Raw genomic sequence first — 72089 nt, 5'->3', positions numbered from 1 at the left:
TTACTACATGTTTCTTGCTAAACCAAAAGAAGGAAGTCATTGCAAACTAGAATCTACATGGAGACCTTTCAAAAGGAATAATTTGTGATCCATTAACCAAGATTTCCTAAAATTTCATTTCCTTTGGAAATGTCTACTTTTTAAGAGTCACAAATTAAAGCCTAAACCTGAAATCTTTACCTGCTGTACATCTCCAATGTTAAAACATTCATGGTTTTCTTGGGTGTCTAAGCTATTTTCACAGCAAAGGACTGTAAGGAAATAAAAGGTTGTGACTTTGCTGAGGACCTTTAAATCTCATAGAAGAAATTCTTCTTCTCTGTCCATATTTGATACACTATGTGCTTCTTTTGAAGGTACTATTCTTGCTTATGCTCAGAGCAATATTTCTCCCAGAAAAAATTATTTTAGAAAAACAGCAAATCAGTTGAAGACATCTTCTTGACAGATGTTGGGGATTCTTTTATTCTTAAAATGAAATCACTCCATAAAAGAAATGAAAGTTAAAAAAAAAATCAAGGCAGGTTTGTTCACTTTAATCTCTAATGGCCATTTGGGGTTTTTCTTAATCTAATAACAGCATTCAAAACATATAACCTGACAAAAGAGATGGTGGCCCTCACAGCAGTGGGTGAATGGGAGGGGAAGAGAAAATAATTACAAATTACCACCTAAATAGCATAATAAAACAAATGTGGACTTGACTTTTTAGCTTATAAAAAAAATGTATTGCCCTTTGGGTTGAAAGAGTGACCTCATGAGGGTATATTTCCTTTGACACTCCTACTATGAATCTTGGCTACAGTTAGTACTGTATATATTATCTTTCTACTCACATTGAGAATGATTGGTTTCTCAGTCCAGTTAGAAATAAGACATGATTGCTACAACTATACAAACCTTCCCCTGATGAAGAAACTGAGAGATAGCTTAAGCCACACTATTGCTATGGAATAGAATATCAACTATGAAATACTGATATGGTCTGAAAGAACTCAGCAATATCCTAAGGAAAGGAATTTTACTTAAAAATATACTTTATTTTCAGATTTTATAGAGGAAGCAAAGTCTATGCTCAGTAAGAATATAGATAGTGCTTAATGTAAAACTGGGACGCATATAATCTTTATGGTTCTTCAATTCATTTTTGCCATTAATTTTCCATTGTAATACTAAACATACTTTTATTATAGGCAAAGAAAAATAATGTAGCCCTGTTATGGCTACTTAAAATACTACAGCTTTTTAAAATCTGCTATATTCTTAAGTGCCTGACTTATTCAACTGGAGCAGTCAATTCAAATCCTACTAAGCTCTATATAGGGACAAAATGAACAGATTAGAAATGATAAGGAGTTACATCAACTGGATTCTTCCACCTCAATTCAAAATCAAAATTAAATTAATTTCCTTGTTATCATAATATTGGAATTTCAGATAGGAAGAGCAGTATATGGTGAGAGAAGTGGCAGGAATAAGAAATTTACTGGTAAGGGGGCTGTATAAAGTTGAACTAGTAATGATTTTTATTAAAAGAGAGATCAGTGCTGGGATGTTATATGAGCAACATCTACCCCCCATGTAGGTTAGGCTACTCTCTCTTTACAAGCTATTGAAACTGAAAAATAAAATAAAAAAAAGATAGTGAAATTGTCCATAAGATTTAATTCATTCAGGTAATTAAGACTTGAACCACACTGTCTAACTTCCTTGTGATTTCACTACAAAAACCAGCATAGGAAAAGTTGGTGGTTCATCTCTCAAGTTTGTGAAGTCCTTCTGACTAGTGACACCAGGGTAAATTTGGAGGAAGGGAATCTGAACCTAATAGAGTCAGTGTTCTGTCCTTTCCATGTAATAGCTGAGTCAAGTTTCTTTTTGTTTATTATCAAATGACTTCTTAGTATTCATTTTCTCCTATTCAGAAGCCTAGACTACCAGACTATCTGGAGTGTGGTCTAGAACAAAGGGTAATAATAGTTTAGGAAAGCAGATAGAGACTTGAGAGGAAGATGAGGAAAGGAAATGGAAATTGGGTTTTCGTTACCAGTTATGGCAAACCATTGATGCTCTCATCACTTTTAAGTGTTGTATCAATTACTATGATTCAAATGGCAATTTCAAGTATTCTTCCTTAGTTTAAGAATATGGATTGTGCATAGTCTGATTTGGAAGAGACTTTTGAGTTTCGTTTAGACTAAATCCCTCATTTTACAGATGAGTGAACTGAGGCCCAATAGAGGATTATTTGGGGCTTCTAGGGATATGAATATGATAGTGTAACTAATCACTTTGTGTATTCTTTTAGCCAACCTCATTCATTTCTCTCACATTTTAATGGGCATTTTAAAAAGACAAAATGCAACAAGTGAACAAGATGTTTGGAATGTTGGAGTGCCTGAAAAAAAGATGATTAGAGGTACAAGAGACAAATTATCTATGGCACAAATTTGCCCATGACTAGTGCAATTTTTTGAGGGTAATTTAAAATATTGTCCTTCCAGGAACTAGGGAATGGACAAGTTAATTTTTCCATTTATGGCTTCCTGATATTTTACATCTTTCCTCTTTTAATATTCCAGGTCACTATGTATTCAATCACTAAAAAATGTGCCCCCCCCCATATCTTGTGGCCTCCCAATTAAGGCTATGACATCTTCCAATTGAGCTCTACTCTCTTGCGAGCTAGGGAGTTTGAATGTATGAAGTAAGCAGAATCAGGTACAAATTAAGGAAAGTAATCAGATGTTAACAGAACATTGCCAGTACTAGAGGCTGTCTAATCATACCTGGTTTACAGAAATTGTCTCCTCCTGTGTCATTATTCTTTGTCTTTGTTGTCTGATAATCAGCAGCAGTAATAGAACAACCCATACAAAGAGACTGTTACTCCATATTTCATTAGTCTTTCACCGCAAGCATAGACCCTAAATGGTAAGTTAATTATTTCTTTCCTGCTGTACTTCCCTAGGGTATATTATGTCATGGCTAACACTGATTCATTAAGATAGGCACATTATGGTTGTTGCCAACTACAGTGTCATTTAAAAAGAAAATTCTTTTTCCGTAAGCCAGATAAATAAGCTCTACTTTTCCCTCACCCTATGTGTTTTCTTCAGCATTCCCTGAAATAACCTTGCTTCTTAAAAGACAAATTTTCAAATATTGAAGCATATTCAAAAACTAAAGAGAAGAATAAAATGAATTTCTACCAAATGTAAGTTTGTATGGAGGTTTCTTGAGAAGCAGAATATGTGATGGAAAGTATCACCATCGGGGTGGCTAGGTGGTATAGTGGATAAAGCACCAGCCCTGGAGTCAGGAGTACCTGGGTTCAAATCCGACCTCAGACACTTAATAATTACCTAGTTGTGTGGCCTTGGGAAAGCCACTTAACCCCATTTGCCTTGCAAAAACCTAAAAAAACAAAGTACCACTATCATGGGTTGGAATCCTGGTTCAAATACTAAATGGATGTGTGACCATGGGCAAGTCACTCAGTTTCTGTTTCCTCGTCTTAAAAAATAGAGATGATAACATCTGTAGCATGGCAATGTACCATACATGTATTACATACTACAAACAAAATCCAGCAGAAGGAATAAAAGGAAATTCAATAAAAATTAAGCATAAAATGTGCAAAATACCTGGAACTAACTTGATTATGATCAAATATTTTATTATATAATCAAAAATGCAAGCATTCTTTATAGAATTAAAAAAAATACTTGAGATTTTCATCCCTCAATTTAGGGCTTTGTCAATATGATATAAATAATGAATGAATTTAAAGATTAAAGGTATATCAATCCAACTATGATAGATCAGTTATAAATACTGAAAAACAACAGTAAAAGTCATCTTTCCAAAAAGAAAAATCCAAGAATCTAAAAGAAAATGATGAAAGAATGGTAAGTGAATGGGAAGTTTGATCTGCCAAATTGCAAATTAAACTATAAAGCAGTAACCATCAACACTATATAAAAGTTGATCAATCAATTTATCAACATTTTTAGGTACCTAATATATGTTAGACAGAGTTTTGGGAATACAAGGACAAATGAATCATTTCCTAGATCAGGTAATACATTAGGTATTCAAAAAGCAATAAAACACAGGAGTCTAGAGTGTGATAAGCACAACTACACCAAGGACTGGAATAAGGCTTCTCAGGGCAATAAAATCATGTGGACACACTGGAAAGTAGTGTGGCAGAGATTAGGTTTAGAACAACTTCTTTCACCATATACAGCAATAACGTTTGTCCTTCAGTCTCGAAAAAGACCATAACATCAGGGAGGTAATGCCATGACAAGCATGTGAATTGAATTTGAGTGAGGGAAGCTGTGCTAGATCACCAGCCTCACTTTTTCCTCCAGAGCCATCTCCAGAGATATGAATCAGGACAACTGGAGATGGCTCTGGATTTGAGGCAATTACGGTTAAATGACTTGCCCAGGGTCACACAGCTAGTTAGTGTAAGTTGTCTGAGGCTAGCTTCGAACTCTGGTCCTGACTCCAAGACCAGTATTCTATAAGTTTCCCTTTAAGATGCGATGTTAAAGGGAGAAAAAATTACTTCATTAAAATATATTGAAGAATATTAGTATGGGATATTTTACAAAACTGTTCCTGAGTAAGAGTTATTAACTAAACAAAAGATAGAGGTTACCACATACAACTAATAAAATAGATCTGTTGATGTGGGAGTTTCCCCACAATATTTCAAATCATAATCCATCCCACGCCAACCTAACCTATTCATCATTTCCCTTAATTTTGACACAGACAATGTACTAGACCCTTCTTTACTTTCTTCTAATTCTGCAAGAGTACAAGTGATGTATTATTGCTGTCCACTTGTCTGCCATCTCTTTTCTCAGACACATAATCAGCCCATCTTCTCTGCCCATGATACAATTCCTTGATGAAGTCCTTTATGCTTTTCCATCTGCAAAGGTCCTCACTGATTATTTGCGACAGTCCATTGGCCTGAACCACATTTCTTCTCATTTTTTTTAGGTTGTTTTTTTTTTTGCAAGGTAATGGGGTTAAATGGCTTTCCCAAGGCCAGGCAGCTAAGTAATTATTAAGTGTCTGAGGCTGTATTTGAACTCAGCTATTCCTGACTCCAGGGCTGGTGCTCTATCCACTGTGCTACCTAGCCACCCTTCTCATTGTTTTAAATGTGATATGTTACCTTTAGCTCTTCATCATCACTCAACTTGCATTTAATAAGTTCCTAATGTGTATCAGACACTGTTCTAAACATTGGAAATAAAAAGAATGGGAAATAAACTATTCCTGCTTTCAAAGAACTCAATCCTAATAGTATGTTAAGATGGAAAAGGAGGGCCTTATTAACCAGTGAGCTTGAGGATCAATAAATGCCCTTTTCAATTTTTAAAAGCAAATCAGCCCAATACATTCAGCTCATTGTCCATGTATATTGTCTATTTCAGATAGACATAGTCTGAAATGTAAATTTGGCCAAACAAAATATGATGTCATTTGTGAACAGGACCTTGCCATCCAGGTATACTCTTTCCAATCTGGAGTTCAGTCTTCACCACAGTACTGAATATAAATCTTCGAGCTCTATACTTTGTCTGAAAAGTTCAGAATGGGGATACATATATAACATTTTGGTTTCTATCCATCCTCTAGCTATAAAAGAACTTCCTGGAAGATTTACAATCTCTCAAAGGAATTTGGTCTAACCATTCACATGGGACATAGAAACTGGATGAAGAATTTCTAATGACTAATTATGTATATGTATTTGAATGTCACACACAAACCACTAGAATTATAATCCCATGCAACATGAAAATACTATTAAAAAGTGAATTATGTCTCTCTCCTCTTAATTATTTGCAATACTATTCAACAAGTATTTCTATAAAACTCTTTATACTGTGATGGCTCATTTTACTAGTACATTGCAGAGGTCCTCCAAATATCACAAATATCCATGGCTCCATTTTTAGAAAGAATTTTCAATAACCATTTGATAGTTGATACCAGAAATTTAGAATAAATCAAATAGCCCACTATATCTAAACAATAAAATTCCAAGAAAAAACTGAAAATATTATGCCGTTTTTGCAACAACAATTCTCAAAGAATAAAACAGTTAATAAAAAATTTATTGTAAATTCTCTGTTTTGGCACAAAAAGGCTAATTATTCAAAAAAGACCCTGATAATGATATTACTTTTCATGAAACTTATCATTTTAAAGTTAATTTTTGTTGCATCTTATTTTAAAATTTAAATTGTTACTTTTAAAATTTTGTCTGTTTTATTGGCAGTATAAATTAACCAAGGCATAGAATTTTAAAACCATCTTCACATTTCATAATGCCTTTTTTGAACTTCAGATACAAGTATTTTCTTGAAATTAAAACAATCACTTTCTATTAAATATACAAAGGCATCAAATTATAATTTAAGAAAATAAAATCAAGAACTTTTGTTTCAATTATTGTTACAAGTTTGGTAACAATATTTTTATACTACCACATATTTTAAGCTAGTTTATATATCAGAAGACAAAGTCCTATGGAATAGAATTAGCTTGCAACTCATTTTGATAGTAACTGTTAATTTGCCCCTTATGTGGTATAATTTTAAAATTTAAGTTTAAAATAGTTATAATCATAACAAAATTATTATTTTATATATGAATACATGTTTATAAAACAAATTTGAAAAAATTATGGTTAATTTTTTCAATTATTATGAATTTAGGTAAAGGATCCAGAATTTTTCACTAGGCAAAGAAAGATTCTACAAGAAATTGTAAGACTCAAATACAGGACATCAAAAGCAAATAACTTATTAGAATCTAGAGATTTGTTACATATATCAATATTTGATTTTTTAAAGTGTTTTAGAGATAATAAAATCATTAATAAAATATATTGAAAGTATTTTGCCTTTATCTTTTCAATGTCCATATTTGCATATTTTCCAGAATATAACATATTGATAAACAGTGCATGCAGATGATTACAAATTTTTTAACTGATGGGAATACACTGTCAAATTGTTCAAAGTCCACTGGCCTAGACCTCTTGGCCTGTGTCCAGGGCCAGTCTGCTCTAAATCAAGATGCTAAAAACTTCAGATTATAACTACTGTTTCTAGCCCGTGCTCAAGCAACAGAGAGAAAAAGTATCTCTGTCACCACCATACTTATTCAGACTTTCAAAGATAATGAATTAGGTGTCTAGTTTAGGTAGAACATAAAAGAAAGATTAAATTACTTAACCATTCTTATCCTCAATTTAGTCACTGCTAAAACGTGGTTAATTTCAAATACCTCCCCAGGTATTTGCAAGAATTAAAAACAAATAATATGATGTTAACATATCACTAACCTTAAGATTAAAGCACTAACCAAATTCTAACGTTTGTTACTTTTTCCATTACTATGTTATTCCCATTATATACTGCATCCTATTCCAAAGAGACAAGTGAATAGGAACACAAGAAAGAAGAATGATATGGAAAATGACTGGCCAACGCTGCAGTTATCTGCTTCATCTTTCCATTGGTGAGATCTCAGATGCCTTTGGTTACATAGATTCTTCTTCTCCACAAAACGGAGGACTTTTAAAATCCCTTCATTTATATTGTCCTGAGAAAATAGGTGGCTCTCAAGCTTAAACAATGCCCAGTACAGAGATGTGGAATGAAAGGGTGGCAGGTGAGGCAGAGCTGAGCCTCACCCTGTGTGCAAACGTGTTGAGCATGTCCTCAGAGGTGAGCCTCAGCTTTGCCCAACCTGCCACCCCCTCACCCCAAGTCCCTGTAGAATTTACTAGACAGGCTGAAAATCACACAGAGGCAGTAGGTCCAAGATCCTGTCCCCAGATAATAGTCCTTTTCCCGTGTCCAGCCTAAGTCCTTTTCACCCCATTTTGAGGGTTTTGAGACAATGAAGTTATTTTCTTCCTCCTATCACCCATTCCTCCAGTTCGTGGTGAGAAGAGGGAAAGTTTGAAGGGGGTGGTCAGGGAGGGATGAATTAAATTCAGACAACCCTTGGCTGATTGAAAAGGGAATGAGGAGACCTCCCAACTACAAAGCTGAACAGTTACATGCACTGCTCAGCAATCAACACCCCCTAACATATAAATCAGAACAACTAGTTCACTTAATTTAGGCATATTCAAGCTTTCCTATATTCAGGCATATTCAGAGTACCTAAAATTTCATATTATATTTTCATAGTGTTTGCTTTGTTGTGCAGATCATTCATAATTACTTTGTTTTATTCTTCATATTTCACATTTTTCTTACTATTTCTGTGCCTATGAGTGAAATTCTCCAAATAGGTGGAGAGTGCTGAAATGTGAAAGTAAGACTGCAACCCTTTCCACCAAGACTAAGGGCAGTACTTGATCCCATTTTCATTGATAGGTGATGGTTCTGTCTCAGGTAGTTGGTGTAATCTGCTAAATGAATCCATGCATCTAATGAAACCAATTTCCCATTGACTTGATTTTAAAATGGGACAAATAGTTAGAAGTAGTAGAAGTTGTTTGCAATAATAAATTAAAATTGTGGTAAGAATTGGTTAAAATAATAAAATAGAGGAAAGCATTGCTTCCTATATGAATAAATTGTAATCTATAGAATTAAAGAACAAGAGAAATAAATGTATATATTATATAAAATACTTATGAGGTATTTTATGACACTTATTATTTAAAAAGTACCAAGGTGATTCTTTGTTTAAATAATAGTATGAGGCATAAATTGAATATATATATATATATATATATATATATATATTTACATATTGTGACTCATCTAATAATAGTATTTCAATTTTTCTTGATTTTTGCCCCTTTCCCATTACTGTAGGGAAACGTAATTTTTCAATAAAGGCAGACAAAACTATCAGCCAATCGTTTTCATGTCTTGATTCAACCTAGCTGATGTTACCAATATGCATATTTCTTGTGAAAGAAATGTGTTGATATTTTTGATTACTTTCCTTCTCAATTTATCCACAACTTAAAGTCCAGAAAGAACTTGAAAGGAAGAGGCTTGTTTGTTTGTTTTTAATAAAAATACTTTTGTTAAATCCCACTAAGTATGGTAAAATGAGAATGTGAAAGGAAAAAGCATGTGAAATATTAAGAGAAATAAAGACACAGGTACAATAGCAGACAGAGATTAAAGGAGATGTGTTTGATGGAGAGCTAGATTCTGCTTACATTGCTGAATCATGGTAGTATGTATTTTGATGGAACTGATCCCCAGTAAATGGGAGGGTGTGGGAAGATGAGCCAATAATAACATGATAGAACCTAATAATCTTTCAGAATTTCTCAGTGTCCTTTGATTTTTTTTCTGTCATTTATGACTATTCCTATGTTTTGAATTATTGGTTTTTAGACAGCAACCTACATAAATATGTTTAAACTGATATTATGTAGGTATGAGTTTATGTGATTAATAAATTTCTTCTCTTTTAAATTCAACATGTTCAAAAGACTTGTGCTGATATATTCATGTGACTTTTGTAACTCAAAAATCATTATGAACCAATTAAATATGTTTCACATCTCTGTATATTAAAAATTTGAATGACTAAAAGCTGCTCTGATATTGCCTTTTGGACCAAGTAAGAATTGCCCATGGGCTCCACAATTCTAGAAGTAATGGGCACAGAGATTGGTCCTACTTTGTGCCTTTCAATTGTCCAGTTGACATTCCTGGAAAAATGTCATTGAACTTTTTTGGTTCACTGATTTAAAATGCTTTACTATCATACCCTGCTTTTTACTGTAATATTTGACATTTTCATTGTAACATGGTGTTACCATCCCTTGAAGGAAGAAGATTCTAACAGTGTCAGTTGTGAGCTGAAATGCATTGATGAAAAAATATCTTGGGCCAGAACAAACCAACCAAAAAACAATTTGCAGCCTGCCTTGAGTTGAAAAGACCATCTTTTGGTTGCTACTTGTAATTTTTTAAATTGTCATTCTGGAAATAGAGTTTTGTTTATTTTTTTTACCACAAAATGTTATTCTCACATGTTTGTGTTTTCAACATTACAGGCATCTAAAAAATAACCTTTTATAAACAACCAAGGAAAAGGTCACAATAAGCATGATGTTCTCCTACAAGATAAATTATTTCTAAATATGTTTATTTAAACAATAAAAAGGAAGTAATCACAACAGAAACATATGGCACATTTTAGTTTACATGGGGTTTTTAGACACCAATCCCATGAAGCACAGTATAAATAGTATTACCTTGATTTTTCAGGAAATGAGAGACTGATAAAGAAAGACAGAGCCAAAGACACAGAGCCAGAGAAAGACAGAGACAGAGAAGAGGATCAATGGCATCACAATGTTGAGGTCAAGGTACAGTGCGTTCAACTATGGCTAATCAGTTCAAAATGAGCTTGAAATGCTCTACCACATTTTGGGCACAAATAGATAATTTGAATATTTGAGATGGAGGTGACTAGAATTGTGCTAGAATTATTTTTTGTGTGTGCTATTGCAACGTGCACAACACCTTCTTTGATGCAAGCACATCATACTTAGTGGTCCTGTGCTAGACCCTCCCATGTTTCACAATTGATTCTAAAGTTCTTCCAAGAGACCCTGAGAGAGAAAGACAGAGTGAGACAGAGACAGAGATAGAGACAAAAAAACATCAGAGGCAGAGGCAGAGACAGAAAGAAGGAATAATTTGCTGATATTCAAAAAGTCCCCAATAATTCTTTCTTCAAAAAAAATTATTTATTTTTCCTACTACAAGCAAAGATACAAAGTATTCTCCCCCGATAGACAGCAAAAAAACCATAGGTTATACATGTACAGCTATGTTAAACATATTTCCATATTTGCAGTAATTCTTGTAATCATGACTAGAAAACAAATCTACTTACAAGAACAATAAGCTTCCTAAAAAAATCAAGATGCATATTTTTAATGAAAACAATAATCTAGTGTGATGGACAAATGGGTAGGATCTTGATCGTTGGAACTATTCAAGGACAGATTTCAAAATGTAAGAATGTTATTGAGGGAGTTTAAGGCAAGTTATTAATTGGACTGTAACCACTAAGATCTTTTCCAGGAAAACAAAACGCCTTGATCATGAACAATTATATTTTTATATAACAAAAAAAATAGAAAAGAAAGCAGAGTCTGACACTCAGGTGGTGATATAGTCATAGATGACAAAGTTAAAGACTGGAAAGAGAAAGCCGCTGCATTTGAAAATATTTTTGTTTAGGACATGAAGTTTCAGTGACTAATGAACAGAATGACTGACTTTTCACCTATTCCTTTCCCTCTAATAACTGTTTTGTTGTCACTTAATCTCAGAGGCAAATTGTGTACAACAGGCTCTCATTGTAGGAGTTGATTGGTGCCAAAAGCAATTAGCAGTGCATTTGTCAAAAGCCTTGTCTCAATTCAGGTGCTAGACTCTGGGAGTGGCTCTGGCCTCCTCTCACTTTGTTAAAAAAAAAAAAAAAGACTGATAATGCTAGGTGATAAATTCATCACTTACAAATACTACTAATAAATTCTAAGATAAAAATAATTTTATGGTTTCTTAGTGGTAAATTAAGTAGTATTATCTCATGATTCTCATATTTTCTCTTCATTAAAATAACACAAATTTACATATTTGCATAGTGCTTCAGAGTTTGTGATGCATTTTCTTCACAACAACCCTAGATAATATCTATCTAATATTGCTCCAAGAGTCAGAAGGACCTGAGTTCAAATGTAGCCTCAGACACTTACTAGCTCTGTGACCCTAGGCAAGTCACTTAGACCTGTTTGCCTCAGTTTTTCATCTGTTAAATGAACTGGAGAAGGAAATGGGAAACTACTCCAAATGGGGTCAGAAAGAGTCAGGCAGAACTGAACAACAGAGATTGTTAATATTTATGTATGTGCATGTGTATCATGTACTCTTTTGGTGAATTGATAAAACTTAAAAACACCTCAGAAGATGAATAAAATAAATTGTATAGGGTTACAAGAGTTATTCAATTATATTGAAATAAGTTAGCAAAATATTAATAAAAATAAATTAATGAGCCTCAGGTTAAGTTAAAAATTCTAAATATGAAAGTGGGATTTGGCGTGGAGAGGAAGAAAATGAGTTACATGGGAGATTCTTTGAGTAAGGAGGAAAAAAGATCCTTAAGATTTCTTTCAGCTTTAAAAATTCAATAGTTTTAGTGGCAAGCTACCTAAAGAATTTCTAGACAAAATAATCCCTCCATCCCTTGAAGGTCATGGCTATTAAGAAGACATGAAGAGAATTGCTCGCAGAAAGAACACAGGCAAATTTTGCATATGCAGAAATAGATAAAGGGCTCCCCTGTGGATTTATACTGGTCTGGTTCTCCAAGAATATCTAATTAGAAATGCAAAAAATTTAAGCTGAGAAGAATCCCTCTTAACATTCTTTTTCAAACACATATATGTACAAGTTTTGAAGTAATTATGAAATGATTTGACTCCTAGAATGTGATAGTCATACTGGACCTTGGATATGTTATAATCCAGCCTTTTCATTTTACAGATAAGGAAATTGAGGCTTATAGAGGTTAAAATGTAAGTCTTACAATTTGTTTTGTATACCTGGTTTTGGTAAGATCCCTAACATTCCATTACTAATTCTTTTCTTTTTGCATCCTTAATACCCATAGATTTTTTTTAAGTCATGGATTAAAAAAATGTGCAGCACAAAAGTATCTGTTTGGAAATCTATCAAGCCTTCATATTCTGATAAAGGAGAATTACTGTTGCATATGATTAGGACCCCAAATTATACTGACACTTGTAAGTGAATTAAGGTGACCATTTCTACTAATCCATTTGACCTCCCTGAATGATACTATATTGTTAAATTGAAATCCCCAAATGGTAATAACATTAATCATGCAGACCATGTAGACCTCCAGAAGGTTCTAAAGAAATGATAAGAAAAGCATTTTGTACTTCTATTTCTGCTGACATAACCACTTTTTAAAATGTTTAATGACCAAACAAAGGCAAAAGTATGAAAGATTAGCAAATGTTGCTGATTACTTATCTTAACCAAATGCTGCTTCTAAGTTCTACCTTTCAGTGCCTCATGAAATGTGAATTTGAATTCCCAAATGCTTTGATAGTTAATAATAGATTCTAGAAGTCTCGATCATGTTGCAAATATTTCCAAGACATTCATAGAAACCATGTCATATGTTTTTAACTAAGAATTATGTTGGTTAATGACAAGCCTAATAGACTATAGAGAGGCTCATTGCCAACAAGTTGGTCACTCGACTATTTCAGACAAAGTGACTTGTTTATCCTAGATATTCTCTGATGGGTGTAGGTGAATTAGGGCTCAGAAAGATCTTGGTGTGATGGGTAAAGGGGTTTGTCTTTTGAGTTAGAGCTAAGTCTGAAAACTACCTCTATTACCTAATTGGACAAGCCAGTTGACCTGTTTGCACCTAAGGTAATGCTCTGAAACTTGAAATTTTAGACAAGTTTCTATGGAAATAATACTGGGTTCTGAGACAGAGGACATCTAGCTAGTACAAATGTCAGTTCAACTACTCACTATATGTGATTTGGGTAAAATCAGTAAATCCTTCAGGATCTCAGTTTTTTGACATCTGTAAAATGAGAGGATTGGTTAGCCTAAAGCTCTAGGATCACTTTCAAATCTAAATCTAAGTGTCTAGGGATTCATATCTAGGAAGAAAGTTTACACATAGGGAAGTCTCTATACTGATAAGGAAAAGAAGAAAGAAGTAGGAGAGAGAGAGAGAGAGAGAGAGAGAGAGAGAGAGAGAGAGAGAGAGAGAGAGAAGAAAGGAAGGAAAGAAGGAAGGAGGAAAGAAAGAAGAGGAATCAGGCCTATTTTAGTGATCTTGGGAAGTCTCATGTTCTTGTTAAGGAAACTGAGGCAGAGGGAAGTTAAATGACTTGCACAGTGAAGTAGCTAGATATGACAAAGCTTTCTACTATTCTAGAAACTAATTCTTAACTCTATCTCCCTGAAGTAAAGCAAAATGTAAAAAAGTTAAATCATTTCTTTGCAATAAAAGCTTCAATAAATAAAAATTGGATAATTTGCAGCAGTGAATTCTAGGCAGCTAACAGAGAATTTAAGCATCTTTCTCCTGATTCCAGTTCCCACATCCCACCTGTATCCTTATTGTAGGTACAAATGATGTTAATCTCATGGATAGAATTCAGCACATGAAAACGTGTCTTCTCAAGCAAGAACAATTTAACCATTGACCTTCAGCTCTGACTGTGATGCACAAGTTCCATTTTGTTAGGCAGAAAACTATGTGAGCTCAAAAGCTCCTTTGCTAATGACAAAGCTGCACCAAATTGCACAGGAGGAAAACCTGGGCATACACAGATGAAAATTTCACCTCTTCAAGAAACCATGTGAAGAATATGGTTCAGTTTAAGGAAGGGTTAGAGATATTTCGCAGGTCGGCTGTCAAAGGAACAACATACTTAGCTGCCTTTATCATTGCCATATTATTTGATTAATTTCAATTATTGACTTCATATTTGGAGGAAATGATCTGTCTCACTATTCTTATTCCTGAGATGAAGAAATGATTTGATGTGGTAATAAGCAAATTATTGAGAATACAATATTTAATTGTATACAAAGACAGTATTCAAAAAAGACATGAGATCATCTAGTCTAATCTATGTTACTTTTTGTTTTTATTGTTTTTCAGTCATTTCAATCATATCTAACTCTTTCTGACTTTTTTTTGGCAGATACTGGAGGTTTAACATTTCCTTCTCCAGTCCATGTTATAGATAAGGAAACAGAGGCAAAATAGGATAGTGAGTTGGACAGAGACACACAGCTAGGCAGTGTCTAAGGTCACATTTGAACTAAGGTCTTCCTATCTCTAGTCCTGGTACTCTGTCCACTGTACCTGTTTATGATTTGGTGAGAGACTGAAAACTCTGAACACATGTTGAATCATGTGTGTTCTACATAACCAGTAAGACAGAGATAGGAAATTTTGGTTTGTTATTGTTTGTTCTGTGTTATTTAAGAGGATCACTGATATCCTGATATTGGAAAGGTGATATCTTAACTTGCAAAGGGGCTGGATTTAAATGAGGCAGGGTGGTGCAATCAGCCTGCTCTCTTCTGCTGGGTCAGTTCAGACCAGTGAAAAGACATAGCTTAGGAAGACTGGAAGTGACCATAGATGCAGTGGGAAACCTTGGCCTTTTTAAAATAAGTCTTTCTAGGTTTCAGTTTGTCTAAGGCAGCACCCATTCAATGATTTAATGACAAGTAAAAAATGAGGCAAAAGATGACCTAGTTAGCTACTTAAGATAAAATAAAATAAAATAAATGTGGGAGGGGGAGATCCTCAGAGTTCTTTCCCTCCCCTTCATTAAAATACAGATGAATAGATAGATGGATAGATAGATAGATAGATAGATATTTTTTCCAAAGAGATACATTGCTATTTCCTGCATTTGTGATCACAGTCATGTCAATTCCTCTCCCCATCTGTAAAACAAGGGTGTTCTAAGTGTTCTGCAAGAAACTTTTATGCTGCTATTAATGGTAGCATCCCATGAAACTTCAGTTTAAGAATGTGCCCAACTTGGTGACCAAAATGGTCATTTGTCTATTCTGTGTCCTCTCCTGAAAGGTCATGAGCTGATCCTTTCTTATTTATTATTTGCCTCAATGCTCCATGCCTACTCTTGCAAAAATTGGGGTGAATCCAAGGATGGTCATTTGAGAGTAGCTGAGCATCTCCAAAAAGTAAGGCATGAGACACAGGTCAGAAGGCAGAAGGTTTTAGTCAGGGGGTTCAAGGGCCAGGCAAAAGGATACAAAGAGGGGAAAGAACACACACTCAAGAGAAAAACATCCTTGGTCTAGCTGTTTCATGGATGGAGATGGTATCTTTTCAATAAGATCCTTAGTTCTTGAATGACAGAAAATTTTCTTCTTCCATCCCACCCCAGATCAATATGAAGAATGGTGGTAGATCTGTGGGAAGTAATCAAAACACTGAATTATTACTAATTCAGAGTTTCACTATTAGAAAGCTATATCACAAATAATTTAGGGACAAGATTTTCATAATTGGTTAAACTTTATTAACTAAGTAGAGAGTAGATTTACAATGAAGCATTCCTTAACTGTGTAATCAATATGTGACCCTCAAGTTATCAAAGAAAACAGAATTTTTTTTTTACTGATTGGAAGCATATCCCTTCCCTTATCTTATTAGAACTCCCAACATAGGTAAGAAATTCTGCTAAAAGGGTACAAGGTGCTCCTTCCCCAAATAGAAGTCAATGCTTCCAATTCAGTTCCCTAGGCTAGGAGATACCAAAGCCTTTTGGCTTCCTACCAAAGAAAATAAGCTATGGATTCATCAGTATTGCACACTGCCTTATACCACAGACTTTACTAAAAACAGAGATGATACATAACTCCTATTCCCACCCCCAATTTCCGGAAAAAACCCTGGATAAGTGAAACCAATGAGCTAACCCTGGGGAAAAACTCAAAGGAGGATGCATATACCCCTGGAGATCCCATTTTCCTGCAATCTAGACTATGTTTCTGAAATGATACCATCATTCTGATAAGATTTCTTTTTAGAGATCGAGAAAACATTGCTAAGACAAGAATGATATCCAGATAAAGTCAGAGATGAGGTGACAAGGGTTTCCCTTTCTCATTTGATTCTTCCCTTAGGCAGAGACGAGAACCATTTAGGATCATCCTTGAGAACTCCTTCATATTTCCCTGGTCAACTCTGAAATCTACAGGAGAACCTGTAGGAAGTTTTGGTAGAAGGGGATTTGGTTTGATTTTCTCCCTTCCCCACTTCTCCCAGATAGTATTTAAATCAAAATATGTTGTAATTATTTTGTTTCCCTCTATCTGTAAAAGAGTAACATAATCCCTAGCTTAATTCTACTCATGGAGATGAAAAAGTTGACTTCATGAGCTTTCCAAGGATGTAGGAGGACCTAGGGAAAGAAGTGAGAAGGAAGCAAAGGAAGAAGAAATTTCAGAGGCTCAGAAAGGGCAATAAACAGGATTAGAACTAAAATTTAGCAGTCTCCTTCAGAGATCACTCCCCCCAACGATTAGAAGTCACAGGTGATGCCAGAAGGAGATTCCAGAGGTCCATAGCTTCAGAAATTTCCCCACTCTCCCCTGAGCCGCCCTCCAACAAAATACTAGGAACCTGAAAGGAGGAAGCACTCAGGAAGAAACCCAGAGGAGGATGCATTTGGCTCCTATTACTGGTCCTGAGGCAGCTAGGTGGTACAGCTTTGAAGTCCGAAAGACCTGAGTTCAAAACCAGTTTTAGAGTCACTTAGTAGCAGAAATTCAAAGAGGATCAGAAATCACCCAAAACCACCCTATAGTGAGGAGTCAGAGAGGACTGATGAGGGAAGTAAAACTCCCCAAGAGGAAAGTGAACAATGTCTTTTCCTGAATTTTCTAGCCAAGACATTTCTATAGCTACAGATGGTAGAAATCTTTCTTCAGTACAAACATTAGGGAGCTGAAGTGATATCTGACATGATTTTCATTGAGAGAGCAGGGTCCCCTTGCCAAGACAATGAAGGCACACAGCTATCAAACTGCTAGGGTGGGAGTAGAGCTAAAATAGTAGAGAATAGCCTGGAATTTCCTTAAGCTCTTCTGAATTTCCCTTAGAAACTTTGATCAATCATCTAAGAAGATTCTGGAGTAGCAGAACCCACAAAAGAACAGAGTGGAGCCTTTTCCAGCAAGTCTGTCTTGGGTGGAGTGGAGGTATGCCCAGGTCAGGGAACTGAAACGTAGTGGAGGAGGGTAACAGGGCATGGCAGGGACTAGAGGTTCTTAGTTACAGGAGAGATGCTCAGTGGAGATACCTGGAGTCTGGGCTCATCAGATCAATGGCACTGCAGGTCAACTGGAAGAGCTCCAATACAGGTACCCATATCCCCCAATTCAGCCTGCATCACTAGATGGGACAACCAAACTAAGTGAACAAATTTCCTGCATTCTCATGTGTGACCAGACTTCTCCTCCAACACAAGAAGCTTGTGATAGTACCTAGTAATACAATTCAGCATGAGAGTCTCAGACAAAGCAAAAGAAAAATTAGATATCATTAAAGGGGGAAAAGAAAAAAACTGTTCTTCCTAAAAGGTACCATAGACAATAAAAATAATTTTAATTCTAAATTAATATGCACCAAGCAGTTTAGCATCCAAATTCGTAGAAGAAAAGTTAAATGAGTTACAGGAAGAAATAGAAAACTAAACTACACTGGTGGGGGACCTCAACCTCCCTCCCTCAGAATGAAATAATGACAAAATAAACAAGAAGGAAGTAAAGGAGGTGAATAGAATTTTTAAAAAGTTAGATATGATAAACCTCTGGAAAAAGCTAAATGAGATAGAAAGGAATATACCTTTTTATTAGTGATACATAGCACCTACTCAAAAATTGACCAGGCATTAAGGCATAAAAACCTCACAATTAAATGTAAAAAGGCAGGAAATATTAAATGCATCATTTTCAGATCATTATGTAATAAAAATCACATGTAATAAAGCACAGGTAAGAGCAGACTAAAAATAATAATATAGAAACTAAATAATATAAATCATCAGTATTTCTATATATTACCAACAAAATAGCAATAAGAGATAGAAAGAGAACTTTTATTTAAAGTAGCTACATATGGGGGCACTTAGGTGGCACAGTGGATAGAGCACTGGCTCTGGAGTCAGGAGGGCCTGAGTTCAAATACAGCCTCAGACACTTAATAATTACCTAGTTGTGTGGCCTTGGGCAAGCCACTTAACTCCATTGCCTTGAAAAAAAAATCTAAAAAATAAATAAAGTATCTGCATACAATATGAAATACTTGAAAGTCTACTTTCCAAGAAAAGCTCAGATGTTAAATGAAAACAACTGCAAATCATTTTTCACCAAAATAAAATCAGATCTAACTCGTTGGACAAATGTCATTTGTTCATTAATAGACCAAGCTAATAAAACAAATTGATAATTCAACTCTAGTTAAATTATTTATTCACTGCCATGCTAATCAAAATACCAAAAAAAAAATTACTTTTTGACCTAGGAAAAATAGCAACAAAAATCAAATGAAGGAACAAAACATCAAGAATATCAAGGGAATTGATATAAAATGGAAAGGAAAGTGGCCTAGTCATACCACATCTAAAATTATATCATAACATGGCAGTCATCAAAGCTCTTTGGACCTGGCTTAGAAATAAAGTGGTATATCAGTGGAATAGATTAGGTACAAAAGAAACAGTAATAAATGATTATAGTAATCTATTGTTGGATAAAGTCTAAGACTCCAGCTTCTGGGATAAGAATTTAATGTTTTAGCAAAAACTGCCAGGAAAACTGGAAATCAGTATGACAGAAGCTAGTCATAAACCAACATCTCATACCCTATTACAAGATAAGATCAAAATGTGTAGAGGACTTAAACATAAAGGGTGATACTATAAGCCAGTTAGAACAAGGAATAGATTTCCTGACAGATCTATGGAAAGGGGAGCAGTTTATAACCAAACAGGTGATAGAGAACATTATAAAGAATGAAATGAATAATTTTGATTACCTTAAATTAAAAAAGTTTTGCAGAAATAAAACCAATGTAACCAAGATTTTAAAAAATGCAGTATGGGGGAGGCTAGGTGGTGTAGTGGATAAAGCACCAGCCCTGGAGTCAGGAGTACCTGGGTTCAAATCCAGTCTCAGACATTTAATAATTACCTAGCTGTGTAGCCTTGGGTAAGCCACTTAACCCCATTTGCCTTGCAAAAACCTAAAAAAAAACTGCAGTATGTTGGGAAGCAATTTTTACACCTTAGTGTTTCTGATAAAGGACTCATTTTTAAAATATATAGATAACTGAGTCAAATTTATAACAATACAATTCATTCCCCAACTAATAAATGTTCAAAGGATATGAACAAGCAATTCTCAGATGACGAAATTGGGAATATCTATAAATATATGGAAAAATATTCTGAATATTGATTAGAGAAATGCAAATTAAAACAACTCTGAGGTTCCACTTCACAACTATCAGATTGGACAATATAGTGAAAAAGGAAAATGATCAATGTTGAAGAGTATATCAGAAAAATGGGACACTAATGCATTGTTGGTTTTGTGAACTGATCCAACATTTCCAGCAAACAATTTAGAACTACACCCAAAGAGCGATAAACCTGTCTGTGCATACTCTTTGGTCCAGTATCATCACTTCCTTCCAGGTTTGTATTCCAAAGTGGTCACAAGAAAGGATAACAAACCTACATATGCAATTATATTTATAATAGCTCCTTTTGTAGTGGCACAGAACTGGAAATTAAGGGGAAGTCCATCAATTGATGAATGGCTGAACAAATTATAGTATATAAATGTGATGGAGTGTTATTGTTCTAAAAGAAATAAGAAAGAGTTGGACAGAAAAACCTGGAAAAACTTCCCCAATCTGGTGCTGAGTGAAGTGAACAGAACCAGAACTACATTGTACTCATTAACAGCAACATTGTGTGATGATCAACTATGATGAACCAGCTCATCCCAGCAATACAATAATCAAAAATAATTCTAAAGTACTTATGATGGAAAACACAATCCCCTCCCCAACTGATAAATGGTCAAAGGATATGAATAGATGGTTTTCAAATGAAGAAATTTAAGCTAATATAATCAAATGAAAAAATACTCCAAATCATTATTGATTACAGAAATTCAAATTAAAACAATGAGGTAGTATTTCACACCTATCAGATTGGCTAAAATGAGAAAAGGGAAAATGATCAATGTTGGAGAGGTTGCAGGAGGATTGAGACATTAATGCATTGCTGGTGGAGTTGTGAACTGATCCAACTATTCTGGAGAGCAATATGGAACTATGCTCAAAAAGTAATAAAACTGTTCATACCCTTTGACCCAGCAATTCCAATTCTAGACCTATATACAGAAGAAATCAAGAGAAATAGAAAAAATCCCACATGCTCTAAAATATTAATAGCAGCTCTTTTTGTAGTGGCAAAGAATAAGAAATTGAGGGAATGCCTATCATTTGGGGAGTGAATAAACAACTTATGATAAATGATTATCATGTAATACTGTTGTTCTATAAGAAACCATAAATGGTCAGACTCTAGAGAAACTTGGAATGAATTATAGGATCTGATGCTGAGCAAAGGGAGTAGAACCAAGAGAACAATATACACATTAACCACATTGTGAGATGACCAAACCTGATAGATTCAACGGTTCTCAGCAGTTGAGAGAGCTAGGATAAACCTGTTAGCCTATATACAATAATATCCCCATTCACAGGAAGAAAAACAAAACAAACAAAAAAACTTCAGAATCTGATGAACACTACATTCGCTTTTTTAAAAATATCTTACATGCTTCTTTCCCTTAATCCTAATTCCTCATACCAAAAATGATTAATCTGTAAACATGTTTAACACAAATGTATGAACAAATATTCACTTGAGTGTTCACCACTGAGGGGAGGGGAGTGGAAGGACATTTTGTAACTTAAAAATATACACAGAAAAAAAACCACAATCCACATCAAGAGAAGGAATTATAGAGTGTGAATGCAGACGAAAGTTAACTATTTTCAATTTTTAAAATTCACTTTATGTTATGTGATTTTTTTCATCTCATTTGTACTTTTTTGTCCTTTTTATTCTGATTCTTCTTTCACAACATGATTAATATGGAAATATGCTTAACATGGTTATATTACATATATAACCTATATTAGACTACTCTCTGTCAGGAGGTAGGGAAGTTAGAGGGAGAAAATGTGAAACTCAATACTTTACAAAAATGATTACTGAAAATTCTTTTTTCTATGTAGCCGGAAAATAAATGAAAGGGAAAAATGTTAGGGTGGAGATGGTCTTCTCCTGTTATGTCCATTTTCCAGGGTCTACTCTCTTCAAATCACAGAGGCATAGTCCTGCTACTTTCAAAGTTTCCACTGAGAACTCCAATCTAAGATCACCTGCCCCCAGTTCTATATGGCATTTCCTAGATGTCCTCAGCATTTGGGGGACCACAGCGTTTATCTGACCTGGTATTAGGGTAGGGTCCCTAGGATTCCATAATAATGTTATCAAATTGATACTGGCACATCTTAGAAGACAACCCCAGTCCTGAGGTTAGCCTCTTTATATATCTAGTGAGTCCTTTTCATGACCAAAGCAATTTCTTCATGCTGTGGGTGGTGGAGGAATGAGCTACTCCATCCCAGCAGGGGAACTCTACTGAATCCTTTTGACTTTGAAGCTGTCCAGGAGGCTCCTCTTAAATCTCCTCCTTCTTTCCATTGTAAATTCAGTTCTGTCCCTTTGACAGTTTGCTGTAGATTGGTTGGCATCCAGGGATATTCTTATCTCACTTTGTGATAGAGAACAGAACCAGATGTTACTGCAATGTCTATTGGAAGCAAAATTATTCAGATGTGCCAGTTCCTTAGAGTCTTGAAATGGGAACACGTGGGTTATGTGTATATTTAAAATATTATTTTTGTAAGCCTAAACGTAATTTGAAATGATGTAGGTAATTTTTGTGTATTCTCACCTTTTTCATTTTTGGTGACTGGATCAGTTTGAAAAACAAACAGTCCAAATGGAGCTGGAGATGCATATATAGTCAATGCTTTTCAGTTGTCTATTTTCTCAATCTCATTCAAATCATCATTATACAATCTATCTTCTTCTTGAAATGTTCTTGGATTCTGTTAAAAAGGCCCATTCTATGCTTACTGTCTGCCATGTTCACGACCAGGTTTTGCTTGCCAAAGCACCCCATGTGCCCAATGCAATGAAGGTAGGTCTCATTGTCTGAATTTCCATCCTTGTCCACTGGGAGGTCAAATTTGACAATCACACATACCTGTTCAACATCAATACCTCCAGCACACACACTTGGTAATCACCATCACTTTCTCCTTGCCCTCTCTGAAGCATTCAATCACTGTAGCTCTCTACTCCAACCCTCATTTCACCACTCAGGAGGGCTTCTTGGTAGCCTTCTTTGGATAATTCAGTTGCCAATCCACCAGCTTATTGTATGAATTGTTTGTATACTGACAAGGACAAGACTTTACCATTAGTTCATTTGGGGGCATCTTTACAGCATCTCTAGGGAAACAGTTCCTTTGTGGGTGTGACAGAAGATCATGGATTGTGCAATGGTGATAGCCCCATAGAGATTACAAAGGGCCTGGAATTTTTCATCCTGATTGCACAGAAATAGTACTGTTTAATGGTATCTAAAGTTTGCTCTTCTCACTTTGGTTTGATATTTGAGTCTGGGACAACATTCTGAGCAAATTTCCACGTGGAAACTTCAAAGGTGGCAGAGAAAAACAGCATCTGACAGTCCTTTGGGAGCGTTCTCTGGATGCAAATACTCTGATCCTAGTGGCCTCGGGTCAGCTTCATCCAGAACAAAAATCTTGATCTTTTTGAGGTCAATAGATTTCAGCTTGGAGCACCAATCTAGAAAAGTGCCATGTAGATGCTACTAAAAATAAAATGATGACTCCGTTCCTTTTACCTTTATGCATAGCTAGTTTTTTAATCCCCCTCCCAACATTAGAGAGTTAATGAAAAACAAAAATAAAGGTGGATGACTAATATAAAAACTTATATCTTCAGAAATATAAGCTTAAGAACCAATGGGCACATCAGCTCTTTATTTTTAAGTTAAGTACAACAGGACATTTTCACATATGTAAAGTTGGTAGGTAAGAAGAAATATAAAGCAAAAAAATACTTTAGGATGAATTTTTACTTAACATCCCATTTCAAGCAATATTTTTCATATTCACTAAAAATATAAAAACTGAAGCAGTTAAATAATAAAAAGCCTGCTCTTTCATGAGCAGTTGTCAGCTGTACCATATTTAAGGATTTTTTTTAAAAAATTGATCTTGAAGGATAGATAGGATTTGATGACTAATAATTACAGTAGGTTCAATTTATGCGACTTTTCATCTTTAGGAAGAATTCTTCTATTTTTTTCTTCCAATCTAATACAGGCAACCAATGTTCAGACAATTCAAGTCTTTAAACATTTATACTGTCCTGTGTTAAAAGTATGGCAAAGTGCATGGTCTCTTATGCAGAATGATTTAAAGGTATCAAATAAAATTAAATAATGATTACAATGGAAACCAATTATACTGAAGCACAGTTATGAAAATCTTTTTTAAATTTTAAAGTACTCTAAGAACTTCTGTTAGATTTTTCTATGTGTAAGGAAGATGGGGAAGAAATATAGTAAAGGCAGGTCTATTCTAATAAACTTTCTAAGTTAACAAAGTCCAATCCAATAAAGAAAAATGTTTAATTAAGAGTTTATTTTTAAATAAACACCTCCCATCTTATTTATTGTGATTTTGAAAATTATTCAGCATTATAAAAGTTTGATGTCACCAAAGTTGCTGGGAAGTTAATGCATAAATCTGTTGCAGAAGGAGCTATGGCTGTCGGTACAAGAAGAGCCTTCATCATCTAAATAATAGCACATTATGTATACATGTATATACATGTATACATATATAATTATGTATACATATAATCATATATACGCATACAAATATAGTATGTATCTATCATTTTTGCTGTTGAGAAAGCAATAAATATCACTTCATTTGGGGGCACCAACTAACAGTTTTTGTAAATTGTCTGGGAACATGAGATAATTCCTATTTAACTGCACAGTAACCTCAATTTGTTAAATTCAAGTTTAAAGATTGCATATATTGTAGAATCTCTGTCAAAAGACAAAAAAGACATCTAACTTGCTCTTCAAGCTAGAGAGTTCTATAAAATATCAGCGTCAAAGTTTAATAACTCTCATATTTTATCATGCCTTGAAAGTGGCTCTGGGTTCTGTGCCACGATAATACAAACTCTGCAAGTTCTTTATAAGCTACAAAGGCTAAGATTACAATAACAATGATAGATATGAAAATAAAGCACTTATATGACTTCAAGTTTTTAAAAGTACTTATAAAAATTATCTCATCTTATCCTCAAAATCCTAAAAGATAGGCACTACTTCCATTTTACGTTTGAAGAGATCAAGGGAGAAAGAGATCAAATGACTAGCCCAGTTATTGTCTGAGGCTGAATTTGAACTTGGAGCTTCCTGATACAGGTCCAGAGATGACAACTCATAGTAACTCCTGGGTACTTTAAAACACTGATGGTCTTTGTTCCTGTTTTCTATGGATTAAGGTCAAAGGTCTACGTCAAAGAATTAATGACCAAAATAATTTCTTTAGTGTTAAGCAAGTAATTCATGAAACTAACTGCCAATTACTGTTAACTATATATTTCCATGAAAGAGGATCATTGGTTTTGAACTAGCAGAGAGATCTTATGGGTCAGGTTACACAAATAAGGAAACTGAGTTCTAGAAAAATAAGGGATTTGCCCAAGGTTTGCTAAACAGCAAAGCCAGGATGGCAATCCCAAATACAGTCTTCTTTTCTCTGTACCATACTGACTAATGGAAAATATGTTCCTCAAAGTTGTGCAACCTTGGAATTTATCAAGAAACTATCTTAATTTTGTTCTATGAAACTAAGGCTTTAAATAATCTCTTAACCTTATTTTGTTTCACAAACCTCATCTGCTGAAGGATTCTTTTATAGATTCTTTCTCAAAATAATGTTTTTAAAGTCAAAATGTAGTAAATAGGATTACAAAGGAAGTCAAATAAATTGAAATAGAATTATCTAGTTATCTCTTTATGCAAATATATGTAAAATTATTTTAATATAATATACTAAATATAAGTATAGTATACAAATTTACAGAGTATCTCTTAAGATCTCTATTTTAGGGGTGGCTAGGTGGTGTAGTGGATAAAGCACCAGCCCTGGAGTCAGGAGTACCTGGGTTCGAAATCCAGTCTCAGACACTTAATAATTACCTAGCTGTGTGCAAGCCACTTAACCCCATTTGCCTTGCAAACCCCCCCCAAAAAAAATCTCTACTTTAGAACACACTAAAGAACAAGTAGATATAATATTTGATACTATAAATAAAAATATTTTGGTCCTTAGGAAAAAAAGGAATCTTTTCTTCATTTATCAGCTATAAAGTTCATTTAAGGAACAGAAGGAAGAAAATCATTAGCAAAAGACATGGATATAATAACAACCAGTGGACAGAGCCCAGTGGATAATAACCAAAACTTCTGGAGAGTTTTCCAAATTTAAACTACAGTGCTGTCACACTCATTATTATTATTATTATTATTATTATTATTATTATTATTATTATATCATCATGATAATCCCTTAGGACATACCTGAAGCTGCCCAAATATCTACCAGAGCTTTGTCATGTTTCTCTGAATTGTTGACCCCCCCCAAAGATTAACATCCACTGTGATGTTAGGCCTGAATTCAGGAAGACCTGATCTCAAATTTTGTCTCAGACAGTTCATCACCATAAGACCCTAGACAAGTCACTTAACCTCTATCTGCCACAATTTCCCTGTCTGTGATGATAGTATCCACCTCTCAGGGTAGATGAAGATTAAATGAGATAAAATTTGCAAAGTGTTTAGCACAGGAATATAGAAGGTGATATGAAAATTTTAGCTATTATTGTTAGCACAGATTAGATACAGAAAGAGTATTCATATTCTGAATATCTGTACACATAAGAGTTTGATCCATTTTGCAGGGTCACAAACTCCATTGGTGTAATTCTCTGTTTACTTGATACTGCTTCATCATAGCATTCTTTGAAAGAAAGGTATTATTTCAAAATCAAATTCACTTGAACAAACAAGATGCAATAGATATGTTACATGATATGTCTGGAACATGTAGGAAAATTATTACCTGTCAAGTTGCTGATTACAAGTTTTCTATTTTTAAGCATACCTGGAATGCTATTGTATAACAGTGATTCAGTTACCACTCAATCTCAGCTTAGCCGTCTTCTTCCTTTACTTATATAAATTTTGCAGGAAAAGTTTCAGGAAGTTTGTATTATTTCTCTATTTACTTTGACTCTGCAAACCTTATATCTTATTATTTAAGAATGATGATGATAAGGATGACCCATTAAACTATGAACTCCATAAGTCAGATCTGTCTTTTGTCTTTCTTTGTATCTTTCATGCCTAACATATAATAAGTACTTAATAAATGTTTGTGGAACATCAAATGATGAATATAATAACAGAACAATCCATGGTACATTCCATATAAGATAATAGCATAATAGAAATGATTCAAATTCATTTCTATCTGAAATACATCTAAAAAAGATAAGAACTAAATGGGATAAGCAATGATGACAGAATAAAAGAAAACAGTTCAACCTAGCCCTTTCCCCACAACCACTACATCAACAATATAGGAAGAGTATCAAATAGAACTATGATCCATAAGCTCAAGGAAAAATCACCACAAATCATTTTTGCAGCCCAAGTAGGTACAGTGAGATAGAAAAGAGGTCTAATTATACTGTGGATGAGATCTATCCAGGACAATTCTAAATGAGGAACTGGACTAGATCAAAGATGTGATTATGCAGAAAAGTAGAAATAGGAACCATAAAATGGCTCTGTGGCTTAAATCTCAAACAAAGTTAGTATCTAGACTGAGTGTGGACTGAGAAGAGGACCTGCCGTTAGTGGTGACTGACTTGTCACTGTATCTGACCAGGAACAATTACAGCTCTAAGACTGTTCTGGAAAAAGAGTAAGAACAAAAGTGAGCAAGAAGCACAATGAGCTGGGTTCCTGGGATTCTCGAGTAGATTCTTTTATTCAGTTCCTAGCATGAAATCTGAAACTGAATAACAAGGATAGGGAACTCAGATTAAAGGATATTCCATCTTCCTGAACCTAAATAACCTTTTAAACAGCTAACAGAAGGTTAGCACCAGCAGTAGACTATTGACACTCTCTCTCTCTGAGGGCAAGTTTATAGTTGTATTACCGAGGTCCCAAAGAAGAGACAGAAGCTTGCATAGTTCAAAACAGAAGGGAAGAAACTAGACTTTATATCAGATTCCTGAGAGCTTACAGAAAGTTTGTAGGCTGCATATTGAGCTTAATAGCTGGAAAAAGTTGCAGGAACAAGACCCAGATAATACATATCAGGACAAAAAAAAAGAAGAAAAAAGCAAACATTCTCTCCAGAAGAGTGCAAACCATGGTTCTGAAATAAAACTCAGTCAGAATATAGAAAAACAAACATACTACCACTATAATGAACTAAAATTATAACAAAGATTCCCAAAATAGAAATGTAGGAGAGATTGATTTTAAGATATTTACATCCAACTGATGCTGAGTGAGATGAGCAGAACCAAAAATAAACATTGTATACCCTAACAGCAACATGGGGGTGATGATCAACCTTGGTGGACTTGATTGTTCCATCAGTGCAACAACCAGGGACAATTTTGGGCTATCTGCAATGGAGAATGTATCCAAAGAAAGAATTATGCACTTTAAACAAAGACTAAAGACTATTACCTTCAAATTAGAATACAAAAGTTATCTTATTGTGTAATTTTACTATCCAATACTTTATTTGTCTTCCTTAAGGATATGATTTCTCTGTCATCACATTCAACAGAGATCAATGTATAACATGGAACCAATGTAAAGACCAACAGAATGCCTTCTGTGGAAGGGGGGGAGGGAAGCAAGAATGGGGGAGGACATTTGTAAAACAAAATAAATAAAATCTTTCTAAAATAAAAATATTTACATCTGAGCCTTAAAGAAAATACGACTTAAGCACCCATTGAACTAGAATTCTTGGAAAAAATAAAGCAAAAGATAAAAGATTAGCTTCTAAACACAGTGAGAGTACTAGAAAAAATAATCAGACAAAAAATAATGGTTTAGAGGAAAGACTTGGAAGTACAAATAGCTAATTAAAGTAAGTACCCAAGAATCAGACTTCTTTAAACTTAGAATGACGCAAACAGACATTAATGACTCAATGTAATAAGAAATAGTAAAGTCAAAAGACTGAAAAAATAGAATATGTAAGGCATTTCCTATCAAAAACAATTGTCCTCAAAAACATATGGAGAGAAGATAATTTAAGAATTATTGGATGGTTTGAAAGCCTTACCCTTCTATCCTTGTCTACTTCCCAAAAGGAGCCCAAACATCTTATTTCAATAAAGTATGAAAGAAATCTATGCAAATCTATTAGAACCAGAGAACAAAGTAAAAATAGAAAGCATCCACTAGATTCCTTCAGAAATAAATCTATATCTACAGAGATTCTGGGACAAGAAAAAAGTACAAATACCAAAAAAAGAGGGTCCAAGTACCAATAAGTGACCGAATTTCATAGTCACTGCTGTAACGGAGTAGAGAACTAAGAATATGATATTTCAAAGACAAACAACATAAGTTTACAACCCAGAAAAGCTTACTCTTCAGAAATGGATAGTAATTTTAAAGGGAGGAAATGGACTTTAAATAGAGAACTTCTAAGGATTCCTATTGAAAATACCAGAACTGAGCATTTTAAAAAAGTAAATATGAGCGAGGTATTGAAAAGCATTTTTTTTCAATAGAGATAATAAAAGATCCTTTAAGAATTCTATTTTTGAAAGTTGGAACCTAGGGAACACTGGGGCAACAGGCCGTACTGGGTTGAACTACCCTAAAACAGAAACAAACTGTCACTTAGGCAACTCTATAGGCAAGCAGAATGCCAGGGCTACCCTGAAGGATGGAACAAACTGCTACATAGGCTATACCATAGGCAAGGGATAAACCAGGTACCAGATCTCAGCCCCAGCACAAAAAAGCTTGCAACTTTACTCCCTTTGTCCCAGGAGTAGAAGGACAATAAAAGCACCATCTCAGAGTGACAAAAGGTCTACATGTGAAGCCTCAAATGAGTTTATGAATTGGCATCAAATCCAAAAAGACCTCTTGGAAGAGCTTAAAAGGAATTTTAAAAAAGAAAGAAGAAAGGAAGAATATAAATGGAGAAGAGAAATGAGATCCAGGCAGAAGAATTATCAAAAATTTCCTGTAGAAATCAGCTCTTAAATGAAAAATTGACCAATTGGAAAAGGAAAACTTAAAAAGTAAAATTAATCAACTAGAAAAAAATAACTGAAAAAATAAAACTCTAAAAATTAGAATTGGACAAAGGGAAATTAACTTCCCTCCATGCATGAGAGATCAAGATTCCATCAAACAAAACTAAAAGAATTAAAAAATAGAAGACAATTTGAAGTACCTCTTAAGAAAAATGAACAATCTGGAATAGATTGAGAAGAGATAATTTACAAATTATTGGTCTGCCTCAATGCAGCAATTAAAAAAAAAGCCTGAAAAATATCTTTCAGGAAACTTTCATGGAAAACTACCCTAATATCCTAGAACAAAAAGACAGGCCAAATGATAATATTTGTAACTTCCTTTTTGAAGAAGATCCAAAACTATTTGAGTACAGTGGCCCAATATGAATCAGAATAACTGAAAATTGCCCAGAATATGAGGTAATCAGGACTATGTGACTTGTTCCATCTAAGGTCCAAGCTAGTAAGAATCACGTGTCTGAAGTCAAATTTCAACATGAGTCCTCTTGACTACAGGCTCAGTGGTCTAATCCACAAGAAGGCAAAATAGTACTTGAAAGAATTCATCAATCACCTCCAGAAAGAGATACCAGATTAAAATCTCCAAGGAATATTGTGGTCAGATTTCTTAGTTCTCAGGTAAAGGAGAAAATAACTCAAGCAACCAAAAGGAAGAAATTTAAGTACCAAAGAACCATAGACAGAATTGCCCAGGACTTATCAGCTTCAACATTGAAAGATTGAAAAGTCTGAAATGAGATATTTTTGAAGATAAAGGACCTTGGATTAGAGCCAAAAATCAACTACCCGGCAAAATTCAGCATATTCTTTCAGGGGAAAAGATTGAATTTTGACAAAAGAGAGGAATTTCAAACTTATCTGATAAGAAGACCAAAACTGAACAGAGTTTGATCTTCACATACAGTACTCAAGAAACAAGTAAATAAGGTAAATGAAAAGGGGAAAAAACATAAGTCAATACAATGAAACTGTATATAAATCTCTACACAGGAAAACAATATGTGTAACTCTTGAGAACTGTATTTCTCTTAGGATTGTTAAAAAAAAGTATTCTTAGGAAGAATGTATGAGTATAGATTGATCATGAAAGTGATAATGCTTTAGCTAATATTTCAGCTCATGAGGATTAAATAAAGTAGGATGTAGGTTTAAATGAATGTTGAAGTGAGTTTGCTTTACATGATATTTCAGCTCTTGAGGATTGAATTTCTATTGGGACAGTGAAAGGGAATGTACTTAGAGGTTCTGGGTATAAATAGACCATGAAGTGATTTGGTTTTACATGCTACATTAGCTCAGAAGGACTATTTCTTTAGAGGGTACTTGGAAAGATGGAGTGATATAATAAATTGATTATAATTTGATAATGTGTATGGTTCTTGAGAAGCAGTGAACTCTTGAGAGGAGTGTTCTTGGATAAAGGCTGTGGGTAGGAAGTAACTATGAGGTTTTGTAATTTAATCAATCAATGAATCAACACTTAAGAGTTGTTCTGTCACAACAAATAAAAGGAATATATTTTCACAGAGGTTGTGGGTACAAGACATCTTTAAAACAATTAAAACTTGAAAACAAGACAGTTTTAAAACAATTGAGACTTGAAAAATATATTAGGAAAGGCTAGACATTATAGGATAAATCGCATCACTTGAAGCGGCATGAAAAACTATTTTAGTAGTGGGAAAGAAGGAAGGGTGGGAGCACTGAGAATTTATTACCCTCAAAAGATTTGACTCAAAGAGAGTTTAAGAATGTATCTTACCCTATAGTGAAGGGGGGTGGGGAAGGGAAAAGAAAGGGAAAGAATGAACTGATAAAAGGGAGAGGGAAAGTAAGAGTAATGATAAAGTTAAATGAAAAGTTAAAAAGAAAAGTTAAAGTGGAAAGGAAGAAAGAAAGGGAAAGGAACTGATAGAAAGAAGGGCTGATTGAGAAGCAGCAGTCAAAAGCACAGCATTGATAAGGAAGAATAAGGAGAAAGAAAAGGAAAATACAAATGGAAGAAAATAGCATGGAGGGAAGCACAAACTCAGTAATCATAATTGTAAATGTGAATGAAATGAACTCTCCCATAAAACAGAAGAGGATAGAAGAGAGGATTAAAAACCATAAGCCTTCAATAAGTTGTTTATGAGGAACACATCTGAATCACAGAGATATATACAGGACAAAGATAAACAGCTAGAGCAGAATACAATATGCTTCAACTGAAGTTAAAAAAAGAGGGGTAGCAATACTGATCTTAGACAAAATAAAAGCAAAAATAGATCTCATTAAAAGGCATAAGGGAGCAGAGTCAGGATGGCCGAGCAGTCTAAGGCACTGCGTTCAGGTGTCAGTCTCCTCTAGAGGCGTGGGTTCGAATCCCACTTCTGACATCTCGGGGCAGCTAGGTGGCAGTAGTGGATAAAGCACCGGCCCTGGAGTCAGGAGTACCTGGGTTCAAATCCGGTCTCAGATGCTTAATAATGACCTAGCTATGTGGTCTTGGGCAAGCCACTTAACCCCATTTGCCTTGCAAAAACCTATAAAAAGGCATAAGGAAGGAAATTATATCTTCTTTATAAGGTATCAAAGCCAATGAAGTAATCAATAATAAACATATATGTACCAAGTGGTATAGCATCCAAATTCTTAGAGAAGAAGCTAATTGAGTTAGAGGAAGATATAGGCAGCAAAGCTACACTAGTGGGGAACCTAAACTTTCCTCTCTCAGAATCAGATAAATCTAACCACAAAATAAACAAGAAGGAAGTTAAGAAGATGAATAGAATTTTAGAAAACCAAGATATGATAGACCTCTGAAAGCAAATAGAAAAGAATATGCCCTTTTCTCTGCAGTACATGCTACTATATCAAAATCAACCATGTACTAGAGAATAAAATTCTCACAATCAAATACAGAAAGGCATAAATATTAAATGAATTCTTTTTCAAATCATGACACAATAAAAATTACATGTATTAAAGACCATGGAAAGATAAACTAAAAATTAATTAGAAGCCAAAATAACCTAATTTTAAAGAATGAGTGGATCAAACAACAAATCTTAGAAATAGCAAATAGTTTTATTCAAAATAATAGCAATGATGGCACATCATACCAAAACTTATGGATGCAGCCAAAGCAGTTAACAGGGAAAATTTTATATCTCTAAATGCTTATATGAATAAAATAGAGAAAGAGGAGATGAATGAGCATTAAAAATCAGAAACAAAGCAAGTTAAAAATTCTCAATTAAATATATAATTATAAATTCTGAAAATCAAAGGAGAAATTTATAAAATTGGAAGTATGAAAACTTGAATTAATAAATAAAACTGTTGGTTTATGAAAAACAGCCAAATACATAAGCTTTTAGTTAATGTCATTTAAAAAAGAAATTAAGAAAACTAAATTACCAGTATCAAAAGTGAAAAGGGTGATCTCAACACCAATGAAGAAGATATTAAAGTAATAATTCAGAGCTATCTAACCCAACTGTATGCCAATAAATCTGACAATATAAGTGTAATAGATGAAGATTTCCAAAAATGTAAATTACCCAGCTTAACAGAAGAGACAATAAAACATTTAAATAACCCCATATCAGAAAAAGAAAATGAACAAACCATCAATAAATTACCTAAGGAAAAAATCTCTAATGTCAGTTGAACTTACAAGTGAATTCTACCAAACATTTAAGGAACAATTAATTCCAATTCTATATAACATATTTTTTAAAATAGTTTGAAACAAGTTCTACCAAATTCCTTTTATGACACCAACATGGTGTTGATAACTAAACCAGGAAGAGTCAAAACAGATGAAGAAAATTATAGACCAATCTCCCTATTCAATTGATGCAAAAATTTTAAATAAGATTTTAGTGAAAAGATTAAAACAAGTTATTACTAAGGTAATAGACCAAGATGAGATAGGATTTATACTAGGTATGTAGGAATGGCTCAATATTAAGAAAACATTAAACAAAATTCACCATATCATATAACAAATTTAACAGAACTCACTTGATTATTTCAACAGATGCTGAAAAAGGCTTGGACAAAATATATCATCCATTCTATTAAAAACACTACATAGCATAGGAATACATAGTGTTATTCTTAAAATTATAAGCAGTATCTATCTAAAACCCTCAGCAAGTAATATATATATATATATATATATATGATAAACTAGCAGCATTTCCTATAAGATCGAGATGCTAACTTTAGCAATAAGAGAAGAAAAAGAAAGTGAAGAAATTAGAATAGGTAATGCAGAAGCAAAACTTTCACTCTTTTTAGTTAATATGATGGTATGCTTAGCTTATCCTAGAAAATCAACTACAAAAATTATCTGAAACAGTTAAGAACTTTAGCAAAGTAGAAGGATTAAAAAACAAATCTAGATAGATCATCAATATAATCCAAAGAGCAAGAGATAGAAAGAGAGATTCCATTTAAAGTCATTATTGACAACATAAAATACTTGGCAATCAACATTCAAAGACAAATTCAGAAACTATATTAGCACAATTAAAAAATACTTTTCATCGAAATAAAATCACATTTAACTAAAACAATTGAAAAAATCATTTGCTCATGTTTAGTTATTATAATAAAAAGGACAATTCTATCTAAATTAAATTATTTATTCAATAAAATACCAATCAAACTACCATGACAAGCACATGAATTGGATTTGAATGCTACAACACCAGCCTCACTTTCTCCTCCACAGTCATCTGGATCCAATGGCCAGATATGGACCAGGACAACTGGAAATAGCCCTAGATTCAAGGTAATCAGTGACTTGCCCAATGTCACACATCTAATAAGTGGCAATTGTCTGAGGCCAGATTTGATCTCCCATCCTCCTGACTCCAAGGCCAGGCTCCAGTCCTCCTACTTCATACAGGACCACTGGACCTAGAAGTTCCAGGAAGAGAAAGTGAGGCTACTGACTTAGCACAGTACCCCCTCACTCAAATCCAATTCATGTGTTTGTCATGGAATCACCTCCCTGGTCTTCTTCGAGAATGAAGGTCAAACATCATCATTAATTAAACTACCAAAAAGCTATTTTACAGAGCTGGGAAAAATAGCAATAAAATTCATCTGGAATAAGAAAATGTCAAGAATATCAAGGGAATTAATGACAAAATGCAAAGTGGAAGTTATCAAAACTGTCTGGTACTGTCTCAGAAATAAAGTAGATCAATGGATTAGATTAGGATAAAGAAACAGTACCAAATGACTTTAGTAATCTACTGCATGATAAACCAAAAGACATTTGTTTCTAGAATAATAACTCACTATTTGTCAAAAGCTTCAGGGAAAACTGGAAAATAGTATGGCAAAAAAATAAGGAGAAACCCATATCTCACATTCTTATTCCAAAATAAAGTCTAAATGGGTACAGGATTAAGGCTTAAGGTGATAGTACAGAACAATTAAGAGAATAATACTCTATCAGTTGGTTCTATGGAGAGGGAAGAAGCTTATGATCAAACAAGAGATAGAGAACATTATAAATTTCAAAATAGATGATTTCAAATATATTAGATTTTAAAATTTTTGCAAAAGTAAAACCAATGCAGCCAAGATTGGAAGGAATGCAGAAAAATGGAAAATTATTTTCACAGCTAGTGTTTCTGATAAAGGATTCATTTCTAAAATATACATAACTAAATCAAATTTATAAGATTACAAATCATTCTCCAATTGATAAATGATCAAGGGATATGAACAGGAAGTTCTCTGATGAAGAAATTAAAATGATTATTAGTAATATAAAAATGATAAAGAAATGATTATTGATAGAGAAATACAAATTAAAACAACTCTGAGATACTACATCACACCTATCAGATGGCTAAGATGCCAAAAAAAGAAAATGATCAGTGTTGGGGAGGATGTGGGAAAATTGACACACTAATGCATTGTTGGTGGACTTGTGAACTGATCCAGTCATGCTAAAGAGCAATTTGGAACTACGCACAAAGGTCAATAAAGTTGTGCATACCCTTTGATGCAGCAATACTACTACTAGGTCTCTATCCCAAGGAAATCATAAAATATGGGAAAAGTTCCATATATACAAAAATAATTTATAACAACTCTTTTTGAAGTGACAAAGAATTAGAAATTGAGAAGATGGCTATCAATTGTGGAATACCTGAACAAGCTATATGTGAATTTTGTGAGGTACTGTTGTTCAGTAAGAAATCATGAGACGGGGCAGCTAGGTGGCACAATGGATAGAGCACCGGGTAGTCAGGAGTACCTGAGTTCAAATCTGGCCTCAGACACTTAATAATTACCCAGCTGTGTGGCCTTGGGCAAGCCACTTAACCCCATTTGCCTTGCAAAAACCTTAAAAAAAGAATGCCAAAAAATATATCATGAGACATTAGAGAAACCTGAAAAAACTTGAATGAACTGATTTTGAGTGAAGTGAGCAAATCGAAGAGAACAGTGTACTCATAAACAACATTGTGATATTATCAACTATGTTAGACTCAGCTTCTCTCAGCAGTTCAGTGATCAAAAGCAATCCTGAGAGACCTGTTATAGAAAGTGTCATTCACATCCCAAGAAAAAACTATGAAGTCTGACGGCAGAGCAAAACATATTATGTTCACTTTTTAAAACTTCTTTTTGTTCTTTCTTTCTTTCTTTCTCTGTTTTCCCCTTTGTTTTAACTCCTCTCTCATAACATGGCTAAATGGAAAGGTGTAATACTCAACTTTTATCAGATTTTTTATCACCATGGCAAGTGGGGAGAGAAGAAAAGGTGGTAGAAAAACTTTAGAACTCATAAATTTTTCCAAAGAAATGAATGTTGTAAACTATGTTTGCATGTAGTTAGAAAAATAACATAGAATTTAAAAAAATTAAAAATGGATTCCATTTTTTCATGTCTTGATTAATGTACTCTCCTCTCTAGGTTATCATGACACTACTCTTTCATAGTTCTCATATATAGGAATATATCTCTTCAGTTTTCTTTGTTAAATCTTCATTAATAATACCACTCACTGTTTTTCTTACAAGATTTGTACTGAACTCACTTCACTTATCCTTTTATAGGGTTTCACTTAGTCATCTAATCTGCTCCCATGCAGTCAATTATCCTCTCTGTCCTGATGATTCGGAAGTCTCTCTGCTGACCTACCTTCTTATCTCTCCAGCTATCTGTTGGACCTTTCGAATTATATATACCATAGATAAGTTAAAATTAACATGTCTAAAACTGAACTCATGATCCATCAAAACTGTCCCTTCTTATAAAATTCCCTTTGACTTTTGAGTTATTCTTTCAGTGATCCATGTTTATAACCTAGGTGTCATGCTCAGCTCCTCAAGTTTTTAGCCCTTATTGAACTTTCTGTTATACCAGAACATATTAAAGAACAGCTAGGTGATACAGTGGATAAAGCACTGGCCCTGGAGTCAGAGGGACCTGAGTTCAAACCAGTCTCAGATATTTAATAATGACCTATCTGTGTGATCTTGAGCAAGTCACCTGACCCCATTGCCTTGCAAAAAAATCTAAAATTAATAAAGTATATGAGAATATATTTCATTTTCTACTTCCCACACCTACTGATTTTGCATTTGTAGCATTTCTTGCAAATGTCCCATTTTCTTCTTTAACATTGACATGATCCTAGTTAAGGTTCTCATGACATTTTGCATAGCCTGCTTCAATAGACTCCTTCTTGAACTCTGTGCTACAAGAATCTCTGTACTCCAGTCTATCCACCTCTCAACTGTCAAGGTTGATCTTCCTAAAGTATAGGATGGACTATGTCACCCCTACTCAATAAATCTCATTGATTTCCTACAACCTTCAGAATCAAATATGAAATCCTTCATCAAAATCTTGCATCATTCCCCACCCTATACTCTTCAGTCTTATGACACTCACCTTCTATCTATTCCTTGAACAAGATACTCCATCTTCCAAATCTGGTCATTTTCATTTGATGTCTCCATACCTGGAATACCTTCCAACCTTATCTCTGTTTTAGTGCTTCCCTAGCTTCCTTCAAGAGCCAGTCTGTATTCTCAGGTTTTAGCACAATTTCTGGCACATAATAGGCCATAAAAAATCTTCACTTATTCATTGAGAGAGTCTAGGAATGGTTTGTCTATGTGTTGTTAATCTTGACGAAATACAAAAAAAATAAGAAAAAATATATCAGAGAAAGAAAACTAGGGGAACTTACATCACATAACTGGGGGTTCACTAGTATATAAGCTTATACAAAACAAAGAAGAAAGAGTTGAGGGAACCGGTGAGACTTGAATTTCTACTCTTATCTGACCTGGTTAAAGGAGGGTTAGAATTCAAATATATGCAGAATTTGGTTTCTTATCAAGGAAACAGAGTATAAAGTCCAGAATAAAAGGGTAGATAAAGTGAGGGCAGGATTAATTACGAGCAAAATAAAGTTTAACCTCAGAATGTGAATCAAAAAGAGAGGTTTAAAAGAAAAGGCAAGAAATTGAAAGAACCTATGTTTGAGGTCTGAATTAGAAAGAGAAAAAAGAGAAAGCAACATAAGCAAATTACAGTAATTATCTAGTGCTGATAATACTCCTTTCTCACCACCTTCCTCTTTATAGAAAGCACTTTAGACCAAACATTAAAAAAATTAGAGAAGAACCTATAACAACAAAGCAAAAAATCTATGATCAGGTTGGATTCATGCTAGGAATGCAAGGCTAGTTGAAAACTAGGAAAAAAATAGAAATATAATAAACCAAATTAACAAAAAAGAAGAAAAACCATGATTATATCAGTATATTAAAAATGTATTTGACAGCATACAAAAAATAATTAAAACGCTTGAAGACATATAATTAAATGAATCTTTCTTCAATATAAGCAGTATCTAGCTAAATCCAAGAACCATCGTAAGTTATAGGGGGAAACAAGAGGTCTTTCCACTAAGTACAGAAATAAAATAAAGATTTAAATTTTCAATGCATACCATGGAAACAATGCAAAGACTAACAGACTGCCATCTGTGGGAGGTGGACAGAGGGAAGCAAAATTAGGGGAAAATTTATAAAATTCAAAATAAATAAAATATTACTTAAAAAACTTTTTAATATGGTGCTAGATATTTTAGATATTGCAATAATATGAGAAAAACAGAAGGAATAAGTATATGAAAGAGAAAAAAACAAACTATCACATGTTGCAGATGATCTGATATGCACTCAGAAGACTCAAGAGTAAAGTAAAAATTAATTGAAATAATTCTACAAAGTTCAATTTGTTAAAAAAAACACATAAATCATTAACATTTTCTGTATGTCTAGGAAAATCTAGCAGGAAGAGAAACAAAGAAAGATTCCATTTAAAATAACTATAAAATACATAATAAAGCTGCAAGTTTATCTGCTAAGATATAGGCAGAAAATATATGAATAAAACTACAAAAGACTATTTAAGTAAATAAAAACAGACCTAAGTAGATACATATTAATTGGGGGAATCAGAGCCAATATAATAATAAAATGGCAAAGCTAACTGAACTAATGTGTTCAGTGCCATAATTCTATAAAGTAATTCAACAATCTACTTATTAATATGATCCTCAATAAGAAAATTAATTTAGATAGTATTATTATTATATTGGCTTGGACTAACCCTGAGAAATTAATATTTCTAAATTATATCAGATGAAATTAATCTGTAAAATCAAAAGGTCAAAAATCTCAAAGGAAATAATAGGAAAAAGTGGGAAGGAAAGAGGCTTGATTATGCTAGATATGAAACGATAATATAAATCAGAAATCTCAAAACAATTTATTATGTCTTGGAAAAATAGAGAGGTGCATCAGTGCAATAGATTAAATAAGAACACAAAGAAGCAAAGAACCACACTAATCTGATATTTGATAAGGGTAGGTAGGGTGCAGAGTGGACGAATAGAGTCCCAGGGCTTGAGTCACAAAAACTTATCTTTGTGCGCTCAAATCTGGACTCAAACACTTCCTCATTATATGACCTTGGGCAAGTCACTGGACCCTGATTTCTTCTTCTGTACAATGAGTTTGAGAAGGAAATAGCAAACCACTCAAGCATCTTTGCTAACAAAACACCAAGTGAGATTATAAAGAGACAGACTTATCTAAAAACAACTAAAAAACAAAATATTTAATAACCCAAACTACCCCAGCTACTAAAGCAAGAAACCACCACTAGGAAACTGGAAGAAATTAAGTAGAGGGCAATCCACTATATACCAAGATAAGCTACCAAAAATATAAGAGAGATATAGAGTGATATCACTAATAAATCAGAACAAGGGAAAGATCAGCTTTCAGATCTCTAGATAGAATGATTTATGACAAAGCAAGGGATAGAGAAGATTAAAAAAGATAAAATGGATAATTTTGAAAATTAAAAATATTTTATACAAACAAAACCAATGTAGATAAAAGAAAAACTGATACATGGTGAGGGGAAAAACTTTTCAGACAAGGGCAAGATTTGTTTTGTTTTGGTTTTTTTTCTGAGGAAGGACTGCAATCAATATGTAAAAGGAATTGGTTCAAATTTATTAGTTATTCACTTATAGATAAACAAAAAGGATAAAAGAATATAGATTATTTTAAAATTTTCATAGATAATCCTCTCTCTATAGTCTCTTTTCATAATCTTAAGAGTTCCTATAGCTTTCTCTTTCTAAACAAATGACAAATATTTATATATTCAGCCCCAATCTTTCCCATGAGTTTCAGCTGTGCATCACTAATGCTCTACTGGATGCTACAAATTTAATGTGTTAGAAACAACAAATCCAACTTATTCCAAATTGGATTCATTCTCTACCCACAAATGCATATGCTCCCCTCTTTTAAACTTTATGATTTCTATGATCCTCCAAGTCTTCTATATCATACCCTCAGTATTATATTCCACTTCTCGATATTGCTTGTCAGATCTTGCTGGTTCTATTCACTTTTAGCTTATAGTTTTTAACTCTTAGCTTTTTAGCTCCTTATGTCTATTCATAGCTACCAATTTAGTGAAGGGTCTCAAAACTATTTGCTTAGATTGTTGCATCTTCTAATTGGTCTCTTCTCTCAAACCTCTTACCATTTCAATTTATCCCATACACTGTTGGCCAAGAGATTTTAAGTCCAGAACAATTCCCATAGCCTTTGGTAGCCTTTGGAATGAAATGTAAATGCTGTAGCTTGGCCATTAAAGCTTTTCAGAAGTTGTCCCAAACTTACATTTTTCAGTCTCAATGAAATTACTACTCTAATTCACTCTGAGGCTTGGCCAAACTCAAACCATACCTCAACTGCTGTTTCCATGTTTCCGAAAGGCATTCCCTTTGTCTAGAGTATACTCCCTCTCTCTTCCTTGAAGACCAAGCTGAAGCATCAGTTTTCATGTGAAGTCTTTCCTGATCCCTTCAACTGCTGCAAACTGCCTTGAATATAATTATTTTTTCCTTGATTATATTTTTATGTGTGCTTATTGCTTCGTTCACTAGAATATAAGTTATTTGGCTATAATAACTGTTTCATTCTTTGTATTTGTATTACAAAACTGGTCCAGTCCCTGGAATTTAGTAGATGCTTAATAAATATTTATTGATTTATGTATTATTAAGAGCTACCATCACTTTTTATTCTTATTTATCAATATTTCAAAAGAAATGTTAAGTAATGACAAAAATACCAACATATAAAACTTAAATATAAATGGTCAAACAGCATAAAGAAGACTTACTGAATAAAAAGTAAAAAAGTATCTCAAAGCCAAAACTTCTTAAGCCACTAATCCTAACTGCTACCTATACCTGTGTGAATCAATTTCCCAAGAGGAAAAAATACCATTCTATGAAAAATATCAACTATTGGATAGGCAAATTCATGAGCTATTGTTGCCTGACAAGAATCCAAATGTTAAAAACTACCTAGGAATGACCAGAACTTTGCTACTATCTTCATGAACTATGGAAATTACTTGTTCATGAAACAATGGCAAGGGATGGCACCCAAATTATTGCCATCTTGAGTTTCAGTTTGAATTATGAATATTTCCTAAATCACTATTTATAGATCATAGATTAAGAGAAGTATTAGAGGTCATTTAGCCAACATCATTTTACAGATAACAAAGAGAAGTTTCACAGTATGTAAATAATTTGCCTGATATCCCAGTAAATAATATAAATAAATTTTCTTATATCAGAAAGGTCTTTAGTTGCAGAGCTGAGATTTTAAATTCATGTCTAGTTCTACCAACGTCGACACCTTTTTCATTCAGAGGCAGCAACTTTGAGAGACCTGAAGAGACGAAGAAGCAGATTGAAAAAAATCAAGACCAAAAAATTCAGGACATCAAAAACAAATATAAGAAAAAACTGCTGGAAAAAACATAGATCAGGCTGTTTTGCTTTGTCATACCTGAACAATTCTATTTGACCTTTGCAATTCTACTCAAATTGCATGTGTATAGGCAGGTCTAACCTAATAAAACTGACTATATTGATATCAAATCTCACTTACCAACAAAAGTATGGATAATGTTGATTAGACATAGACCCTTCCAACTCCTTAAAATCCAGATAATCTTCCCACTTTACAAAGTGTCTATAACCTCACACATATTAAAAAATGAAAAGATTTATTGCTTTTATTTTTCTGTCTGATCTACTTTGGTATTATTTATGAGAAATGAGATTTAGCAGGGTACTTCATTTTTGTTACTAGATTAATTTCCTTTATGCATATGTTCAACCATATCATTCCTTTCCTCAAAATCCTGTACTTGTTTCATATTGCCTAGTAAGCTGACACTCATTAGATTGACATTTAAAGCTTTGCACAATATTTCATCATTCTATTTTCCCAACATTATCTCAAGGTTCTCTGCATACTATGCTATATCCCAAGTAGAAAATCAGGATCCACTATATATATATATATTTCTTACTCCTTCCTTCCTCCATGCTTTTAAATTTATTAAAAACATGAATTAAATGCCCAATGCATGCCAGTCTTTGGCATTAAATACACAAAGATACACAAACAATAAATGGTCTCTGCCCTCAAGAGTCTTATATTCTACTAGGAATAAGTATAAAGAAAAGAGGTATCTAGAAATGAAAGTTTTGGGTTAAGGAGTTATAGTGATGCTTAGTGGAACCACTGAGCACCCTACAGGCATGTGCTTTCCAAGAACAATAACAGTATTGATTTTCTCCAAGTTCCCACAGTATTATTGTTCTCTGTACCTGGAATACTGATCCATTACTCTTCTGCTATTGAAAGATTTTATGTTCTTTTAAAAATTCATTCAAATACTATCATCTCCATGAAGACCTCAGAGATTCTCCAAAGCCAACAATCCTATATTAACCTTTGAACTATATACAATATTATCCCTCAATCACTCTTAAATACTTATTAATTATTATTTTGTGTTATAGTTAACTGTGTATCAAATCCCTTTAAGTTATAAAATTTATGAGGGCAGGGAATAAATAATATCTGAACAGACCCTACCTATTAGTTACAAGAAGGAAGTACTTCAAAATGTTGAACTGAATTGAATCCTATGTACCTATGATGTCATATTTTGCATCACAGTTTCTGTTATAATTGGAAATATAATGATGGTATTCCTATTTTGAAAAAATATTTTTTCCTAAATGTATCTCTTCTCCTAAATTCCCAATCCTATCAAAGGAAGCAATATTCTGCCAGTCACTCAGGTTCTCTACCTAGATGGTCATCCATGACTCTTTACTCTCAGTCCCCCTCCCCATATCAATCAGTTTTCAAGTCTTTTTCAATTTCATTTTTGCAATACTTCTCCCTCCATCTTCTTCTCTTTTTTAAACTGCAACCACGTAAGTCTAAGTCCTCATTATCTTTCATTCGAAAAATTGTAATGGTCTTTTAATTGGACTCCTTTGCTTCTAATATTTCCTCTCTGAATTCATCTTTCACATAGATACCAAATCAATATTTTTAAAATGGTGTATACTTGTTTACACTCTGCTCAAAGTATTCCCTTGGTGCTCTTTTGCTGTGATGGTAAAAATAGAAAAAACCTCCTTTGTTTGTCATTGAATCCTTCATGAGATGACTTCAGTATCTGTTTCTGAGGTGATATGACATTATTCCCTTTATTTCATATATTCTGTACCCTAGCCAAACTGGCCTGCTCCATTCTCTAACAGTATTTCCCATAAAATTTGCTTTGTAACAGTTTACATTTCTAGGTAGCAGGCCTGGAGTCAGGAAGACTGGTTTAAAATGAGTATTAGATATTTGCTAGCCATTGATCCATGGGAAAATCACTAAATCTTATTTGCCTCAGTTTCCTCACCTGTTTTTAAAATGAATCAGAGAAGGAAATGCCAAGTCCTTATAGTACTTTTTGCCAAGAAAATACCAAATGGAATCCCAGCAAGTTCAAGATGCTGGAAAATAATAAATTTACATTTATATTAATCACTTAAATGAATATAGTGTTTTAGGTTTGCATAGCACTTTGCATATATTATCTTACATGAAACTCACAGAAATCCTATTTTATTTCCCACTTTTAAGTTAATAAAATTGAGTTTCAGAAAGAATAAACAACTTGCCCAGTTCTATCCAACTATCAAGTGCCTAAGATAAAATTCAAATCTGGGTCTTCCTGATGTTAAGTCTAATACACTATCAATTCTGTAATTATCTGTGACAATGTGATTTTAATAACACCAATACTAAGCCAATGAAAACAGAAATTTTTTTCCTGAGCATTAGTTAAAGATTTCTGGCCTGTTTAGTGAATAGACCAAGGATTCTTAATCTTTTATGTCATAGGTGCTTTTGGCAATATGGTGAAGCCTATAGATCTCATGCCAGAATAATGCTTTTAAAGGCATGAAAGTCATAAGAGTTAAAGAATAACCAACTTAGTTGAAATGTAGTTTCTATCAGAATATTTTCTAAACAGGTTCACAGATCCCAAGTAAAGAAACCCTAATGTAGTGCATGCTATGTGTTTGGTTGAGTGTTTCTGTCTTCCAATACTATAGTCAGCTTCCATGTAAAAACAAAATAGACTTCTTCCAATAATGGAAGTCTTCATTGTCCAAAGGATTCTGACATTATTCCATCACAAAGAATTCCATATAGTTAAATAAATGATAAATGATAAATAATCCCATGAAAACACTTTACTGTTTGTTTAATTATTGGCAGGCTAGTAGAAGAATAAAACTTTTTGAGGAAGATGAATCATTCTGAAAATGAGAATAACAAAATTTCTCATATTTGTAGAAAGGCAAATTAAAATGAAATGGGGTTCATTCATACTGCATATATAAAAATGTATGAATTAAAACCAAAAAAAGATCTTTATTCATCTCAAAGTGTCTGTGAGTTAAGCAATATCTTACCCAATAGCAACAATTTGACACCCAGTTTTTTTAAAAAAATCGTACCTTTTGTGTTGTCTAACACCATACAAGTATCAAGATATCCTCAACAAAGCTTATTCTTTAAGTGTGTTAGGACAGATTGTTCCATTAAATATTTATCACTAAATTCAATACTGACAAATTAATTTTCTCCTCATTCACTGCAGTGTTAAAGCAATCAAGTGCCTTTGTTTCTCAATAATTACTGTATCAGCAATCTCTAATTGTGTAGAGAGCTACTGAAAAAATTTAAAAGTGAACAAAGAAACACCTTTTATTTGTAGTTCCCCTTACTTCTTTCTAGGGTTTAAAAGAATACTGGAAAAAAACTATGTTAAAGAGGAGACTGTGATGCCCTTCTCATTTGGTAGATAAATGTTGCTTTATTCATTTTCCAACTGAAGGATACTAAAATATTTAGAGGAGGCTGCATAGTTTGGTTTAAGATAGAGATTAACTACCAAGACTTTAGGAGAAGCAGTGTTGAAACTGTGAGTCATTTTGGCAGAGACATTCTTTACAGTCATGTGAGAAATGCAAATCTAAAATGTTTATTCCCTTTGAGAAAGGAATTACAGCTCACAGAACATATAAGTAGTTAAGGTTAAATTTCCTTTTGGGGGAAAAAATGCAACCATTTAGTACTATCATCCAGGCTATTTATATTCAACTTTCTGGTATCCCAGCTTATGTAATTTCATTCGATTTACCAGGTAGAAAATCTTTTGTTAAAATTCATTGACAGTATCTTGTCTATGTGATTTTGCTTTTGTTAACATCTCAACTTTAATTACTCTATACTTTGAAAGTTCTTGCATTAAGAAAGAACAAGCCTTTCAATGGTCTGAGAAGGAATAAAATGTAGGCTCACACAAGCAGTAAGTCATTTGGCACAGGGTCTTCCCTACTTTAATCGTAAGAGGTTTGAAACAGGATCTTCATTAATGTAATGGTCCTGCCAGTCTTGTTTCCTCCCAAGTATAGACTGGAATATAGTCTTTTAAAAGGCCAGAAAGGTGCTTCCCTGAGACAATAGATTTCTTTTTCCTCATTGCAACACTTAATTGAAAGGAAGCTAACGAATTCTGGAAGTCAATGCTGCAGTTGGAATCTGACAGCATCGATTGAAATTTAGGCAGATCTGGGTTCTACAAGATTGCAGATTCCTTTATTTTCATCTCCTCTCCTCCAACAGAGCAACTTTATTTGGCATCATGGATTTTACTTCTATTGCTATGCTTAATCACTACATAAGCTTGATATGAAGCTTGGTGGTCAACCCAAGAGACAATCCCAAAGGAAATTCAATCACCGAGTGAAAGCGATGATACCTATTTCTAAAAACAATGTGCATATCTCCTAATGTATGTGGGAAGTAGATAAGACAAGGGGGAGGAGAATTTAGAGAGTTACTTTGACCCTTGGAAACATTTTATTTTGCACTTCTAAAAGGTAATTTTTTTTTTGCTTTTGTATTTTCTGCAAGAAGATGTTAGGACTTGTCAGTCTCCAGATGTGTTAAAATACAGTGATAGATTTCCTGAAGAAATGAATCATTATATGTTTTATTTTTGTTGTCTGTTTGCTTTTCCCAGACAAGGCCAGGCCCTGTCAGTTTTTGTTATTTGGCCTCATTGACACTCATAGTATTTTTAGTCCTCTTGTGCTGTGTGAGACAGCAGTTACCCTGCAGGGATGCTGGTAAAACTATCAGAATCTGAGAAACCTTCCAAACCCATCAGTCTTTATGCCTTTGATAATAAAATGTCCATGTTTTATAAAGAAGAAACAATGTCCTTTAAAACTTTGACATTTATCAATTTCTCTTAAGGATTCTCAGTATCAAGGGAAATCCAAAATGATTGGGAAGAGGTGAAAAGATTAAGATCTGTCAACAAGTATTCATTGAATGAGAAATCTCCTTCTGGTCCTATGTCCTATTCTCTAACTCTTTAGGACTCCAATACATTCATTTGTGGAGGCCGCAATGGTAAAGGTTGTCTCTCCTCAACACTGTATATTATGGCTGCTCAGCAAATATTAAATACTGATGATTGTGATAATATTTCAAACCTGCAAATATAAACAATCCACTTTCTATGGCAAGCCACATGAGATATGGTACTAAAACCTTCCTATCAGGCAACAAGAACAATAGTTTGAAGGGGTCTGAGGTATAACTCATAACCTTTAAAGACGAGGAAATAAAAATACTGGCAGAATGAAAATATAAGACATATAATTAAAGTAAACCTCTAAATCTCTTGAGATTTATACTCACTGAAGCAGATCCTCCTACTACATAAATTATTCCCAGGATGTATGTTAGGTACTTTTCAATAGTGCATTAACTCATTTAACATATTTCTACTTCACTAAAGGAAAAATCAAAAAATGTTGCTACACCCAAAACTTATACAAATTATCAGGGCTTCCAGTATTCACTAATGGATTATTATTATGAAGGCTAAACTATGTCTATGGTGCCACAAGAATTAGTCAATAAATTATTTCAGTCTACCAACTGGTTGTTTCATTTATACCATGTGGAATAGTTGGTTATTATGATTTTTAAAAAATAAATTCATAGACAGAGTCACCCATTTGTATAGATACACTCACAGGACAGTCATTCAATCAACCATCATTTTATTAAAAGCTTAAAATGTAACAGGGATTTTTACTTTTTTATTTATTTTATTTTCCCCAGCTACATGCAAAAGCAAGTTTCACATTTATTTCCAAAATCTTGAGTTCCAAACTCTCTCCCTTCCTCCCACTCTCCCCCAGTGAAAACTCAGTGACTTGGTATAGGTTAAAACTGTATAGCTATGAAAAACCTTACTACAATAGTCATGTTATAAAAAAACATACCCACCCACACACATATACAAAGAGAAATCTTAAGAAAAATAAAGTGAGAAAATAAAAAGTGTGCTTCAGTCTGTGTTCTGATAACAACAGTTCTGTATCTGGAATGGATAGCATTCTTTATCTTAAGTCCATCAGAGAAATCACTTCAACATTTATTTTCCTTCAGTTACTATTGCTAGCTATATTTCCCTAAATCTCATGGGGCAGGACAGGTGGCACAGTGGATCAAACACTGGCTTTGGAATCAGGAGGATAGGAGTTAAAATCTCATCTCAAATACTTGACTCTTCCTAGCTGTGTGACCTTGGGCAAATCATTTAACCCTGACTAGCTTACAACCAGGGCCATATCCCGTCATCCTGATTCAAATCTGGCCACTGGATTCAGATGATTCTGGAGGAGAGAATTAAGACTAGTGACTTAGCAAAGCTCCCCCCCTTCCCAAATCCAATTCATATGCTTGTCATGGCATCACCTCCCTGATATCTTGATCATCTTTGAAAATGAAGGACCAACAGAATTCTCCCCACCCCCATTTATTCTATTGTCTCTCTCCTTTCAGCCTGTCCCTCCTAAAAAGTGTGTTGCATCCGACTATCCTCTCTTCAGTAACCTATAATCCCCTTCTCTGTCCCCTTTCACTCACCCCTTTCCTCACCTATTTTCTTCTAAAGTAGATTTCTATCCCAATTGAATGTGTATGTTATCCCCTCTCTGAGACACTTAGATGAGAGTAAGACTCATTAACTGACCCTCACCATCCTCCCCCTTCCATTCCACTGCAAAAGCTTTTTCTTGCCTCTTTTATTTGAAATAACTCACCCCAATCTATCTCTCTTATCTCTTTTTCCCAATACATTCCTTTCTTCTCCATTAAGTCAGCTTTTTAATATCTTATACCTTCAAATTCAGCTCCTTCCTGTGCCTTGTCCATATGTGCTCCTTTAACTGCCCTAATAAATGAGAAGGCTCATATGAGTTATCAGCGTCATCTTCCCATGAAGAAATACAAATAGTTCAAATCATTTAATCCATCATTATTTGTTCTTCCCATTCAATATTTCTATGCATCACCTGAGTCCTATACTTGATCAAACTTTCTGTTCAACTCTAGTCATTTCATCAGGAAAGTGTGTAAGTCCCCTATTTTGTTGAATATCCATCTTTCTCCCTGAAAGAGTATGGTCTATTTTGCTGGGTAGTTGATTCTGGGTAGCTTGTAATCCGAGCTCTTTTGCCTTTCAGAATATCATATCCCACACCCTGTGATCCTTCAGTGTGGAAGCTGATAAATCTTGTGTTATCTTGACTGTAGCTCCATGATAGTTGAATTGTTTCGTTCTGGCTGCTTGTAATATTTTCACCTTGTTTTGCAAGTTCTAAAATTTGGCTGTATGAGTTATCTTTCAGGAGGTGCATATTTCAAATTCTATGTTACCCTCTGCTTCTAGGATATTAGAGTGATTTTTCTGGAGAATTTCTTGAAAACTGAATTCTAGGATTTTTTTTGATCATGACTTTTCACTTCCAGGTAGTCCAATAATTTTTAAATTATCTCTTCTAGATCTGTTTTATCAATGAGATATTTCACATTTTCTAGTTTTTTCATTCTTTTGCTTTTGTTTTATTGTTTATTGATTTCTCACAAAGTCTCCAATCTACATTTTAAGGAATTATTTTATTCAGAGAACTTGTGTATCTCCTTTTACATCTAACCAGTTCCATTTTTTAAGGCATTTCTCTCCTCATTAGGCTTTTGGACTTTTTTTTTCCATTTCACCCAAACTGGTTTTAAGATGCTATTTTATTCAGTATTTTTTCTCTATCTCCTCCATTTCATCACTTAGACTACTAAAATAATCTCCTAATTAATCTCCCTTCTGGCTTCTAATTCATTCTTCAAATATTTGCCAAATTGAAAACCCTTAAGAATACTTTAACATTATTCCTCTACTTAAGAAGCATCAATGCTTCCCTATTGCTACTGAGATCAAACTAGGTCTTAAAAATTTGACTACAATCTCTCTTTCCAGTCTTTGTGTAGGATGTTCACTTTTGCTGAGTCTAAAGGAATTTGAGGTTTCAAGAGGGAGATATGCAAAGAAAAATCACTATAGGCTGGAAAAATAGCCTAGGAAAGGATGACTCAGGGCAAGCACAATAATATTGCAGGCAGAAAATATCAAATGACTCATTCTGACTGGAAATTAGAGTGCTTAAGGAAAAACTGTTTCAAATCAGTTGAGTCAGATGATGAAAGACTTAAAATATCAAATTTATCTTTTTTATCAGAGTAGATCCAGTGAGGTGACTTGATCAGATCTGTCCATACAATAAAAATCTAATTAATATTTATTCTTTTTGCTGATAGGAGTAGAGACTAAAAAGTAGGGAAGTCCTGAATTAGAGTGTTAGTACAGTGAATGGAAAGAAAGGAAAGATGTTAGAATTGTTGTAAAGAAGGATCAATAAGACTTAGCAGTCAGTTGTATATGGGTTATCAAAAGGAGTGAAGAGATAAAGATGACTCTTAGGTTTTGAACCTGGCTGACAGAAAGGATGATTGGTCTCTCAGATTAAAATCTTTCATTCTGTAGGAGGCATTTCTTGAGTCCCAATTTGCTAATGCTTTCCCCTTTCATATTAACTTTATCTTCTCTATGTAGTTATTTATATGTTGTCTTACCCATTAGAGTGTACACTCTTTAGGGGAAGATGCTGCTTTGTTTTTTATTTTTTTTTGTCTTGCCATATCTTTAGAACTTAGAAAAGTTCCTTGTATGATCAAGATGGCAGAATAAAAAGCAGGGACTCCTGCAAGTTCTCTGCAAACCATTACAAATATCATTAAAGAAATAAAGTAAGGAACAAGCTAGGAATGTTTTTCCAACATGCATACATGTTCATTAATTAGAGTTATGTTTCCAATTCTATCCTCATTTGCAATTACTGACCTAAATTCATTAGTCTTTAGGGTCTGTCACAGATAAGATGCTTAAATTTTACTGTCTAAGTTTTGTCATGTATGTTTTAGCAAGGGTCCAAACTTACTAAATATTTTCACAGTATTGATAACTATAAACAAGGCATAAGGTCCTACTTTAACTAAAAATAATTATCTTTCACAATAATAATAACGGTTGTCCTTCATTTTCGAAGAAGACCATGACATCAAGGAGATGATGTCATGATAAGCACATGAATTGTATTTGAGTGAGGGGGACTGTGCTAATCCTCACTTTCTCCTTCAAAACCATCAGGTCAATGGCCAGATATGAATCAGGACAATTGGAGATGGCCCTTCAGGTGAGGCAATCAGGGTTAAGTGGCTTGTCCAAGGTCACACAGCTAGTAAGTGGCAACTGTCTGAGGCTGGATTCAAACTCCCACGTTCCTTACTCCAAGGTCAGTGTTCTATCCACTGCACCACCTAGCTGCCTATATCTTTCACAATAGAGCAGATCTAATAATGATAATACTAATTTGTCTTCCATATTTCTGAGTATATGTATCCTTCCTTAAAAGAATATACCACACATACCACTTCATATCTGTATAAAGATAAAAACATATATGTTATCAAAGTCTTTTCTCAAAATTTATCTTTTCTATTAGTCATCTTTACAGATTCTATTTGACATCTAAATTATGCATAAATAAATCACCCCTTATGCAGAGAGTTTCACATGATCATAAGAATTCTAGTTGGAAGCAGCATTAATGAAAGGATCATGGCATAGTCAAATGAACAATATGCTCAGGAATCAGAGGTAATTGTTTCAAATTTAAGTTCCTGATACTTGCTATCTAAGTGACTTTAGCCAAATTACTTAACCTGCTAAGGCCTATTTTCTCATCTCCAACATGAGAGATTTCTCATTTTCAACACTAGAACCTCAAAGGTCCCTTCAAGTGCTACAACTAGGACCCAAATCTTTCATTTTGTAGACAAGGAAACAAGACATAAATCCTTTTACCCAGGGTCACAAAAAAGAGCTAATGTCAAGTCTAGGATTCTAAACCAGGACCTCTGATTCCAAATCCTTTATTTTTCCATTATAATCATGCAAATGAACCATGCGATTTAAATGTTATATCATAATCTTTCATTACTTTTTATATGCAGTTACTTCAACACATCAAGGACCTATAATGTCTTTGCTCTGGGAACTCCTTTCAAATTAGACTACAAACTATATCTCATAATTTTGGGGAGTGGTAAAAGTCTCAGAAAGGTTCAGAGATTTATTGGTGGTCACACATGTATAAGTGTCAGACTCTGAACAGAAACATTCCTGATAACATGTTCACATTTCTATTCATCATTCCTAGATGTCTCTGATGTATTTATTATAATGCAATTATATGTGTGTATGTATAAAGACATATATGCATGTGTGTATGTGTATTATATATACAGACAGAGGTATATATAATTAGAGCTATGTCTCATCTTCTCTCCTATTTTATGTGCCCCTTAAGGGATGGACATGTGTTTTAGTTCTCTTTTTATCCTCCTAGCTTTATATATCTAGTAGTGACCTAATAAGCAAATGCTCAGTGAATTAAACTGGATTGAACTTTGGAAATAATCTTGGTCTGAACTAATGCTAGTAACCTATGTAACCTATCCAGAATGGCACTGTTTGGGGTTTTTCAAACAACTGAAAGGAATTTAGCTTGATGAGTGATAATACATTTTCAAGATAACACTTAAAAGGAGCATGACAGCAGCTGTGAAATCTTGGAGTTTCTCCCTTCTCCTCTATGACACCTTGATAAGGCAATTATACCATAATTACCTTAACAAGTGGCATTACAGGAAATTATTGTCATTCTCCTGTTAAAATAACACATAATCATCAGCAAGTGAATTCTAGAATCTCCAATCAGCATCTCATTACCTGTAGTTGGCTCTGAAAGGAGAGAAATTGGTAGGCAATAACTGGAAAGGTATAGGATGGGAATGAAAATACCCCAGAAAGAGCTCTTTGGGAAATCAATAGAAGTATAACCAAGTTAACCCCAGATGATCAAATTTCCAGCTAAACTGAAACATTTATTGGTAGTTAGTGCACACTGTAAACCTAATGTTTCCTTTTGTTTTCCATAAATATTTTTGCCTTGCCTTTCCTACCATCTTGATTTTTTCAAGACAATTGTGCTCATGGAGCTAACTCTAAATTGTGAAGTTCTATTCTATAAATGACAACATTCCCAATCTCATGTCACCTTAATAAAAACATTTATTTTATAGCAGCCACTTCTCAATAATTGCCTTTCAAGAGCTGCTCTAGTAGGATAAAGGCAGACAACAGAAGAATAAATCCCTGTAAAGCATGGCTTTTCTTCTAAGACCCAATTTTTTATCAAGTATCTCAATTTATTTCTACTGGTAGAAGATGTTATATGAATGATTTGTAATATAGCAGTATTATAATATATTGATTAATTGATAAGTCTAGAATTTTCTTATTGCAAAATAGGAAGATGAGCTCCCTGTTTGCTAATAAATCTCAAAATCTGGAGATTTTAATTAACAATTGAGGGAGAGAAAGGATTAAAATAGTATAAGAAAACCACCAAAAGGAAGTTCTGTTCAGTATCCAGAAGAATTTTAGAGTTTGAAGGGCTTCATCAACCCTCTCAATTGATAAATGAAAAACTGAGACTCAAAGAAGTGACTTGCCCAACCCAAGGAAAGGTAAAGACCTAAGATTATTAGAATTCAGAACTTTTGACTACAAATCATGATCCCTTATATCAACAAAAAAGAATTTATTAGTTACAATTTTCCTGGTGCTATGCTAATAATCATTCTCTAAGACAACAGTTCTTAAACTTTTTAAGAATCCTTTACTCACATAACAATTATTGAGCATGTCCTCCCCACAAAACATCTTTGTTAAAGTGCATTTATCTAACAATAATTAAAACTGCAAAAATTAAAATATTTTGTTAATATTACACAAAGAGTTTTGAACACAAGGATCCCTGAAGATGATTTCAAGGAACAATAGAGAACCCCTGAACCATATTATTTTGCTGACCATTGCTGTAGGATAACTTTAAATTTTTGTAGCCTCAAGCAAAAATGAAAGATAGTAGTTGTACCTACACACATAAATATGTTTGACTAGATAACATTTATTAGCCTCTTCAAACAATCACAATGAAAAAGACTAAGTTCCTTTAAATGAGGATGCTCTGCTGGTCAAAACATTTTTGCTACTCTTGTCACTGCTTGTAGTTACTATCAATATCCTCCTCCTTCTAAAACAAAACAACAAATAAACAAAGAACTTTAGTTTCTGATTTCCCAAACTCTCCCCATCCCCAGAGAGTCATGCCTTGTAAAAATGAATCTTTAGAAGAAAGGGCAATTCAGCAAAACTAACCAATACATACAGCTCCCAAATTTTATAGTATTGAAATGCTCCACATCCACAGTCCCCCACCTCAGCAGAGAAGGATAGGAGGTCCCTTTTCTCCCCTATTTCAAGATGTTCTTTGTAATTTGATTTTTGCATTTGTGTTTCAGTTGTCTACAGAATAACTGAGGACATTGTCAAGGAATGTTCAGAGCACTGTAACCCTATTAGCAAATCAAGTCTTTTTGGTAAAACAGGAGATAGGTAATGACAAACCCACTCTCCTTCCTGTCAGAGGAGATTTTTCATATGGTGGTTGGTTATATGACTTTGCTCTTGTCAAAACAAACTATTAATAGGTAAAAAGGACAAACTGTCACCTACAAAGCAGAGCCTGAAACTTTCCAAATATATGTTACATCAGCTCTGGGGCCTGCCATAGATGGAATGTTTGAGAAAACTGTGGAAGCTAAAATATTGGACGTGACAGTAATGGTGACAGCAAACTGTGAAGGTGACTCTGTAGCCTTGCAAGACTGTTTTTTATGGGGGGGGGGGGAGAGCATGACTTTACATGAAGCCAGGTCAGGGCTTAACACATCAAAAATACAAGTTATAATGAAGAAAAACAGTATAAAACACATACTATATGTTCACTGGAGAATCTCAGTGGGAAAAGAATCCATTAGCAAGCAGAACAAATACAGATTAGAGAAAAATTGGCAAATATGTTTGTTTTATGTAAACAATTCATCATTCATCAATTGTTTAACAAATGCCAACTTTGTACTGGCATAAAAATGGAAGAGAAAAAAAGTCATGCCCTCATGGAACTTTCATTTTGCTTTGGTAGGATGTAATATATGAACAGATAAACTCAAGAGCAAGTATTATGTTAGAAATAAAGAAGTCTTTGGGTGGCTTTTTAAATCTATCATGGTGACATTGAATTTTTAGAGGGAAATAAGATGCATCAAAGTAAATAACTACAAATCTCATAATGGTAATGTTGACTCTTGTTTACAGGATTCACCATTAAGCATACAAATGATCAGAAGGAATCTTTCAGTTGTGATCGGTCTTATTACAAATAGAAACACTACCCCCAAAGACTGACGAGTGCCAGTTCCTCAAAGGGAATTTCAAAAAATTATGTTCTGCCAGGAAGCAGCAGTTACTTGATTTAAACTCAAATTAAGATGGAAAGATATTTGCAAATAAGCAGAAGAATTTCCTTTTATTATCTGTGCTCTCATTTTGTCCAACATTACAGGAGTGAGTCATAGACAGATCCTGACTGTTTGTAACAAGCCATCCATTTGCAAATAGGCACGGAAAAGAATTTTCATTTGCTATGCATGTGGATCAGGAAATGCTGACCAGTTTAATTCTCATATCCAAATTATTTCAGGACTAGACTCTGTGAACCCCCTAACCCAGAGGTGAATGAACTCCATTTACACTAGTCCTATTATCATCACTGAATGAGGAATCGATTAAATTACTTTTCTGAGAAATCCACAAGGCCTAGTAAGGAATTTCATAGTGAACATTTTGAAGAATTCTATTTTATGATTAAGTGTCACCAAAGTTAATGCCCTACAGGATGTGTCTGACATTATAAGCATATGGGGAAGAGAATGGGTGACTTTAAACTGTGACCTTGGAAACTGATGCCTTAAAACATTTTTTCCCATTTCTTGTTCTTTGGTGGATTCATTTTAATTGTTTTTATCAGATTGTTTTAAAATGGATTTAGCTTTGAATATGAACATTTTGGAGAACTGCCAAAGCCATAACTAAGGTATAACATGGAGAATTTGCCAAGGGTGCTAAAATACAAAGGGTGCTAATAGCAATTCTATGACTTTAGTAGATAAAAGAAATTGAGTCTAACAAAGCACTAATAATTAGTGAAAATAGTATAGTCACATCTTTTCTATTTTCAAATGAATTTGTCTTGCTTTGGGTATGTCATTTGATATTTATCTCAAATTTCAGAATTCTTAACTTTCTTAGCTATACACACACACACACACACACACACACACACATACACATATATATATATGAGTTCCTTTATCACTAAATCAAAGCATATAATTTATTCCATTAAGAGAATATATAATTGAAAAATGTACATACAAAAAGAATGTGGTTTTTCACCCATCAAATAATCTTTTAGATTTTTAAAAACCATAGCATATGTATATTTATATATAAATTAATACTTGTGTCATTAAGAAGTATATTAATAAAGAAAAATAGAATATCATTTCTTTTTATACTATTAAATGAAACTTTCCTTTGAGCTCTATGGCAATAATCACTCCACATCAATTCCTCTCCTACACACCTGTCATTTTGAATTCAGAACTTTGAAGTCCCCAGCAATTCATTAGATCAATAATTAAGAATTACCAGATCTTTAAGAATCATCTAAGGGTGGCTAGGTGGCGCAGTGGATAGAGCACCAGCCTTGGAGTCTGGAGTACCTGAGTTCAAATCCGGCCTCAGACACTTAATAATTACCCAGACATGTGGTCTTGGGCAAGCCCCTTAACCCCATTGCCTTGCAAAAAACTAAAATTAAAAAACAAAGAATCATCTAGTCCAGTGGCATTAAAAAACAAAGAAAAATTGCCACCACTAAACCATATGAAAGAATCTCATCTACTTGTACATTAACTTGGAAAATCACATATTAACATATTTTGTTTCTGATTGCATTTGAGAATATTACAGTGACTGTATGAACCATGGGCTGCATGACTGACACCTCTGACTTAGTCCAATCACTTCTTTATGAAGTGGGGACATTATACCCACAAAGGTAAAGATACTTCCCCAAAACTAAGCAGGCACTAAGTGGAAGAGCCAGATTCAAGCTAAAGTCCCCTCACTCCAAATTAAGTACTCTATTCAATGCACCATGCTGCATTAGGCTAGAAATCAGCCTGGTAGTAATAGATCTTGGGCAAAAGAAATAGAGAAAATATTATCTAGTCATGGATTTACAATGGGAAATTTCCAATGTTATCTAGATATTATGCTGTCTGGATATTCCATGTTTCCCTAACCTCTTCCTTTTTTCCTTTTTTCAGATTCACTTGTGGATTGCTTATTATTGTTAGACTCTTCATGAATGCAAAAGACCCTCTATTTAGGGAATTTTTTTGAAAATGATTATTCAAAGCTTTCCATTGATCTCTAATTTATCTTCTGAGACTTGAGAGAGAACCTTCATCTTTTCACTTCCTATACCAATATATCCCATTTGCAAATTCCTTCCTGTTGAATTTGAGAGTGTCTTGAGAAAAGCATCAGCCTTGAACCATTTGTGTATGCCCAAGTACTAGAATGGTGATTTCATTTTTTTAATATATACATCGTAACCTTGGCATAACTTCATACCTGCAGGATCTCCTTCCAGCAATGGAAATCAGAAACTGGTCTATAACTTACAGACTTAGGGTGATGAAAGGGATTCTGAGAAGATAAATGACTTCTACAGGGCTAATATCACAGGTAAAACTTGAGCTCAGGTCTTACTCACTCTAAGGTTAACCATCAATCCATCACTCTCATCAGCCTCTCACAATGCAAAAAGTACGTAATAATGATAGATAAATTGATTCATTTAAATGATGTTAAGTGTGCCTTGGGATAACAGCAAAACTCTCCATTAGGATCAGTTGAGTCACTATTATGAAAAAACCCTTTACTTCTCCCAAAGCCCTCTCTCAGAATTTTCTCCCTTAGTCCAAACAAGCTGGGGTTGGACATCTCAAATGGCCATAGACATACTTAAGTTCTTGTTTTGAAACTAAACTAGGTGACCAATTTAAATGCTTCCATTGAGTTCATGAGTCTGATTAAATTTATCCTTAATAGTTATCACAGTCACCCAATTAACTAGCATTTATGTATCTGGGACTGTGCTAAGCTAAACTAAGTCAAAAAATATTCTCAAGGTATCAATAGTCTAATGAAGCAGACAAAATGCAAATTATCTTGTACAAATTCATGTTCTATCAATTTAATCTTATCTTCAGATAGATAAACATATCCAAATAGATAAATATAACACAAACATATGAGAGAGAGAGAGAGAGAGAGAGAGAGAGAGAGAGAGAGAGAGAGAGAGGATTTGTCCTAAATCCTATATGGAAAACCCTAAATCTTAAACTTTTCTAATTCATTTAATTTTTTTCAGTTTTTCTGAAATCTGCTTGCTCATCATTTCTTTCAATACAATAATATTCCATTACATTCATAAAATACAATTTGTTCAGCCATTCCCCAATTTATGCACATCCTCTCAATGTCCAATTCTTTGCCACTACAAAAAAAGGCTTTATAAATATTTTTATAAATGTGGTCTTTTATCCTTTATAATGATTTCTTTTGGATATAGCTTTAGTAGTGATACTACACAGTAGAGTATGCATAGTTTTATAGTCCTTTGGGCATAGTTTGAAATTACTCTCCAGAATGGTTGGATAAGTTCACGACTTCACCAATGATGCATTAGTGTCCCAGTTTTCCAGCATCCATTCCAACATTGGTAAGTTCCCTTTTCTCTCATATTACTCAATCTGATAGGCATTCAGAGTTGTTTTCATTTGTATTTGTGAGCACTATTTTTATCTCCATTTTTTTAAGCTAAACTTGGTCAGAATTGTTAAATGTTTGAGACAGTATTTTAATGCAGATCTTCCTGACTATTAAGTACTAAACTCATTCTACTGCTAATTAAGATGTTGTAAGGATTATAAAAACAAAAATTCCCTGATCATAATGTGGAATGGTTAGAAGTTCAATTATCATATCCTCCATCATAGAGATAAGGCAAATAAGGTTCTTAGAGTTACATGTCCAGAGTACATAACTCATTTTAGATGTTTGTCCTTCAGTGTGGAAGAAGACCATGACATCAGGGAGATGATACCAAGATAGGTACATGAATTGGATTTGAATGGGGGGGAAACTGTGCTAAGTCACCAGGCTAACTTTTTCCTCCAAGTCAGATAGCAATCAGGACAGCTAGAGATGATTCTGGAGGTGAGGCTATCAGGCTCAGGCAGTTCACCCAAGATCACACAGCTAGTAAGTGGCAAGTATCTTGAGGTCACATTCGAATTCCTGCCCTCCTGATTCTAAGGTCAGTGCTCCATTCACTACACCATCTAGCAATACTTTTAGTAGCACTTTGAATTTAGTTCTAACTTCAAGACAATTCTCAATTCATTACTCCAGGCTTTTTAACTGACTGCCATGTTTTTAAAATGTTATCTTTGATGACTCCATCATGAGAAAAAATACTAACCAGTACCAGATATAGAAAGAAAATACTAATCAAATACTCTGAAATATTAAAATTTGTATTTTTGGTCTTTATTACAGAAGTCTGCTAATCTTGAACAGGATTAAGATAAGATTTTCTGTTACAATATCTATGTAAAAATCTCAAAATAATTCCAATAACTCAGTTAAAAATTTCACAATTTTCATAACAGAATAATTTCCATTCAAATAAAGACTTTAGAGAGTTATAGCATATGTTAACCCATTCCCTTTCTTTTTTTAACCAAATTAAGTGTTTCAAATTTTGTTAAAAACACATCCAGACCTTCTTACAGAAAATTATCTCAGTTTGGATTTCCTAATAATAACCATGTAAGGTTATGAAGGATAAAAAGACCAGATGACAGGCTAAAGTATAAGGATTTCAGCATCCTTTATATGCTACAATTTAACCACAAACATTTAAGCAAACAGATTGATCTTCTTTGAAACTCGTCCAACATAAAGAAACAAAATTTACTTACTTATTAAGGGGCATATTGGAGTCCTAAATACTTCAGGTTTTCTAAAGTTGTTGTCAGATAATATATGCACCCAGGGTCTTTTGAAAAAGATATGAATCATTGAAGCACTTTATTAGCCCATTGTGATCCATGATGAGCCAATATTTACCATATAATTATTTACACCTCTGCTAATAACATAGGAACTAATAAAAATATCTTTGTGTAGGCAGGAGGATTGCGATAGGTCACCTTGAAGATTACATCTTAAGGTAGCCTCCTGCAGGTGTTCATTTCATCAAATTTCCTATCATTTTCCATATGTCTATTATATTTCATCAAAGTATAGTAATTATATGGTACAGTAAAGTAAGTTTCATAGAATATTATAAAGTGATAATCATATGCTTTGTGAGCATGTGAATTGGGAACTTCTGTCTTTACTCATGATATAACAAATATTTTGGAGAACATCTTTAAGATGATGGTGATTGATGATGATGAAGAAGAAGATAATAATTATAACGAGCATTTACTTAGTATTTTAAAGTTCACAGAACACTTATATGTCAATTTGTTTGATCCTCATAACTGAGTGAGTTAAGTGTTATTATTATCCATATTTTTAGAGATAAGAAAAAAAGAAAGATGTTAAATGGCAGCTTCACAACTTTAAGAGGAAAAAATATTGTATTAACATAAACTTGGAAACTGAAAGTTATCTTACTTGTCATGTCAAACCACTGGACCTAGCCAATACTTCATGTGGAATGGATGAAAGGAACATTTTTCTCTGACTTGGTTTTTTTTTTAAATCTACTGTATTTCTGCATACTTTTTGCTCTCATTCTCACTTGACATATAGTCCAGAGAGCCAACAACAAAAATGTATTCTCAAAAAAATAATACTTCACTGAAATACTGTCAAGAAGGAACAATTTTGTGTTTTATTTCAGATTTCATTTTTTGCCTTTATGTGATCAGCAATGTATCTTGCTAGTATAACAGTGGAATTTTCTCTTATTTCTACAATGTTATAGAATTGCTTGGGTTTTTTTTTACTGTATTTTTTTAGTGAATGAGTAGTATTTTTAGAGAATTTAAGGTCTTACTTGTATTGTGAAGTAGGGAAAACAGGCTAATGTCTGACATATATCAAATTTGTCAATCATCACTTGTTCAACAAGATCTCTTTTTAAAAAATATTTTATTTATTTATTTTTCCAACTACATGCAAAAATACTTTTCTTTTTTTTAATATTTATTCTTTTTGCAAGGCAATGGGGTTAAGTGGCTTGCCCAAGGCCACACAGCTAGATAATTATTAAGAGTCTGAGGCCACATTTGAACTCAGGTCCTCCTGACTCCACAGCTGATGCTCTAACCATTGGATCACCTAGCCACCCTGCAAAGAGAGTTTCCAACAATCATTTTTCCGTAAGGTTTTGAATTCCACATTTTCTCCCTCCTTCCCTTTCTCTCCCCCTAAGAGAAAGCTATCTAATATACTCTATATAAGCTAATATGTTTAACATATTTCCATATTAATTATGTTTCATCAACATTTCTAACCAAAATGATTCCAGAATCCAACAGAACTGTTAGTTATTAATTTTCATGATTTCAAAATATTTTTCTTAATCAAAGTGCCACTCATAAGATATGGAAAAACTTCTTCCCCCAACATGCCTTCCTCCTTTGTCCTCCCTCATAAAAAATGGAATTTTTGATGTAGAAACTGACTTATGAGGGGGGAGACTCTATGAAAAATGTAAGTTGTGAAAAAAATTAAATTAAATGTGAAAATTCAGTGTTGATTGCAATCAATCTAACAAATACCTACTAGGCACCAGGTATTAATGTGCTAGAGGACAAATGATGAAATATAACTCCAATCAATCTTTACTAATTAGGGGTCTACTATTTGCTAAGCACTGAAAATATGAAGATGAAACAAAAAGTCCCCCACACTCAAGGAGTTTATATTGTACTGTAGTAATTAGACCTCAAAAGAGATGAGTATAGGGGCAGCTAGGTGGTGTGGTGGATAAAGCACTGGCCCTGGAGTCAGGAGTACCTGGGTTCAAATCCAGTCTCAGACATTTAATAATTACCTAGCTGTGTGGCCTTGGGCAAGCCACTTAACCCCATTTGCCTTGAAAAAAGCCTAAAAAAAGAAAAAAAAGAGGTGAGTATAAACACATGACGACTAAGGGAGGAAAGAAAGGTACCATTAATGCAAGGTTGTGTAGGGGGTTTTCAGGAAATATTTTATCTTCTGAAGTAGTATGCAGTATTGTAAAAGACTCCTCATACATATACAGTTTATCATATGGCTACTATCTCCTCTTCAGGATTTCAGACACTCCTTTCCAGTATTTTCTCAGTATTTTAGTTGATTCATCTCCCCAAAGATCTTTCTTCTTCCCTTTTCCCTCTATTTGGAAAAAACTTTGTGATCTCATCAGCTTCCATAAATTCAATCTCTATTTCTATGCAGATGAATCCCAGGTTCAAATATTAAGCCCTAGTATATCTCCTGTGATTTAGTCCTGACCCTCATCAGTCATCTTCTGGACATTTCCATTGAGATGTCCCCACAGACATCTCAAACCCAATCAGCAGTCCTTATCTTTCCTCACAAACCTTATCAGTTTTCTTATAACATGTCCAGTATGGAGTCTATTGTCTTTCCTCAAAAATTCTTCTTTCTATCACCTTTCCAATTACTATAAAGGACAACATTATCCTTGAAGTCACCCAGGTTCAAAACCTTAGTGGCATCCTTGCTCTTTACTCTCACTCTTCCAATATGTCAAATCACAATTGCCAAATGCTGTCATTTTACGGGCCCATCTCTTCTTTCCTCTCCACTCATACAATCACAACCTTTATATAAGTCCTTACCTCCTCTTAACTGTATATTGCAAGAGCTTCTAATTTATCATCATCTTCACTTATCTGTGCTTATTCACATCCATTCTCCACTTGACTGTCAAAGTAATCTTACTAAAGCAGGGCTCTCATAATATCAACACCACCCTCCCCTCATCTCCTACTCAATAAAATAGGGTCTCTCCTCTGATTCTTAGTTTCTGTGGTGTGCTTCAAGACAGAACAAATTTTACATTCTTTAGGCAGCATTTCCTATTTCTACACCCTCCCCCCCAAGATCTACTCCCCCATTGCTAGTATCTACCCTCAGTCTCCCTCCCATCTACTTTGAATATATGAGTATAGGTAATTATTTACTTGTGGTCAACTTCATTTGAATGTGACATCTTTTGAGAGCAGAATCCTTGTTTCTGGTTTTTCTTTATATCTCAAGTACTTATCCCAGTGCCTCATATAGTTGTGGTTGGTAGTCCTTTATTTTGGAAGAGGGCCAATGACAATATCAAGTGATGGATTGACCTTCACATTAATTGGATTTAAGTGAGATAGAGTTGCCCAGAATTGTCAGCCTCACTCTGTCTTCCAGAGTCACTGAGGTTCAATGGCAAGAAAAGATTTAAGATGACTAGTGATGGACCAGGATGCAGTATATGATTTTGGCATTTTTGATGTCTGACTAAATTCTAAACATTCCACAATTTCTACAGTTGGCTTCATGACCACTGAAACAAATTGTTCTCATCTTCCCATTCCAAGTAGGCTAGAGAGCAACCTAATTCAACAATGGGTTTGATGTCTGGTAGTGACTTTCAGCCTGGTTTAACCCATCTGCTTAAATGGAATTGCTTCACATACTACAGTTTCTTGGAGCCACAGGCAAGATGATGGGAGGATGAACAGTCCTAAAAAGGATTCACAAGAATATACACCTGAGGTGCTAGCCAATCCAGAACAACCTGTATTCCACCTCACACATTGTAATCATTTGAAAGTCTTAATGTCTGATTTGTAACTTTGGATTTTATTGTTTTTCTTTGTTACAGTGGAAGATTTTTGAGTAAGATAAGTAGTATATAAGAAAAGAAGTTGCAAAAAACACAATCATTAAAACATATAAGCAAAATTAAAATGTGATGACTACTACTGAAGTTCTAGTTTTTAAATTTCATAGAAAAAAGACAGGTGAAAGGCATGCTGACATTTGATGATTGAGAGTCTTTGATTTGCCATAAATATATGAATAAATATATCATCCTGTATTATTTTTTCTTAATGGCTTTAAGGCATTTGATCATGGTAATTATGGATATTCCTGTTTCAATCAAGTTATGTCTTCTTGATATGGACAGAAATAAATGATAAAAAATTCAATAATACAAAGCATTTCATTTACAACAAACCTTACCAAATTTTCCTCCTTAAGTAAGGATATGGATAAAAAAATAATGGTTTCACCAATCAATAGAGTTCAAATCCTCATACTGATACCTACTAGCTGAGTAACACTAAGAAAATCATTTAATTTTTCACAGCTTCTGACAGGTCATCTGCAAAGTGGACATAACAATATTGACACTATGTAGCTCATAAGGGCTTTTTAGGGCGAGGCAGAAGTAGAGGGGAGGAATTTTTTAAACCTTACAACTCTAAATAAGCAAAAAATATTATTAAACAAAAATGTACATTTCTTCATGAAAAAAAATCCAAACTTTCATTTAAACTATAAACTATGAGATTTATCGTTCCCATTTTACAGTTGATGAAACTGAGTCTCAGAGAAGTTCAGTGACTTATCTTGGGTCACACTGAAACAAAATAAGGACATGAGATGTAATATATACATGGATAAGAATGCTAAAAGTGCCTTGGGACAGAATTGAGTATCATTGGCAAGATGAATGAGGGAAAGTTTCATGAAAGCAATGGTCCCTAAGCTGAGAATTGAAACCTCCAATTAGAAATTTGGAGAGATAGAACTGAAAAGAACATTCTGGGCCTTAGGGATGACTTGAATGAATGCATGGAAGATGAAGAAGGATAGTGGAGGTCAAGGAACAGCAAGTAATCGAGTATAGAACCTACAGTTATTAAGGGGGATTCACATTAAGAAAAAAACTGAAAAGCTAGTTTGGAACTTGATTACATGGGATCTTTAATATATGCCTAAGGGACTCATGGGAATAAGGAATCTATTTTTTCTTAGAGATTACAGGGAACTCAAGGAAGTCCTTAAGCAGTGAAGTGGCATGGGTAGATCTTTTCTTGGAATGAATATTGTGTAGTTTGTGCAAAGGAGAAAACAAATAGGAGAGAGACTCTAGAAGCACTGCCAAAAATTTTAGAACTTAGAAAAATGGAGAATGAAATGTTCTTTCACTAACTTTAACTTCTAATTAATATGCAATAACTCTCCCAAAAGCATTGTAGACAATACAGAGAAAGCAATAATACAGTCCCTTCTCTCATGAAGTTTATAATCTATTATGATAGATAAGACATGCATATAGTACATGTGATACTATATTTTATATATATATATATTGATATCTGTGTATATATGTATAAATACAAACATACACATATAATATATATATATATGTATGTATTTAACAAATGTGGACTATGCAGAGAGGACTAGCACTTCAGGTGTTAGAGCTTGGCAAACCTTTTCAGGACTTCTCAGCCACCTCTCACCCAACTCTCATCTGTGGCTCTACCACATCACCAAATCAGGTTAAGGGTAACAGAGAGGCCTCAAAACTTTCAGTGACTTAGGGAGATATCCACCTAATGCCTTTGAAGATTTTCCTCCAGATCCCATAGGTAAAAAGTTTCTTCTAATAGCCATTAAAGAAATGGGGCATAAGTAAGTGAAATATCTAGAAATTGGTCAGACATTGAAAATGGCCAACCATTGCATTACAAACCATCACTGGTTTCCTTGACTTTTGCCTTGTTGATGAACTTTGATAATTCTGGATGAGTGAAGTTTTATGCAACTCTGTCTCATTTAAATCCAATTCACACATAAGTCAATATATTACCCCATGATGGCATTGATCTTCTTTGAAAAAAAAAGGATAAACAAATAACTGAACTTTACAAAAATGAATGTTAAAAACTATCTTTACATATAATTGAAAAAACAGATAGATGATAGATAGATAGATAGATAGATAGATAGATAGATAGATAGATAAATGATGTATAACCTCTAACAGATTATTTGCTATAGGGCAAGGGGAGGGAAATGTGAAAGGGAGAAAAGTTTTCAAAAATGAATGTTGAAAATTATATATAAATATATACATATATAATTGGAAAAATAAATGCATAAACATTATCTGTCTATGTGTCATTTTCCACTCCTGCCATCCCAAGTAGAACTTGTGATCCTTGAAAGCAAGGATTGTTTCATTTTTTTTCTTGTATCCTCAACACCAAGTATAGACCCAATATAGTTATTTAATAAGTTCTTCTCAAATTGAACCTTCTGACAAGGTAAAATGGACGGTCACTTCTACATCCAGGCTTCAGAAGACTATTCTATTAAGAATCTTCACATCCTCCATTCCTGTTCAGAACTGATACTTACTTACTGTAATTTACTTATTTTGATCACTTATTATAACACCTCAGAAACGAGTGAAAAAAAAAAACACTTTTTGATGGGGTGCTGACTTCCTCCATCATACTACATGGGATTGAAAAAAAGGGCTCTCACAGTTTCTCCACCAACCTCTTTATTCTCTAAATGTTCTCAATATTCTGCTTTCAAGTGGGAGTTTTAAGAAATAAATGAAATCATGCCACTAAAAATAGCTTTTCTGTCCACACTTCTGTTGTTCCTTGCCAGGCCAACTTTAATAGCAGGTTTTCACACACCTTGACCACATAAAAGGGCACCTGGTATATAAAGAAGGAGAGTCTTGGCTTCCAAATGCAATTCTGTTCTAATTTCTCAGCTTTCAGAACTTGTGATTTTCATATTCATGCATGCAAAAACCCTGCCGAGGCCTATGCTAGGGTAGTTGATAAGACACAAAGGTGAGACTAATCACTTTCTGTGGAATGAAGTCCCTAATTAGCACTCTAATTATAAAAAATTGGATTGATTGAGTAGTAATTTTCAAGTGTATTTCACACACAAAAAAATTAATCTGACTGTGAGATGGTAGGACCTGTGGAAGTCTTAAGTATGGTTTCTGTCAAACTCAACCAGGGAAGGTAGAATAGGTAATGAAAAAAGGCATCAGTGCAGAGCCACGAACATGAAGAGGAAGATAAAGGCAGGCTCTTTTCACAAGTAAGTGACTCGTTCATCAGGGCACCTCTGTCACCTGCAGCCAGTTACTGGATAGATGCACTGAATTTCCTTGTCAGCAGCATAAATAGCAGGGTCTTCCTCCCCGCTCCTCCAAGCAGTTCAGGGGCCTCTAAAGCTGGCACTGGGGTGAATTATAAACTAATTGAAAAGGCCAGATTTCAGAGACTGTTTCTAGGAGACAGGAGCATATGTATAAATTTTCACAATATATAAACAGATTGTTTGGGTAGACTGGGCTCTTACTGTCTTGAGCTTACATTTAGTACATATAACATATGGAAGAAGTTGGTATTTTTCTTTCAGAAGCACTTTTTTGTGTATCCCATTAATCTCTACACTACACAGTGGAATTTTTTAAAAAGTATTTTCCCATTCCACATACACAAAGAAGTAACTTATGAAGGTGAAACATTGCGTTATATCTGTGCATAATTATCCAACTTACTATTACACTGGCTTATAGAAATGTCCTTCAACCTAGCTATTTTTCAAACTACAAGAGAACATAGAAGAAGCAAGATATGGTAGCTGCTGTGGTTTCAGTATATTATATTATGTTGGGTTCAAATCCTGCCTCTGCTACTTACTACCTCAGAGACCTTGAGAAAGCTATAAACTCTCTTGTTGGTGACTTCTAGGGCAGAACCAAGATGGCAGCATGAAGCGAACATGTCCCTGGAGCTTTTCCCTACCAAAGATAAATGAAGACTTTACTCTGACATTCAAGCTACAGATGCCAACAAGAAAAAGAGAAGATTCAAAGAAGTTTTCAATGGTAGATAACATGGAGGATCTTCGGTGAAGGTCTATCTCTTAGGGGGGAAGGGGGAAATAAAGTCCAGGAGGCAGGAGAGGGGAAAGCCAGTGGGAGGCTCTTAGCCACAGAGCAATCCAGGTCCCTACAATTTAATAATGATAGAGGTCCTGGCAGCTAGAAAGCAAGACAGCGAGGAGGACCCCAACCCCAAACAATTCTGGGAACATAGATGCAAAAGACAGGACTGGATTAGTGACAAACCACTGCTAAGTCAGAACCTGGACATAAAGAAGGAAACAAAACTCTGCAAGGGCAAGGCTTGGACTGCATAGGCAACACCTTGGCTTGGCCAACAACAAGCAAGGAAGGCCCCAGCAAAAAAAAAAAAGTTTGGATCTATACTCCCTATACTCCAGGAGTAGAGCTAAAACAACAAAGACGAGCAGAAAAGCTAAACTCTCTTGCCCTCAGCTTCCTCTTCTGTGATCAGATAGAGAAAATAGATGAAGTCCCTTCCAGTTCTAGATGTGTGACCTATAATTAAATGACCATAAACTTCCCATGTAACTCTAATTCTATTGATAATAAAATGATATATATGTATCTATCTACATAGATACATAGATTTTACATATTATATATATATGTATATATATTTATGCAGGAGAGAGTAGGGTAATGAAAAAATATAAAAAGATTATAAAGGACAATGTGATTGATAGTGTTAAAGATGGCAGGCAGAGTGGTCAAGAAGCATGAGGACTGAGAAGAGAACATTAGATTTGGCAATTAAGACATTGTTAATAACTTTGGAAAGGATGTCTTCAGCTTTATGATGATTTTTAGAAGCCAAACTATAGACTAAGGAAGAAAGATAAAGGGAAGTGGAGGCATCTGTCATAGCCACAAAAGGTAGGAGAGAAATGGGGTGAAAGCTAGCAGGTATGTATAGGTTAAATGACAATAATGAATCTATATCCTTTCCCACATTCTGAAAAAAAGTTGAATGGTTCTCTGAAATCATGTTAAACTTTAGCTTCTCTTGGAGTTTCACCATGTTTCCATAACTCTTAAGAGTGAGATCAAGGGAGTGACTAGGTGGCGCAGTGGATAAAGCACCAGCCCTGGAGTCAAGAGGACCCGAGTTCAAATCTGGTCTCAGGCTCTTAATAATTACCTAGCTGTGTGGCCTTGGGCAAGCCACTTAACCCCATTTGCCTTGCAAAAACCTAAAAAACAACAAGAGTGAGATCAAGAGAAAGCTCCAGAACAAGACACACTTAAATCCCTTGTCTAACGCTTTCCCTAGTGTCTCTCCTTGAATCTGACCTCACTTAACTGTCCTATCTCATATTTCTTACCTTTCCTCACCTAGAAAGAGAGCAGACTCTCACTAGCCATAAGTATCTTTGCCAAGAAGCCAAAAGAAATGTTTCACTGCAAAGAGAAATTCCAAGAAGGAAAATAACTGGTTACTGAAGTCACAGAATTTTCATTACAACTTCATCAATTTTCTTCCCTATAAAGTTGAGTTCCACTTGCAAAGATCATCTTCCACAGCACAATTAGCTAAAAAGGCTAAGAGGACAAAATGACTTTTGCTGCTTAGGCAGCCACAGTCACTGGTCTGGTGCTCATGAAAACAAAGTACTTGTATAATGTAGACTCAGCCTTGTGTTTTCAGTATTTCATTCCCAAGATGCAGTCATTAACAAACCATGGAAAACTTTCAGTTCCTCAGATGGAGTTTAAAAGTTTTTTTTCTGAAAATTTGCCCCTCTGATCTCCTGGTGTTTTGATGCATTTGATGATACATGGATTGTTCTTCATAAATACCTTTCTTGTGAATGGATTTTAAAGTTTTTGTTATACCTTCTATACTGTTTTTCCTTGCAATAACCTCATAAACATATTCAAAGATATAGTTCAAATTTCAAGATATATTTCAAAGCAAAATATATTTGGAAAATAAACACCTTGGAGATTTTGAATTCTTTTTGGTATTGTTCCAAAAATAAATAGGGAAACACCTATTTTAGCAATGGGTAGGTGGTATGAATATGTTTCAATCAAATGTCATTTGTCCAACAGATCTGAAAGGAAGGAATGGAAAATAGAAACAGAAGAAGAAGAAGAAGAAGAAGAAGAAGAAGAAATTATATTCTTCAAAGAGTCCAATAGATGTATGTCATAGTTTCAAAACCTACCTCTGCTTATGAGTCTTGATCAAGTGACCTAACATCCCTGTTGCTTCAGTTTCTTCATGAGGGTTTGATCTTATGATCTCTGAAATATCTTCCAGTTTCAGATCTTATTATACTACAGTCATCAATGTGCACACTTTTTCTAACAATAGAGTTAACAACCCATTCATTCCTACCTCTCCAATGAAAATATTTTTTCCATATTCTTTCCTAAATTTGCCAAAAAGACAAATATCTTTTCTTGCTTTCCCTTTTCATTACAAGGAAAATTAAATACATAGTAAGCAAAGGCAACCAGACCTTAATTTGTCCTTTTAATTCTTCACATATCTGAAGGACACATAAAAGTCCTGAGTTTGATCTCTTTCCATTTCTAGTGTGACCCATTATTTTGCTTTGCTATATTATTACAATTTGAAAGTACCCTAGCATCTGTTACACATTCCTTATGTCAGCATGTCATTTTCTTAACATAATTGTACAAAATGTGAACCTCTTGATACATGTAAATCTATGCTGAGAATATTAACATTCTAAATTCACATTGTGGTACATATCAGAAAAAAAGATACTTGTTTGCAGAAATATGATTCAGAAGTTCTTATTCATATCCTACTTTGAGGGAGACTTTTCTTGGCCAGAATTTGAAACCAGGGTGAGAGCTGAAGGATTAGGTAGGAAGAAAAAAGAAATGAAATAAGTGAGGGATAACAACTAGGAAAATGATAAAAGATAGAGTTAAGAATAAAAAAGTCAAAGGTTTTTTTATAAACTACTCATAACTTTCTAAGAAAAGCAGTAAAATGCTATGAATACATACCTAGAAAGAAACATATAACCTAGGACTGAACCAGGATGGACACAGTAGGTACAGAAAGGAAAGGAGAAAGAAAGGTGGATGGAAGGAATTTAGGGTTTCAAGCCTGGATAAGTGGGAAGTTTAATGGTGCTTTTAACATAAACAAGAAAGAATAAGAAGAGTATGTTACAATGATGAGTATGTTTTCAGATATGCTGATTTGGGGTATATTATTTAGATACAAATGAAGCTGGAGTTATGTCTGATATTTCTTCAATCTTTTACTTAATGATTTTTTCTCTTTGTTAATTTTTCTTAGGAATCATCTTTATATGGGTCTTACTTGAATAATAGTGTGTTATGGTCTCTGA

The 72089-nt window shown here is 34.1% G+C and overlaps 1 pseudogene; it reads right to left on the bottom strand.

The window, feature by feature from the left end:
• Window positions 1-22773: 22773 nt before the first annotated feature.
• LOC141494066 (ATP-dependent RNA helicase DDX19A-like) lies at window positions 22774-41566 on the bottom strand (annotated as a pseudogene).
• Between the last annotated feature and the right edge of the window lie 30523 nt (window positions 41567-72089).

Source organism: Macrotis lagotis, chromosome 7 (genome assembly GCF_037893015.1).
Source record: "Macrotis lagotis isolate mMagLag1 chromosome 7, bilby.v1.9.chrom.fasta, whole genome shotgun sequence".
Lineage (NCBI taxonomy): Eukaryota > Metazoa > Chordata > Mammalia > Peramelemorphia > Peramelidae > Macrotis > Macrotis lagotis.
The sequence above is the reverse complement of the archived record's forward strand: the minus strand, read 5'-3'. Positions and strand labels throughout refer to the sequence as shown.